The sequence below is a fragment of the Biomphalaria glabrata genome, chromosome 16, assembly GCF_947242115.1.
Source record: "Biomphalaria glabrata chromosome 16, xgBioGlab47.1, whole genome shotgun sequence".
Taxonomy (NCBI): domain Eukaryota; kingdom Metazoa; phylum Mollusca; class Gastropoda; family Planorbidae; genus Biomphalaria; species Biomphalaria glabrata.
Genome location: NC_074726.1, coordinates 7,463,674 through 7,524,621, shown reverse-complemented (window position 1 = coordinate 7,524,621; position 60,948 = coordinate 7,463,674). Strand labels below are relative to the sequence as shown.

The 60,948-nt window shown below is 36.5% G+C and overlaps 3 protein-coding genes across 3 annotated transcripts; 2 read left to right on the top strand and 1 right to left on the bottom strand.

Moving 5' to 3' along the window:
• Positions 1 to 223: 223 nt before the first annotated feature.
• Positions 224 to 5,818, top strand: LOC106059664 (uncharacterized). Its single transcript, XM_013217339.2, has 2 exons — positions 224 to 532; positions 4,961 to 5,818. The coding sequence occupies exons 1-2, from the start codon at positions 224 to 226 to the stop codon at positions 5,816 to 5,818; spliced, it is 1,167 nt and encodes a 388-aa protein (XP_013072793.2).
• Positions 5,819 to 12,558: 6,740 nt separating this feature from the next.
• On the bottom strand, positions 12,559 to 21,269 carry LOC106065363 (collagen alpha-1(XIV) chain-like). The gene is made up of 3 exons (XM_056014302.1): positions 21,130 to 21,269; positions 18,079 to 18,684; positions 12,559 to 13,787 (listed from the first exon to the last, which is right to left on the bottom strand). Exons 1-3 carry the CDS (start codon positions 21,163 to 21,165, stop codon positions 13,164 to 13,166), a joined length of 1,266 nt encoding a protein of 421 aa, XP_055870277.1. The 5' UTR covers positions 21,166 to 21,269; the 3' UTR covers positions 12,559 to 13,163.
• Positions 21,270 to 24,941: 3,672 nt separating this feature from the next.
• On the top strand, positions 24,942 to 40,479 carry LOC106072793 (MAGUK p55 subfamily member 2-like). The gene is made up of 15 exons (XM_013233235.2): positions 24,942 to 25,009; positions 27,348 to 27,410; positions 27,960 to 28,078; positions 28,805 to 28,957; positions 30,159 to 30,332; positions 31,454 to 31,532; positions 32,125 to 32,273; positions 33,207 to 33,338; positions 33,628 to 33,742; positions 34,132 to 34,191; positions 34,478 to 34,639; positions 35,634 to 35,836; positions 36,816 to 36,926; positions 37,144 to 37,170; positions 38,447 to 40,479. Exons 2-15 carry the CDS (start codon positions 27,374 to 27,376, stop codon positions 38,621 to 38,623), a joined length of 1,698 nt encoding a protein of 565 aa, XP_013088689.2. The 5' UTR covers positions 24,942 to 25,009; positions 27,348 to 27,373; the 3' UTR covers positions 38,624 to 40,479.
• The last annotated feature ends 20,469 nt before the right edge of the window (positions 40,480 to 60,948 follow it).

Below are 60,948 nucleotides of genomic sequence, written 5' to 3'. Positions count from 1 at the left end.
AAAAACAATCGGAAAAAATATTTCTAATCACACAGATTTATTGTTGTTGATCTAGAACTCTAGATCTATTACACATTTAATGACATGGCTGATCCAAACTGATCGATACAATTCAACTTCGTATAAGCTTTTTGTCTTTAAAAAAAAAGTATTTGTGTTTAGGTTTTTCTTGTTACGCTAATACCAGTAGTAACATTTTAAAGAGAAGAACTGTTTTCAAGAAATGAGTAACTCCACAAGAAACTCTGACAGTTTGAGCGTTAGGACAACGCAGATTCTGAGCGAGGAGGCCTACACCATCTTCACCATAGTGGACGTGGTCATCTTGTCCGAGATCGTCTCCCTCTTCGGCATGTTCACCAACAGCATCACCATCATAGTGCTCGTCCGCCAGGGATTTCGCAAGTCGATCAACGTCAGCTTGGCGGGACTTGCTGTCTCGGATTTTCTGTCCCTCGTCTCACTGGTGTGCCTCTGCGTGGGTAACAACCCATGGCTGATACAAGCAGACGTCTCTTTCGATCCTATTGGGGTGAGTAACAGATTTTTTTAAATTTTTGTTGAGCGTAATATGATCTTATCTTATAAAATACAGACGTTACTTCAAAATAGAAGATGGTTATGTCCTACGGGTCATGCATGTAGGCCTAGTCATGCATGTTAACCAGTGACTTAAATTCTGCTAAGTCGTTAGTTTTCCTGGCTGACTCAGGCAACCCACTGAATGCTCTAATAGCACAATTGAAGAAGGAGCATTTGTACAAATTTGTCCTAGCATATGGAACGAGGAATGTGCCTTTATCTTTGTGTCTTTCTGAGTATTTTATTAAATTTTGTTTTTGTATTTGAAGATTATGGTTCAGTGTTTTATGTATAATTACTACTTTAGTCTTCTATCCTGAAGGCTTTCTAAATTTAGTGTTGCTGGAGTTTTGTTGTCTCGTGTGGAGTTTTTGATCTCCCATCGAGCGCCTCCCCAGGTGGCGGATAGGGGAATGCCCTCCAGATATGGTGGGTACCGGGGAAATAAAATACCCGGGGTGGACCAAAATCAAACCTGCTGCCTTGCAGGAAGTGGAGGGATCCACAAAGGCTAGGGCACCTTACCCGAAAATAAAGGCAGCTATCCAGAGAGCTGAAAGGGGCAGCCCCCCAGATGGTTATGCACAGGGCTAACAACTCTGTCATATAAAAAATACTGTTACGAAAGCTAATACACACAAGAAAACCCGGACAGATCTCAACGGAAAACGACCTAGGCCTGGAAAAGGACATGATTTTTGTTTTGCGACATGGAACGTGCTAAGCCTTTATAGAGCAGGTGCGCTAGCCCAACTTACTGAAGTGTTAAAGAAATATAGGATACCCCTTGTAGCCCTACAGGAAATCAGGTGGAAAGACTCGGACATTCTCAGAACCAAGGAGTATACTATATTTTATAGTGGTGGAAGCACTAACAACTTAGGTACAGGTTTTGCTGTTAAAAAGGAAATGGTAGGTAATGTCATTGGATTTAAACCTGAAAGTGATAGACTCTGCTCACTACGTTTGAAAGGAAAATTCTTCAACATATCATTTATCAATGTTCATGCCCCTACTGAAGATGCAGATGATAACACAAAAGAAGCCTTCTATGATGGACTGGAAAGAATTTATGATGAAGCGCCAAAGCATGACATCAAAATAGTCCTAGGAGATTTCAATGCAAAAATTGGAAAGGAACCAGCATTCAGACCAATAATTGGCAAAGAAAGTTTACATGAAGAGACCAACAATAATGGCATAAGATTAGTGGATTTTGCATCAGGAAAAGGAATGTCTATCAGCAGCACAAAATTCCAACATAAGAATATTCACAAGGTAACCTGGATCTCACCTGATGGCAACACCCAGAATCAAATAGATCATATACTCATAGATAAGAGACATGGATCAGACATACTAGATGTAAGAAGTTTCAGAGGAGCTAATGCTGACTCAGACCACCTACTAGTAAAAGCTAAATTTAGACAAAGAATAAGTACCATACACAATTACCAAAGAAAGAGAGCACAGCAATATGATAGTCAAAAACTCACAAAGGATCCACTTGTTGCAGAAACTTATAGAATGGCACTCCAAACACAACTGACAACATTAGAAAAGGACTGCGAAAATAACATAAATGAGCATTGGGAAATAATAAAGCATGCTATCAAAAGAACAGCAGAAGAGGTAGTTGGATTTAAACAAAAGAACGAGAAAATAGGGTGGTATGATGATGAATGCAGACAAACTATAGAAGAGAAGAACAATGCCCGAATGATAATGCTACAGAGAGAAACCAGGAACACTAGACAGCAATACAATGAAGCAAGAAGAAGGGCCACAAAAGTTGTAAGAAAGAAAAAACGGGAATGGGAAAAGTCCAAGATTACTCAAATTGAGGAACTAGCAAAGGAGGGAGACATGAGAGGAATGTATATGAAAATTAAAGATGAAAAGAACGGATTTCAAGCTAGATCACACATGTGTGAGAACAAAGATGGTCAGCTTATTACAGAAAACAGCAGGGTCATTGAGAGATGGGCTGAATACTTTGAGGAGATCCTAAATACCACTGAAGATGGAGACAATGGAGAATATGAACTGCCGCATGGGGGACCAGATCCCTTAGTGAACCCTCCAACACTCATTGAAACATCAGAAATAATTAGGACCATGAAGAATCACAAAGCACCAGGAGAGGACCAAATCACAACAGAACTAATTAAATATGGAGGGAAAGACTTACATTCCCAAATACACAGACTAATATCAAGAATTTGGGAAGAAGAAGTAATACCAACAGAATGGGAAACGGCTCTTATAACCCCAATACACAAAAAAGGATCCAAGTTAAAGTGCTGTAATTACAGAGGAATCTCTCTACTAAATGTGACTTATAAGATACTGTCTAGGCTTATAACTAAGAGACTTGGAAAATATTCAGAAGAAATCTTAGGTGACTACCAATGTGGTTTCAGACCCAACAAATCCACAACCGACCACATCTTCACACTAAGATGTATACTAGAAAAATGCCATGAATACAATATACCAATCCACCAACTCTTTATAGACTATAAAATGGCTTATGACAGTATCAGAAGGAAATACCTATATGACACACTACAGGATTTTGGAATACCCAATAAGCTGACAAGACTTATACATATGACATTAAACAACTCAAAAAGCAAAGTCATAATACAAGGAGAACACTCACGGGAATTTAGGATTAAACGAGGATTAAGACAAGGAGACGCACTTTCCTGCATGCTTTTCAATTTAACACTGGAGAGAGTTATAAGAAATATACACATAAACACAAGGGGAACTATTACTAACTACTTCAGGAGAGAAAACATGGGTCCACAACCAACAGGGACGATATACAGCCAACCTCTACAATACCTTGCTTATGCCGATGACATTGCCTTATTGGGTAAAGAAACCTCTGACATCGCTAGAGCCTTCATACAACTAGAAGAAGCATCTCGACCAGCAGGACTTGAGGTCAATGACAGTAAAACCAAATACATCACAATGACAAGAGACAATCAAACAGAGGGACAAAATATCAAAATCAAAGACCACGAATTTGAAAACGTCCAAACTTTCAAATATCTAGGAAGTACTATTAATTTCAAAAATGACCTACTAACAGAAATAAAGGAAAGAATAGCAGCAGGCAACAGGGCATTTTATAGCACCCACCATCTACTTAAGAGCAAAATGATTTCAAGTAAAACCAAGAAAATAATATACAAAACTATAATAAGACCAGCAGCAATGTATGGAAGTGAGACCTGGACACTGACAAAGACATCTGAAAATTTACTTAACACTTGGGAAAGAAAAATTCTTAGGAAAATCTATGGTGCCATACAGGATGAAACAGGGTGGAGGACACGCACTAACCATGAGTTATATCAATTATATGAAGACCCACCAATAGTGAACGAAATAAAAAAGAACAGACTACGTTGGGCAGGTCACCTTGAAAGAATGTCAGACAACAGAGGGGCGAAAATCGTATACAGGCAAAAACCAAAAGGCAGGCGACCCAAAGGCAGACCCAGAATGCGATGGATAGATGACGTGGAAGCAGATCTGAAGCAGCTTGGGGTTAGGGCATGGAGACGAAAGGCCCAGGAGAGATCTGAATGGAAGGATGTGTTAAAGCAGGCCAGAGCCCTCCATGGGCTGTAGCGCCACTGGGATGGATGGGATGGAGTTTTGTTGTTAATACAAATCAATATTTATTTTTTTAAATTGCTTAAATATAGCGCATCTTTCTTGGTTATAGCATGCTCAGTGCACTATGGCCGACTCACTTCTGTGGACCATTGGGAGGGGAGGGAGTCGGAGGAGTATCTGGGAAAAGTTTCCATGCTGCCTTATTAAATGGCTATTTTAAAAGAAAGATTTCTGGAGTCTGAACTCGAACTAGAGGTCTCGATCCTCCAAAATGGAAGGTCGACGTGCTAACCGCTGAGCTATCCAATTATTTATAACATTAGAACTTTTTATTGTTCGTTTAAATTTTTTTAGCGAACGATCTAATTCTCTACACAAAACTTATCTCCTCTAAGCTTAGCTCATTTTCTAAATAAAAATTTCGATAAATTGATTAACTAATTAGTTGTTGTTTTTTTTTTAATTAATTCATCGACAATGAATAATTGTGCAAGATTTTAACTTGATGCTAGAATGGAAAGAGTGAGAAATAACGTGAACAATATTCCACCCAGGCAGATGGAGTTAAATATAGGCTTTGTAAAAATGTGGAATATTTCGCTACGGAACAGCAAAATCACTTCAAATGTGATGGATGTGTTCCCAGATTAGTTTATGTAACTTTAAAAAAAAATAATTGTATAGCCACAGCTTGCATATTGATTCGTTTTTTTAAACTAATTCTTATTTTTATTTTCAGGTTTTCTATTTAACCACCGGCTGGCCTAACACAATCTTCGCTCGAATCACTGGCTGGATAACCGCCTACATAACATTAGAAAGGTGTCTCTGTGTTGCCATGCCTCTGAAGATCAAACGCGTTCTCACACGCAACACCAGCTTACTAATCCTGGTGATCATCTACATTGGCGTCATTGCCGGAGTTTGTCCTATATACTTTACCACTGGGCTGCACTGGAGGTATGACGCCGCCAAGAACAGGTCCATAATAGGTCTTAACTTCATCGGTGCCAACAGGGAGGACATTAAGAGAGTCGCCCTGGCCATCACCAATGTATTCTCCCCCTTCACCAGTTTCGGGCTGGTCATTATTTGCACCGCCATTCTCGGCTTTAAACTGACGGAAAAGTCCAACTGGCGGAACAGCGTCACCAGAATAGCCAGAAAGGTCAAAGGCAGCCCAGAAAAAACTGTAAGCAAAGAAAAGATTATCAGCCAAAATGACGTGAATCCCAATAATGAGAGGGCAAACTCTTGCAACGAAAACGGCAATGCAGCGAAAGTAGTTTCCCCTGTTTCCAAGGACGCCAAAGTGATCAAACTGGTAGTAGTCCTGTCATCGATCTACATTATTAGCTCCATCCCAGCGGTTGTACATTTCGTATGGATGATCCTCGACCCTCAGTACACAGTGGTCGGCCTACAGAGCAACGTCCACATCTCCGTGGCGGGAATCACTTTCCTTTTTCAGGCTGCAAACTCCAGCGCCAATTTGTTTACGTATATCTACATGAGCTCGAGTTTTAGAATAGAGTTCTACAAGCTTAGGCCGTTCAAGAAGTGCTCGCCTCATAGTGCAGACGATAATATGAAATAAGCTTGTTATTTGTTTATGTATTTATTATTTTATTTTTTAAATGCTTTTGTCTTTGACATATTTATGCCATTTTTTCTAGTTTTTTTTGTTTTTATTTTAATTTATTTTTTTGTTTATTTTTTGTGTGGATTTGAAGATAATGTATTATTAAGATGATATTTCGGGTAAATAAGGTAAGACTTATTCTTTTTGTGGTGTTTGTCGTAATTAGCGTTTAAATAGTAGATTGTAGTGGTTCTATGTTTAGTTTAGACCCCTTCTATGTTTAGTTTAGACCCCTTCTATGTTTAGTTTAGACCCCTTCTATGTTTAGTTTAGACCCCTTCTATGTTTAGTTTAGACCCCTTCTATGTTTAGTTTAGACCCCTTCTATGTTTAGTTTAGACCCCTTCTATGTTTAGTTTAGACCCCTTCTATGTTTAGTTTAGACCCCTTCTATGTTTAGTTTAGACCCCTTCTATGTTTAGTTTAGACCCCTTCTATGTTTAGTTTAGACCCCTTCTATGTTTAGTTTAGACCCCTTCTATGTTTAGTTTAGACCCCTTCTATGTTTAGTTTAGACCCCTTCTATGTTTAGTTTAGACCCCTTATGATAATATTTGGATTTTTGGCCCAACGGCATAATTTAGGCCCTACACCAGACTATGTAAAGATTGTATGTCTATATTGCTGACGGTTAAAATGTGTGTCATGTGACCAGCTCAACAACCGGCTCTACTTCCCCATCATACGTCTGCTGCCTGTCAGATTTTGTCGAGTCATCGTCATGCCCACTCTTAAAATCATTCTTGACCGGGATGTGAACTGAGATCCCTAGGTTTGAAACTACCAGCTTTATCACTCGGCCATGATAAACCATTATGTCTATATTATATAGTTTACTTTGAGCTGGAAATGTTCATGTAAGGGAGGCGAATCCAAAAATAGAAAGCTTTTTGGTGTATCCGGTATACAGAACACGGAAACAGTCACAAGCTATTTTTAACCCATTCTCTCCGAATTGACGATGCCAACGTTGATTTGACCCCAAGAAATTAAATGGATTTTTTGGATTTATAAACTTTAATTTGTGCCTTGTAAAAAGAGCATGCATTCGCATGTAATTCGATACCAACTATAACATTTTCTGATAACAAACAAACACGTTATTGAAGATTAATCACAACAGGATAGTGAAATACAAATGAGCAAATAAATGATTGCATCGGATCTAGGAAAATAATTACGGGGAGAAAGAGTTAAAGCCATATAATAATTTTGAAGTACTTTTTTTTTGTTTGCACTTTATGATCAAGCAAACTATGGGTCTGTTACATTGAAAATAATAAAGTTTGAACACCCCCATTGTCGTGATAGTTAGAGTTGTGGTTGTAGGGTTAGGGTTGTATGATCATACAGAGTTTGCAGATTCGTTTGAGAGTTCGGGGTGTAAATATGAAGTCTATATGAGTAATTGCATACCTCTGGCCTCATATTACAAATATTAAATAGCGAAGAAGTTACATAGAAGAAAGACCTGTAATAATAATAGCCTAATAATAATGATGGGAGCGAGGTGGTTGAGTGGTTAAGCGCTTGGCTTCCGAACCTGAGGTTCTGGGTTCGAATCCCGGTGAAGACTGGGATTTTGAATTTCGGGATTTTTAGGGCGCCCCTGAGTCCACTTAACTCTAATGGGTACCTGACTTAAGTTGGGGAAAGTAAAGGCTGTTGGTCGTTGTGCTGGCCACATAACACCCTGCTCGTTAACTGTTGGCCAAAGAAACAGATGACCTTAACATCATCTGCCCTATAGATCGCAATGTCTGAAAAGGGAAACTTTGCTTTACTTTTTTAATAATAATAATAATAATAATAATGACTTAAAAATGATGTTCACCAGGATAGCCTATGCCAGTATACATGCCACATGTCAACCACTAGCGGATCCAGAACTTTGGAGTGGGGGGGCGATTTTTTTCCAAACCCTAACCCTAACGCCCAGTAAACCCTTACCCTACACATAAACGTGCACACACACACACACGCGCGCGCACACACACACACATATATATATATGAGAACATGGGCGTAGCCAGGGGGGGGGTTCTTGGGGTTCAAACCCCCCCCCCCCGAAATGAAATCCCCCCCCCCTGCGGGGGGGGGGGAACGGAAATAAGTGACTGATTTTTGCTTTCATTTTGTTTATTTTAGGTGAGATTTTAATACTAAATCATCACTTACCACAGCACAGCCGAGGCAGTTTTGAGTTAAAAACCCTCTACCAGGGGGTTTTGAGTTTAAATCCCCCTACCAGGGGGTTTTGAGATTTTAAAAAAAACCTTATCAGGGGGTTTTGAGATACAAATCCCTCTACCAGGGGGCTTTGAGTTTAAAAAACCCCTACAGAGGGTTTTGAATTTTAAAGCTAAATGGGGGTTTGAATTAAAAACAAAACAAAAAAACTCCAGAGATTTCTTAGTTTAAAACCCCTCAACAGATGATTTGACGAAAAAACTTTCCTTTTCGATGATATAAAATCTAAAGCGAAATACAGACATGTAATTCCAAGAGCGTAGACAAGAAAGGTTACAAATTTCTACCAGTGGCTTGGGCTCCATTAATAAAGTGTGAATAGTCTTCTGCCGAAATTGAAAATCATTAAATGTGTCTCAACAAAGATGGCTAAGACAGATTTTAGGAGTCAGTCATAGAGATCGGGTCTAAATCAAAGAAATCATATGCCGAACTGGGAGTCGAATCCTTAGTAAGGTTGTGACAGAGCGTCGCATGAGGTTTTGCGGGACATGTTCTCACACAAAATGAATTACGCAAAATAAGAGTTGCGGAAATAGCTTGCCGGAAAATGCGCCGAACGGCGCGAGAGGGTCTAAGTAAGTAAGAATAGCACATTAGGTTTTTGAAATAAAACTTTTTAATAGCAAGATAATGCACTGTAGATACCTCAGAATATGCATTTTGTTGGCTTTCAATACCAGAAATAGTGCTCGGTGGCGGGGCTTCGCCCCGCGCTGGGGGAGCGCTGCGAACTCCCCCAGACCCCCTTGCTAGCAAGGGCAGGGAGTCTACAATAAACAATAAACGTCTTCCGAAAGGGTCAGTATGTAATAAAGATTAATTATGTACACACACACACACACACACACACACACACACATATATATATATATATATATATATATAATTTTTTTCGAAAAAAAGTCCTGGCTACGCCCATGTATGAGAATAAAAAAAGCAGCATTTCTCAACCTTCGGCGAAAAACAAAACAACTGAGGCAGCGCTATAAGGTTCTCTGGTGAAGTTCGGGGCGAAGCCCCGACGCCATAAGCGTTTTCTTGCTTTTTTCACTGCAGATACGCATTCTCCTGACAAGTACAGCTCATTATTCATCAATGGAGTTCGGGGCGAAGCCCCGACGCCAAAAGCGTTTTCTTGCTTTTTTCACTGCAGAAACGCATTCTCCTGACAAGTACAGCTCATTATTCATCAATGGAGTTCGGGGCGAAGCCCCGACCCCATAAGCGTTTTCTTGCTTTTTTGACTGCAGATACGCATTCTCCTGACAAGTACAGCTCATTCTTCACAATGTAGTTCGGGGCGAAGCCCCGACGCCAAAAGCGTTTTCTTGCTTTTTTCACTGCAGAAACGCATTCTCCTGACAAGTACAGCTCATTATTCATCAGTGGAGTACGGGGCGAAGCCCCGACGCCAAAAGCGATTTCTTGCATTCTTCTCTGCAGAAACGCATTCTCCTGATATCTACAACTCATTACCCATAAATGAAGTTAGGGGCGAAGCCCCGACGCCAAAAGCGTTTTCTTGCATTCTTCTCTGCAGAAACGCATTCTCCTGACATCTACAACTCATTACCCATAAATGAAGTTAGGGGCGAAGCCCCGACGCCAAAAGCGTTTTCTTGCATTCTTCTCTGCAGAAACGCATTCTCCTGACATCTACAACTCATTACCCATAAATGAAGATCGACGCCAAAAGCGTTTTCTTACATTCTTCACTGCAGAAACGCATTCTCCTAACCTGAAGGTCATTATTCATACTATTAAAAAACGATAGGATACCCCACGTATTTAGATTTTAGCTTTGAGGATCGCCGCCGAAAAAAAACTTATTCGATAAATATTTTTCAAGAAAACTCTAGTATAAATTGTGAGTTATAGTCCCAAATTATTTAGCAAGAAAAATATCAGATTGAAAAGGTTGGGAAAAGGTGACTATAAAAACGTTATTTGAGTTTAGAACTCATCTCAATCATGACTCTTATACTGAAAAATTTCGTTTGAATCCTAACTTTTCCAATGCAAAGTCTTTCTTAAAATACTTATGATAACTTCATGTGAAATTACAAAAACTCTGTCTGGAAATGAGAATGGCGGTATAGTGAAAACGATTAATCCTCGCTCCTTTACTAATTTCTGCTAAAGATTGCATTTGGCATTAAAGAATAGGTATGGGGCGACTCGATATAAGAATTTGATTTATAGTATATATAAATTATATTAGTGACAGATTTTTTTAATTTTGTAATTTCTTAACTATAATACAAAAAGAAAAAGTATTGATTTGTCCGATGGGGGAAATGCGATTGCATGTATCGCCCCTCCCACCTGGTACAACCCTTTTTCATTTAAATTGACTAAAGAGACTATTTGAGATTAGAGTGTGGTACGACATATTTACAATGGGTCACATATCAATACGTAGTTTATATTATATAGATATTCAACTAATTTTGTTCACAAACTATGATTTCTCCATAAAAATAGGACCGCCCCCCCCAGCACTCAGAGGACTAGAGCGAGGAGGGCAGTACATGCAATCGCCCCCCCCCTCACCCCACCGAATCGGCCAAAATACCAGAAAGGGAGAAACATAATATAAAATTTATATATTGATTCAACTAATTTTGTTCACAAACTATGATTTCTCCATAAAAACAGACCGCCCCTCCCACTCAAAGGGTTTAGGTGGGAAGGGCAGAAGAGGTATTCGTCCCCCCCCCCCCACCAATCGGCAAACAGGGAACGACATAATATAAAGATCGGTTAAAATATCAATAACAAGTTACAAGAATATAGATATTTAATTGATTTGTTAGCAGGCTGTGATTTCTACCAATAAATTGGACCGCCCCCCCCCACTCGAAAGTGTAGGGGGGAGGGGGGCGGGATTGATACCATCGCCCCCTCCCGACCCCACCAAATCGGCCAACATACTAGAGGGGGGGGCGAAATAATCTAAAAATAGGTTGAAATATAAATAATTAGTATATATTTTTAACATAAGTAATAAATTCGTATACAAATTGTGTGAATCCTATACTAAAGTTCGTCCGCCCCCCCCCCCCTTTCGGGGGGGGGGGTCGGCCGAGTGGGGGGGGGGGGCGATCGCCCCTACCGCCCCCCCCTGGATCCGCCAGTGACAATGTCAACTTTGAATGACATGGTGTCATTCTGCTAGTAGCCCACGACTTTAAAGGACGTAAATTTTGACACCTTTTTTTTTTCCTTTCAGTGATCCACTTGTCCCCCTTGCTGAATCAATAATGCTGCTCAAGCTGAGAATAGAATGGGGTCAGGGGTCATAGATCACCAAGTACATTTGTTGACAAACCATTCAATGTTAAACAAATAAGTAGATTCGTTTGAGAGGTCGGGGTGTAAAGGTGGAGTCTAAAGGTGCGAGGTTCAACTTCAGGCCACATATTACAACCATAGGCTACTTCACTTTATGATTGAACAGTATTACTAAAATTATGCAAAAGATCTAGGACCAAATTAGATTTAGAACTGATAGCTATAAGAAAGTAACAGTGATGCTAAAGAAAAGAAAGTAGGGCGCTACATCAAATATGCTGAGGCTACATTTTTCATTGTGGGCAGGCTTCAATAGGCCAGATGTAACCCGAAGGCGGTAGCTTGTTGATCACTGATTAAGAATACTTAGTATATTAACTACAATACTGCTTAAAGGGAGGGTCTAGGGTGCTCCGGTTGATTGCATTCGCGTTTATCGTTTTTCCAATAAGCCTCAGATCATTCAGTTTTCTAACTAGCGCTACAATCAATGTTAAATGATCCAAGCTTATCGAATAGTTGGCACACGTTTTACATTGCAATATCCGTGGCAGAAATAAATAGTCAATGTGATGATTAACTTGGGCTAATGGATGGAACACTAGATCTAGTATTAACTTGAAATAACTAGATCTAGCATTTGTCAATCAGTTTGCTCGTGTTGATCTGTCAATACTCACTGAAAACAAGTTCTTTAAAACCAGCTGTCTGCGTATGGAGTAGCCTAATAGGTGTTTAGAGCTAGTTTGAAATGAGCAAGCTTCCAAATTGAAATATCGTACAAATATATATATTGTTTTATTTGAAGAATTACACACAGTTACAAACAATGTTTAGTGAATAGTCTGATTATTTATAGTAGTGGGTCTTTAACAAACACGAAAGACAAATTACATTTGAGGGATCTGTACTTTCTATATCAGTTCTCAATCATCAAATTTTGTTTCACCATTTTAAAATTTGTAGAAATCTGATATTAAAAACAAGTAACATAATGTTTTCTTTTAAAAAGATTTATTTTTGCTAGAACGATTATTATACTCTTAATAACTACTGAATGATTCTCGAAAACGGCTCTAACGATTTTCCTATAAATTGTGAAGTTCATTTTTTGAAGTCAAGATCATATGTGTGGTGTGGACCTACGGGCTTATCACCAAACTAGAATCTGACTTGTAATGTTGCCTTTAGTCGTAACGACTTTGGCTCATCTGGTAAAACACTTTTTCATGTGACTGTGGACAAGATCATTAGTTATAGAAGGCATGAATACTGACCTGAAACGTCATAACTTGTGTGTATAGAGACCAATAGCTTGTTGCCAAGTCGAACAGACCTGTAACGTGGCAACGAGCTATTGGTCTAAACTGACCACAGGTTGCGACGTGGCAGGTCAGTGTTCAGGCTTTCTAAGACGATTGGTCTCCCTTCCAGTCCTCTTTTGGAGAGACATTCCCTTCCACATATATAGCAGGCTAGTTTTCGCTTTGGTGGTAGAGGAGACAGCCTTTTTTTCTTCCAGAGTTGAGCCCCATGTTTTTTCGATAACAATAGCTTTCTTGGTCGCCATCTCTCTCCGCGTAGTGCGGTCTAGGGCTGTGTCTTCCCAATATTAGGAGCAGAGTAATCGCTCTTACAAAAAGTCATCAGGTTCGTAAAGGAGGAATTGTCTTTTAAAAATAACTTTTTTTTTATGTTACTTTTTTGTCTTATTTTAATAAGTCTACCCTTCAACTTAGATGAAAATCGTGTACTAACAGTTCGATAATTTGGATGATAATGTGGTCGAAATAGAGTTTAAGTCTCGGAAGTCATTCGCATAGAACAAGTGATCCTCTATTGGCTGACTCACTAGACAACTCAGTTCGTCTTGATCTGCCTCTCCCACACCAACAGCAAAGATTTCTATCCCACACTGTCGAGCCGCCTCTGCCTGACTCACTGTGGCCTGCCTGTTTTCAGACTTTCCGTCCGTCAATAGAACAATTACAGGTGTTGCTCCTCCACGAACGCCCTTGACGAGTCTCCCGAGCATCTGATCTTTGGCAAACGCCAAGGCGGTATTGATGTTGCTGTCTCCGCCGACGTATCGAATCTTGGAAATGGCTGAAACGAGTCTGCTTTTATCCGTGAAAGCATTCAGCCGAAAAAGCATCCTAGGAAAGGTGCCGAAAGCAAGGGCGCCGACGCGGATTTGCTGCTGGTATGGCCCAACATCTAAGTGGTGCACGACCTGCTGTAAGAAGGGTAGCATGACGCTGTTAAACGTGTCGCCGCCTATGGAGTACGATTCGTCAATGACGAAAACAATGTCGGCGGCACGCCCACTGCAAGGAAGGTCACATTGGAGGCTGTCCTTGTTTTCATCATTGTAAATCTGAAGAAAGCAAAAACAAAAGTGTGTCAGAGAAATACAGCAACTAAAAAGAAAACGAAACAGTAACATTAAATCATGATCAAGGCCTCAAGACCCCTCTATCCAATACACTAACCAGTTCGAAGTGCTTATGAAAATAGGTTTCATAGCTATCTATTGTTAGTTTCAAACTTTTAAGCAAAAAAAAAGTATAAAAGGGACTAATTCAGCCTATACCGCCACATCCGTCAAGTACAATTTCTTTCATTTGTTCAATACCACACAAAATAATTAATAACCAATAATTAATTTACTAATTGTTTTTTTTTAAATTGATTCTTGCTTTGTCAGGACAAGGAATAAGTGTGCAAAGTTTCAACTCGATCCGATAATGGCTGTTGTAGAAATAACGTGTTCAAACTTTTTTATACCAGATAGATAGACAGACAGACAGAGTGAGATGATATGCCTTGTAAAAATCGCTGTTGCCAACAGTAATAGTAATGTATAACGGCTAGGCGTATTAAAAAAAAATCAATATTATTAAATAGCCGATCTGTAATCAAGCCTAGATAGCTTTCATCTCCTAAGCTATAATGCCAATGTGTCGTCGACGAATGATGGAATAGATGAGGGCTGTGTAAAAAAAAAAGAATTCTACACTAGTCTAGGCGGCTGCCACCCTACCTACAGAGATAAATAGAGACGCTCTGCGAATGGCAGAGAAGTCAGTTGGTACGTTATGGGAGACAAACGGAGAACTCCCCCGAGCGTAATAAAACATATTTATAAAGGAATTACGTCCCTTTAAACGAGTCACAATAGTTTATAGTGTCTCCACTGTTTCCAGGTGTGTGCTGGGCACATATGCTTGTCAAATAGTTACATTGTGTGAGGGGGAGAGGGGTGCAGATCTGTTTTGTATTTTTACATGATTGGGGTCATAGTGACATTTTTCAAAGTTAACAAATACACGTAGAATTTTCAAACTCAATCGCTGAAGCCCCAAATCACCCGTTACAGATAGGGCCCTCATAGACTTAGGTATACAAATAGCCGAGCAAAAGACTTCAAATTTCCTCAAACCTGAAATAAATCTTATTCAAATTTCCTCAAACCTGAAACAAATCTTATTCAAATTTCCTCAAACCTGAAACAAATCTTATTCAAATTTCCTCAAACCTGTAATAAATCTTATTCAAATTTCCTCAAACCTGATATAAATCTTATTCAAATTTCCTCAAATCTGAAACAAATCTTATTCAAATTTCCTTAAACCTTAAATAAATCTTATTCAAATTTCCACAAACCCGAAACAAATCTTATTCAAATTTCCTCAAACCTGAAACAAATCTTATTCAAATTTCCCTAAACATGAAACAAATCTTATTCAAATTTCCTCAAACCTGAAACAAATCTTATTCAAATTTCCTCAAACCTGAAACAAATGTTATTCAAATTTCCACAAACCCGAAACAAATCTTATTCAAATTTCCTCAAACCTGAAACAAATCTTATTCAAATTTCCTCAAACCTGAAACAAATCTTATTCAAATTTCCACAAACCTGAAACAAATCTTATTCAAATTTCCTCAAACCTGAAACAAATCTTATTCAAATTTCCTCAAACCTTTGACAAATCTTAATCAAATTTCCTCAAACCTGAAACAAATCTTATTCAAATTTCCTCAAACCCGAAACAAATCTTATTCAAATTTCCTCAAACCTGAAACAAATCTTATTAAAATACTATGACGCAATGGAACACTATATAAAATGAAACCAGCCCCGTACCTCATCGTTGCTTCAAAAGAAAAGTTAATTATGTCCCACAGAATCCATATGTTAATTCTATTTCATATACTTGCATAGTCACAAAGAGCACTTTTATAAATTTGTCTAAGCACATGGAATAGTATCAATGTTGTTATTTGAGATTATCCTAGTGTCATTTTGAATATTTTTTTTTGTTTGGCATTTGCAAGTTATAGTACAGTGTTTTATGTATTATTGCTACTTTACTTTTTAGTTTTCTGTCCAGAAGTATCTCTATAAATGGACTTATTTTTACTAATTGAATTAATCTCAAGTCAAATGTGAATATTTGTCGCGAGATCCTCTGAACAGAACGTTGTTTCCTATTGAACCATTTCATTGAGGCCAATAATTAAGAACAATTAGCCTCTTCATAAAACTTCATTGCCCTCTTAGTGACAAAAGAGAACATATTATTTTTGTTGGCTTTATTCTTAAGTTGTAAAATGCCACATTGAAAAATATAATTCAAGAATAGACGTGGTCAGAAAAAAAAAAGTTTTAGACAGTGATTAGTAACACACTATGGTATGCAAATAAATGCAGAAAAAAAAACAACAAATTATGACTTATAGCCAACAGGGCTTTAAAAGGGGGCATCAGTATTGGAGGTGAAAGGCTGACTAGTGTTAGCAGCTTCAAATACCTCGGAGCTATTGTCTCAGATGAGGGAAAGAAACCCGAACTTTTGGCCCCAATAGCACAGTCCACAGCAGCCCTTTCAAAACTTAAAATAATATGGAAAGACAAAGGCTTAGCCATCGGGACCAAAATCAGACTGATGCGCTCACTGGTCATGGCCACATTTTTATATGCTTGTGAGTCTTGGACGCTGACTGCAGAGCTAGACAGGAGGATCCTAGCAATGGCATTGAGATGCTACAGGAGGATCCATCACGTTCAAAGACCGCATCACAAACCAATAGATTAGAGACTGTGTTACTGCAGCGATCGGACCCCATGATGACCTGTTAACTGTAGTAAAAAAACGCAAGCTTAAAATCTATGGCCATTTTACAATATCTTCGGTGCTCGCAAAGACCTTCCTTCAGGGAAAAGTACCAGGGAAAAGAAGAAGAGGCAAACAGAGAAAGCGATTGTAGGACAACATAAAAGAATCGACGTGCCTGCCATTGAAAGAGGTTCTAACTAAGGCAAAAGACAGGGAGGAATGGAGAAAGACGGTCGACGAGTCTTGCTTGGTGCCCCAACGGTCCAACAGAATAAGGAATATGTAAAAGTAAAATGTAACATACTTTTGCATCAAACAATATTTTTAACAACTTATCGATACCAACAGAAAACAACTGGGGAAAATAGATCTATCATCTTGACGTCGCGCTGCGATTGTTGGATCTGAAGACCTCGTAGCTAACAGAGTAGCTAATGGCATAATAGCAATATACCAACAAGAAAAATAATTACGCGAAGTTTAATAGTATCAATTAGTTTGATCAGTCATGTAATTAAATTTATAATAGATCTGTGCGAATAATAATATTTTTAACAATCGGCCTCATTAACCAAAAAAAAAGAACTGTCACGTGATTATATTGATAAAACAACAGGAAAAAAAACTGTCACGTGATAACCATTGTTGATTAGAATTAGATCGTAATTTGTTTAGAAGAGATAGAGAAGCACGTGACTCAATGTTGTTTGTTTACGAGGTCCATTGTTTTTGTTTAGCGCTATTTCATGCTTTTAGCTTTATCAATACGCTAGGATTCTCTCAGTTGTCTGGACCAGTTGGAAAAATTGGGGAGAGGGGGAATAAAGAAAGGAATATCTGGGTAGATTTTAATGTGATTACTATTACTTGGTATTTAAAAGCATTAGCAAAAAAAAAAAAGGATCGACATAAATTCGAACTCGTGAATGACGTGCTAACCACTCTGCTAGTAAGGTACTTACTACTAGAGATTATATATATTTTTTTTTTCGGCGACCTATAAAGGGGACTAATCAGCTTATAACATCACTTCAGTCAAGTACAAATTATTTCCTTTGTTAGACATACCAAAACAAAGTAATTAATTACCAAAAGTTAATTAACTAATTGTTTTTTTGTTTTTTTTTTAATGTCTTGTGTTGTCAGGTAAAAGAAATAAGTGTATACAATTCCAGCTTGGTCTGGGTGTGAGAGATATAAGGTGTACAAACTTGTACAGAGTAAGCTTTGCAAAAAAAAAAAAAAAAAAAAATATAAGACATAAGAACTAATCAGACCGAATCAGGCCCTACCCATTATTGCCCTGCTTTACACTCGTTTCCAGTTCTTAGACAATTAGATTGTGCTCATAATCATCATTTATATATGATTTAAAAGTGTACTCATCTTCGTATACATGAAAAAAAAGACATGGTGCTTATAGTCCTAGATATTAGAATAAATGATAGCAATTATCGTCTTCTTCAATAGGAGAATAGAGGTTTAACAAAAAGTATTGATTGATTTATTGATTTATTAAATGCTTTTAAACAAATTAGCTCTCACCTGTTTAGAGGTTCCACAAGTAGAATCAAGAAGCGTACTTTGAAGGCTTGCTAGAGCCTGGAAGCCATTAACGTAGTACATGTACTTCTCAGCAGGAAAGTTCGCCATAGCTTTTAGCTCTCCTTCGTCCGCGTTGCCAACTCCTATAGCGAACACCGCGATCCCTTGCTGCTTACAAAGACTGGCCTCTTGGACGGTGCTTGTAGTGTTGTAGGACCTGCCGTCCGTCAGAACAATCAGTACCCGTTCGGCGTCAGCTCTCCCGCCATGCTGCGGCCCAAACATGTTCTCTCTGGCGAACTTCAAGGCCTTAGACGTATACGTCTCCCCGCCTTGGTAGGGGATGTCCGCAATGGCGCGGAGGACTTCGGGTTTCCCCAAATGAGCGTCAAGGAGAAACGCCAGATGCGGTTCGTCGCTGAATGTCAAGGCGCCGACGCGGGCTTGAAGAAAATTTGGACCTACGTCATATCCGGAAACAAAGTTTTGTATGAAAGGCAGGAGATAGCCCTGAAAATTGGAATACTGGATGGAGTACGACACATCTATAGCGAAAACAATATCGACCGACTTGATGCAAGGCTGCGCTGTAGTCTTATCTAATACCTAAAAGGAGAAAAGATTAAAATACATCTTAAAATAATCATGTATTGTGCATTATGCATATGCATTATAATGTTTATGTGTAAGTTAATACTAATTAGCTATGACGGCTCATCAGTTCTACCATGAAGGCTCTATGGTTCTATTTAGAAAAAAAAATATTTTTTTTTGTTTGTTTTTGCTATTAAATATTATTATTTTGCTGCGTATAATAATTCGTTTTGAAGAAAATTAACCGCTGCCGTTTCGATCTTGAAAGGTGGTTAATTTTTCTAGGCACAAAGTAAGTAATAACAGGTCTTTTTTTTTTTTTTTTTTTCGTTCAGCTTACGTGGGAAACTGAGTGATGAATGAGTGAGTCAGTTTAGGCCTTTTGCTAATATATAATAGATATTTCATTACGCAATAAACGGTCACCCAACTGTCACAAGAAATTTAGTTTTAACAATCACAACAGAATACAACAGCGGTCAGTGGTACTCGGCCTTTTACGGTCAGAGGGCTTAATCATTTCTTGTACGCGGTCACACTCGTGGGGCAATACTCTTCCCCTCCCTCTCTTTTCTTATCTTTTTAAATTTATTATTTTACAAGGCGAATTTCTGCACAGAGATATGGAGAGAACAGATACTATCGAGTCAGGGAAAGAATGGGGGCTGTAGTTTGGACCTGACTAACTTTAGTATATCTTCATTTATCTTATATCTATTCTAACTTTCAATCAACCGAGCCACAAACGTACCAATGAATCAAACACATCTATCTATCTATCTATCTATCTATCTATCTATCTATCTATCTATCTATCTATCTATCTATCTATCTATCTATCTATCTATCTATCTATCTGTCTGTCTGTCTGTCTGTCTGTCTGTCTGTCTGTCTGTCTGTCTGTCTGTCTGTCTGTCTACCTACCTACCTACCTACCTACCTACCTACCTACCTACCTATCTATCTATCTATCTATCTATCTATCTATCTATCTATCTATCTATCTATCTATCTATCTATCTATCTATCTGTATAGGCCTACATGTATGTCTGTCTTTCTGTATTCTATGATTCTCTCTCTGTCTCTCTCTCTTTCTCTCTCTCTCTGTCTTTCTCTCCCTCTCTCTCTTATTTTCTGCTACAGAATTCTATTTTAAGGAGTAAAACATTGTCTAAAAAAGGTTTCGGTCATTTCTAGACTTTACATTTAAAACTAAATAGGGAAGGTGGGGGAGGGGAGAGAAGTTTTTTTGCATCGCCTAGCTTAGTGGTATTAGACTAGCATTGATATTTGTTAATGATGTATAATGCCATTAACCTAAAATATAGTCTATTATTTGTTACTAATAATGATCACATTTAAAATATATTATGCTTTTTTCTTTAAAGGAAACCTCAGAATTAGCGCTATTCAATTTTAGCTTTATCATCATAGGAATCCTTGGGCCTTAGGCCTCTTTTCTTTGCCTCTTTTTCGGGCTTTATGTGCCTCTTTTATGGGCCATCTTGCCTCTTTTGTGGGCTTTTTTTTTATATGTTTTTATTTGTAAGTTATCATAATTCACAAGTATTAAATCATAAACAATTGAAAAGTGATTAACCAAAAGATATAATAATAGTAATAGAAATATTATTTAATATCAAAGATTTTTTAGCCTTACGTCTCTAGGATCGTTTGAAAATAAAAAGATGACAAAATTAACCTAAATTATAAAAAAAAAAGTGTCCCAAATGGTTTATTTGTAGGTGCATATTATATTCCCACTGAAACGCTTTCAAGACCAGCTTAAGTGCCAACTAGCTTTAACTGACATAGAAGAGAGCACTTGGTTGCATGCGGAATAGACTTGTGCGTATTATTATTATTATTATGTTAGAAACGAACGAGTATTCATTCTCTGGCGCTGCCAGGGTCGAGTTTCGCTAAAGAGAAACAAAATTCATCGTAGTCCCTTTATCAGTTTCCACTGAGGAATTTTCTGGTGATGTGGCAGGTCTGCAGCAGTACCGCCCTCTGACAGGCAACGAGGATGTTCCTAGGAATGTCAAGGGCCTTGAAGGTGTCTGTGAGTTCCGTTGTTATTATCCCCTCGGTTGATATAACAATGGGGTATATTGTTATTTTGGATGATTTCCATACAGGCTTATTATTATTATTATTATTATTATTATGTTAGAAACGAACGAATATTATTATTACTATTATTATTATATTCATACTTAATTTTGAAAACAAAAGGATCCAATATAAAAAAAAACCACTAGCCTTTGATCGTATTTAGGTCACGACGAATTTAAAGGTGATATCGGTTATTCATCATCACTTTAAGTTTTTTAAGATTTCAACGTGGCAGACAGACAGGAAGCACAAATACAATCGCAGCTTTTTTTTTTGTTTTAAGAATACTTTTTAGAAAAAAATCAAAATACAGCAGATCATATTTTCCAGGCTCTTACCGTAAATAACAGCAGTAACAATGTTACAGTGTTCATGATTTCAACTGTAACGAGCAATGACTAGAGGTAATATTTATCTAGACACAGAAGCCGATCCTATTTTCCAGGGTAGACAGAATCTGTATTAGACTGTTCCGCGCGTGAACAAGGTTTGACAAGTGGCGCACTCAGACTTTTTAATGCCGCCAGGTCACATGGTTGTGTTGATTTAACGTGTGGAAGTCGGCCCAGGTCCTTTGTTTCCCATTGCTTCGTTCTCTGAAATAATTGATTCACTTTCACATTCACTTCCTACTTTTGTATCTACCCCATGTTAAAGTCTAGGACGCTGACCGTGTGTGAAGTACTATGATGAACCAAAGAAGAAATTCTAGCTGAGGTGTTTGATTAGTTTTCTGGAGGTGTAAATTATTCGAGGAGCAATTTAAACCGTTTCAGAGGCGGGTTAGTACTTACTGCCTTAGACCAAAAGCACACATGGTATTTAGTCGACAAGAATGTATTACTGAGATTAAGTCAAAGACACCTAAAAAAAGAAATACCACTACTGTGCTAAATTGAGTTTGTGACTGAGAATTGAGTTTAGAGATTTGAGTTTTGATCTTATCTTATAAATTACAGACGCTTCTACAAAATAAAAGAAATAATGTGTCACAAGAGTACCCATGAGTTAATCTAGTCGTGATGTTAATAAAAGACATAAGCTCTACTAAGTAAAATTCCCCTTTCAGACCTTGCGATCTATAGGGGAGTCCAGGGGAGATGCTGTAAAGGTAATCTGTTTCTGTGTCCCACAGTTAACAAGGGTGTCATGTGGTCAGCACAAAGACCAACTGCCTTTACTTTTCACCAACTAATGTCAGATACCCATTAGAGCTGGGTGGACTCAGAGACGCCCCGAAAATCCCGAAATTCAAAATCCAAGTCTTCACTGACATTCGAACCCAGGACTTCAGCTCGGAAGCCAAGTGCTTAACCACTCAGCCACCGCGCCTCCGAAGCGCTATTAAGTCATTGATTTTCTTGTCTGATTCTGGCAACCCTCTCCATGGTCTAATAGCATTAGGGATAATTGGATTATGTAACAAAAAAAAAAAAAGGATGTATCTTTAAATTTTCTTGAAACGTGTCGCCAAGAATTTTAAAAACTCATCATGGACGAGTGTAGCAAATTAATTTTTTTTAATAAAATATATTTGTTTTACTCATTTAGGCTTAAGTCTAAACAGAAAGGCTATGTTTTGGTAAAACATAATTACGAATGAGAAATAAGAACTTGAACTGAAGGCCACTGAAATCAATGGACGAGCATTTTGTTAAGAAGCAGCTTCTTTACTGTCAGACAGTGGCGTAGCTAGGGTGTGGGGAAGAGGGGGAGAATTTGAAATTATTTCCCCCGGGCCCCCACTTGAGCGCCCCTCCCCCCCAAATGGGAGTTTTTTTTACATTAAATATTATACAAAATGCAGGGGCCCAAAGAGGTAAAGACAATGATGAAAATTTGATGTCAGTTGAAAAAACTTCCATTAACATGATGATAATTTAATCACTTCCGTTTTTAGGGAGCCCGGCTCGTTGATCCCCTGTTTCCCTTTTCGTTGCGAAGCCGGAACTTTCTCGGAAGTGCGTCTCCTCTCTCCCTCCAAGATGTACGAAGAAGCGCTATAATATCAACCTATAAAACAATAACATTTCTACTATTTAAAAAAATGATCGATGTCTAACATTTAATAAAAAGACACATGGGCAGTTGTAAAAGATTAACATAAGAGTTATTTCTCATGTTCCAATAATTTAAAAGGGTCTATACTTAGCTACTAGACTTCTACATTCTTGCGCTAGTACTTTCCTGCGTGGGACTATTTTTATTCGCGCCCTCGTATCTAAAAAAAAAAAAGGCATCCGTCAATAAATAAACTGTACTAACTCATGTTGTTGCATGGCTTATCTGTTTAAAGAAACATCTCAAGCAAACAATGGAACGTGAAAGTTTTACTCTTCTGTCCCTAAAAATACTAAGAATGCGCATTTTTGGTTGTATCCACAAATCGACTTACAATTAACGCCAGGCCATGTTTGGGGTAGAGGAATCTATACCCGCGCACGAATAGCACGAGACTTTCTCGCGTAGGTGATTCATACAATGTGTATAATAGTAATCAGAAAATGTGATTCAAAGCATTGACAACTATGAGATGATAATGCACAATAAAAAAAAACCCACTTTATTATTTGAAACGCATTTCGTAAATGTCAGATAAAAAAGTAAATGATATAGAAAGACATTTGTAGGCATATATATATTTGGTCCAGAATTTGTTCATATGCTTCATAGTATGAGAGACAGACCATATGTAAAGAAAAAGAGAACCTACAATTAAGGGCGGATCATCCTTACTGTTTAAGTTGAAGGGGGGCTTTGTGTGTGTGTGTGTGTGTTGGGGGGCTATGCTAACATATATGCCTATCTTTGTTTCTCACCCACGGTAAATGCGCATCCAGTGTATGGATATGTTGTTTTTCTTCACTTTAGTTTCATTGTTTTCTTCCAACAGAAAAAAAAACATTGTAAATATTTCATTTCTTTTTGAAATATCTAAACTACTCTATTGATTTCAACCAATCATCAGTTATTTGCTTTTTCCTTTCCGAAGATAGTATTGGAGAGTCAGCAGATACCGCCCTCCATCCAGAAAGTTAGACGTCTTGTCAACATAACAATGTAGGCTTATATGAGTCGGAAGAATTTCGACACACTCTAACATAAGAAAAGAGAGAAGAATCACATTAGCGAAGTCATTTTCGAATGCCTTCTTCCAAACGTTTTGAGTCGATATTGTTGCAGACACCACTCGCTCTACATTTGGAAACGTTCTCGTTTGAAGACGCAACGACGTTTAAAATATTTTAATATGTTTAACATTGATAATAGTGTCATTTAATGGGTATATCATCAAATATGGATTGATAACTACTATGAAAATACTTTTTTTTTGTCCCCTGAAAAATATCGACAGGCCTGCCCCTCCCCCTTTTTTTTTGTCAGGAAAATAACTGACATTGACATGAAACAAAAAAGTCACCAAGATAAACAACAATAATGCAGGGCGAGACATCTTGCTGGTAGAGAGTCGAAGGTGACAGATCAATGGGACTCGCTCCCCATTGATCTCAGACAGACAACATGCTACACTTCATTCAAGAAGAACATTAAGACCTATCCTAACTTTTTTTTTAGATTAGTTTGTCACTTTAATTTAGCTCTCGTGTTTATGTTTGTAATGTTATCACAGTGCCTTGATCCTACATTTTGTATGTTCTATAAATTAAATTCTTATTATTATTATTAAGCCTAACTAAAGACGTGCTATTCGGCTATTTTCACCAAGACCACCAGAAATTAAAACATGCTCTGATAAGGGGAAGTGGCAGTAGGGGGGAAAGACAAAATAGAAAGATTGGGGCTGGAAGAGAAATAAAACGGAGAGGACGAACGTGATACATTTATATTGAACAATTTATCATTTTAAACATTGGAGTTTAACGCCGTAAGTGCATTAATATTATTTATTTTTTTTACATAAAAAAGTTTTTTTTTTTTTTATTATTAAAACTCCCACAGGGGCCGGCTTGAGGTAATTTGAAACACTAGGCCAAGTGAATTAGATGGCCACAAATGTGTTCCCGCAATTGGCCTTATTTTCTTCAAGCAAAAATGCAATAAGTTTAAAAAATTTACTTCATAAATTCATAGATAGATTGTTGCGTAGAATGAGATTCTAGCTCATGTTTTTACCATCCATCTGGACTTCTGTTTCCTGTCACGTGATTACAGGTAAAACTAGGAAGAAAAGAACGCGAAGGTAAACAACGAACACAGGTGAGTGTTGGTAACTGTTTGCCCTTAAGTATGTATGATAACTTAAAAATAACTGCACGTATAAACATTTGCATGCTTAGCGCATCGTTACTGCAGTCTGCACATGTTTCAAATATGTCTACGTGGTTCCAACCTTTTTCTTTTCTGGACGCACGTCTTTACTTTCACATCACTTCTATTGTTTTTTGGCTTGTCAACTTCCGCATCTATCTAGATCTATTAAATCTATAGATCAAGTGTGTGCTTTCGTAGATCTAGATATCTAAATCGAGAGCTAAATTAAAGTTGATGTTTCACAATTACTTCTTCATCACAAAATACCTAGACCTAGTCTAGATCCTATGATCTGCATTGAAATGATTGAATGGACTGCATCAATTATTCAATATCAATCTTATCTTATATAATTATAATAATACAGACGTTACTTCAAAAAAGATGATTAGGCCTACTCCTACGCGTCATGCAATGAATGAATTATCTCAGATATATATTATATATATATAAAATTCAAACAAGATTTTTAGATGTACAGAATGTAACACTAAACAGATAGAGATCTATATATAGATCTAGAAATAATAAAAACTTTTACTAATTTAGTCTCTACATTCTACATTTTAGTAATAGATCTAAATTTAAATATTAATAGAATATAGAATATTTAAAAATATTTGCATTAAAAATAAAATCATTTTGGAGTTTTTACTTGGTAGATCTACTTATAGATTTATATAGATCTAGATCTAGTCTTAAAGTGTTTGTAAAATGTTTTACATGTTTCGGATGTTCCTTCAGAGTTGAAGATAATTACTTCCTAGTCCAAACCTCCCGCAGGACGACAGGGGATGGTAGCGAGCAGGGTTTGAACCCAGGACCATCAATAAATCTTGATGACAGTCCAGCGCGCAAACCACACGACCAGGCAGCCATCCATATTATCCATATATATTATGTAGACTACTGTCAGTGCTGAGCACTCGTAACATTGACATAGTCATAGAATTATAAGAATATAAGATAATATATTATTGCATATATATACATGTGTGACTTCTAAAAAAAATTTTGTAAGGACTAGAAAGTTTTTTTTATTTTAGTTCAATTATGTTGTCAAATCCAGTTAATTCAGACAGACAGAATCATTTTGGTCCTATTAACCAGCTGTTTTTATTAACCAGATTCGAATGTATAATAGGATTTTGTTTCAGTTCTTTAGGACTGGGACTGAATAAGTGGCTAGTCTGATTAATTGGCTTTGACTTTATATGAAAAGAAACAGATCATTTGATCTTTAATTTTCATAGCAAATGTTGTAGGCAAAACCAAATGGTCCTACATACACAAAATAATAATTACTCTATCACAATTAAGTATTCAATTAGTGTGTTTATTTTTTGCATGTTTCAGAGACACACCAAATACATTCTAAAAAAAATAATGGAAGCATAGTTTTTACATTGAAAAGTGGGCTTGTCAGCAGAAGTTTTAACATCGCTATCCATTTCCTGATCTTTGTAGAAATTCCTCTTAATATGACAAATAGCACAGTGTTTGAGTTTGCAAAAACTTAAGATAAATGATAAAAAGGATTTGAAACTTATGATATTTTATTATAAACTAAATGGGTATCTAAAATAAAAATTAAGCATAGTTAACCATGTGCAAAGCATACCCCCTTCCAACTCTTCTCGTACCCCTGGGGGTACACATACCCCACTTTGAGAAACACTGATATATATAGGTACTGTTCTTTTTTGTTTGTAGCTCCAGACAGATAGTCCAACTATTTCTTGTAGGCAAGTTAATTAACCTGTTACAGGAAAAGTTGGATGAAGCTCATAGTAACTTCTTTTTTAAACAAAATAAACTTGACTTTATTGTACAGACACAACTTTCTATTACAACCTAGAAATTTATGAAAATACAAATGAAATAAAAAAGATGTCAAACAATTTATAACTACAATTCAATGCACTTCATGACTGCTGCTCTTTACTCAATAAACACACATGGTCATCTTCTATCTCATATTTCAACTGGCTTTCATCATTTGTTCACTTTCTTTTATCCCCTCGATCGTGATTGATTGTTTTATGCATGGCTAAATAAGATTATATTAATCAAATACACACACACCATGTCTTGTTTTTTGATTGGTCCAATTTTAGCATTTCATTTTTTTTTCTGCATGAGAATTTTACTTTTAGCATAGATATTCTAATCCCACCCCCTCCCCCATAAATGTGTGTGGTTTGGTTCTCTGCAGACAGTGTAAATGAAATATTTGATTAACTATTGCCAAGTGATTTACTTTTTTTCTTTTGGTTACTTTCAGAAAGAGAAGAAGACTGACCTGCAACCATGCCTACAGCCACATCTGAGGCATTAAGTGCCATTGGTACATTAATTTTTATTTCTTGCATGCTTAGGTTTTAATTATAATAAGTATCATGGTCTAAAGATTATATCTTAGAATTAACTCTTTCTCTCCTAATTGATGATACCATTGTTGGTTTGACCTCATTAAATTAAATTAATGTTTAATTTTATAAACTTTATTTTGTGAACTATAAAAAGAGCATGCATTCCCCTTTAATTCTATATCAAATAAAACATTCTCAAAGGATAACAAAGGACAAAGCTATTGAAGCTTGATCATAACAGGGTAGTGAAATAGTAATGAGTAAAAAGAAAAAAAAGAATTGCGACAAAACATGGAAAAATAATTATGGAGAGAAAGAGTTAATATAAATAACTAGAGATATAAAATTACACATGGAATAAAAAGTTTAGAAAGGTGTAAATTTAGTATAAAAAATGTTTGCTACTTACTTTATAACTATATATATTTCTGGCAGTAAATTAAAAAATACAGAATGCAAAATAAGTTAAATTTTTGTTGCATGGCTTATATTAATATGACATTGGAATCTTCAAACTATTTCAGAGGCCATTGAGTTTCTGGCAGATCAGCTTGATGAACTTTACGATGTGGGTGCTCAGCGAACAGAGATTGCATTTCTCAAAAATATTTTCACAGACCCATCATTTTTTAAAGTCATTAATGTAAGTTTTGGTTTTAGATTTGAATAATAAGTTTCATCTCTTGATTTTTTCAAAATATTGTGTTTCACCTTATATTGACAAGATGATTTACACATCTTTCAAAGCTAACAAGAATATTGCCCATTGTGAAACGCCTATATGTACAAACCCAAAAGACGACTTTGATAACACGCATTCTTATGACAGTACCAATAAATTGTGCTTTTAAGTCAAGTGGGCCATGCATTCCATGGCTAGTCATGGAATTTAGATCTAAGAGAAGGATTCTTAGTAACACATAAGAAGACCGCATTTCAAACCTGGAAACATTAACCCCACCTTGTCTTATGGATATTCCAGCCACAGATAGACCCAGATGGGGTTTTTTACAGCAGCATTGGAGCAACTTACAAGATTGAAAACTTCTTTATATTGAAAAAGCCAGAGGAGACCCTCAGCCTTCACTAAATGCCAGGAAAATAAGTACAAAATGATATAAGAAAAGATTATTCTATTGGCCCGAACAAATGGAAATTCCTTTTGACTACCATTGTACACCTCAACGTTACTACCATAAAAATATAAAACAAATTCCATTCGTATGCTTATTTGTTCAGTCTTGTCTGTCCATTATATTGTTTAGCAAGCTTTCTAGATGTAATAAAAATGTTTCTTTGTGTTAGAATGTTAGGGACTTAAAGGTTATATAAATGTTAAATTAAAAAAAGAAACAATTGTTTCCAACAGATTCATGAAGACCTGGAGGTCATGATGCCCCCATCCAAAGAAAAAGATTCAGTTTCATGTGCCAGGGATCTGCTGACTGATTTAGATGAGGCTGAAGATACCAACGAGGATGCAGCAGAGTTGAAGGAGATCTTAAGCAATCCTCATTTCAGGGTAACATTGCTTTTATTCATTACATTTCTCTCAACTTACTTTTTACTCAATAGTATGTGATAGTAAAAGTCACATTGTATTAAACTTTTTATTGGTAGAGACTTATATCAATAAGACAAGCCTTTTAAGATTGGGTTTAGGGTTAGGGAAGCTTGGATTAGTTTATCTCAATTTTCTTTTATCTTAGACTAGTAATTTATTATCATTTATATTTTTAATGTATTAACCATTTTTCCCTTTGTAATTATTTTTCATGTTCCGATGGAATTTATCCATTTTGTTCCTATGTATTTCACTACCATGGTACGATTAAACTTTTTTGTTTGTTGTCAGAAAATGTTATATTTGATATGGAATTAAGGAGAATGCACACAATTTTTAGATAAACGAATTCATGTTTATAAAACCAAAATGGAATTTTATTTAGGATGGGATCTAAAGATAAAAACTTACTGACTTTGTACAAGTTTCTTTAGAGCTAGATATATGCTAGATTTAGGCCATATTTTTTTTTATACAAACTGAACTAAAAGTTTTTTTGTGAAAATATTCATATTTTCAGAAAACTTAATTTATAACATACAAAACATGTACATTGACTCTTTCTTTGACTCTTAATACAATATAAATACAATACAAATACCCATAAAATTAAATTTATTTTTGGTTTTATAAACTATCATTTGTGTTATATAAAAAGAGCATGCATTCTCCTATAATTATATACCAAAAGTAATGTTTTGTGATTAGAAACAAAAATGTTATTGAAGTTTGATCATAACAGGGTAAAATGAAAAAATTTGAAAAAATGAACCATTCTATCAGAAGCTAAAGTGTTAATTGTCTTGAGCTTACTATCTTGTGCTACTACCATATGGTCAATATGGCTTTTTATAGCCCTCACTATTTAAAAACACATTGACAATTTATTTAATTTTTGAATTCTAAATTTTTTACATTGGAGAAATTATTCAAGATTAAATTATAAACAATGAAAAACATTTTGGGAGGAAAGAAATCAAAACAACAGTCTTTTAAGCATTGATGATAATATCCTCTATTTGGCTGAAAGAATGGAGTCAAATAAATGATTGTATTGTCAATTAGGAGAGAAAGAGCTAAATAAATCTATGTATTTATTGTAGTAAATTATCTGGATTGATATATTATGGTATTATTTTTTTTTTCCTTGTACATGTAGGCACTTTTAGTTGTTCATGATGATATAGTGAACAAAAACTTTGAAGGAGACATTGACAAGACCCAGGAGATCACAAAGGGGCCACAGCTACTGTCACCTTTACCCCCAGTGTTCAACTCAACTCCAGAACAAGTTCGTTTTGTAAACATTAGGAAATCTCAAACAGAACCTTTGGTGGGTTTCACTTTAATTGTATCATCATGTATAATTTGATTGTGAATTACATCAAGTTTGTGGTTTAAAAAACTAAAAAAGTTAAGTTCCCCTTTCAGACCTTGCAATCTATAGGGCAGATGATATGAAGGTCATCTGTTTCAGTGACCCACAGTTAACAAGGGTGTCATGTAACCAGCACAATGACAACCCACCTTTACTTTTCCCTAACTAATGTCAGGTACCCAGTAGAGTTGGGTGAATTCAGGGGCATCCTGAAAATCCTGAAATTCAAATTCCCAGTCTTCACTGAGACCCCTAGGTTCAAAGCCAATGGCTTTACCATGGTTTAGTTAATCACTTAGTTACAGCAGAAAATGTCCAGAATTTAACTTCTTTTAAGTAATGTAACTATATTTTCTCATGTTTTTTTTTTGTTCTTATAAAAAGAAGCTTATGAAATGAAAAAGTCTTGACTAAAAGTATTTTATACATTTATTTGCTGGTATATAATTAAGATTTAGCTACAGCTAGCTGTCAAATTAGTATGTTAGTAACATATCAAGAAATCTATCAATTGCTGCAACCATTTGTAACTTATCTGTAATTTGTGTTACTAAACTTTGATGACTTAGCATTTATACACTTGACTGTTGTCTTTACTTCTGAGAAATGTAAAGCTTATTGCTTTTAAGTAATTCTGAGCACTATGCTTGTAAAATGTTTTACTTGTTTCGGATGTTCCTTCAGAGTTGAAGATAATTTACTTCCTAGTCCAAACTTCCCGCAGGACGACTGGGGATGGCAGCTGGCAGGGTGGAAACCCAGTACCATCGACAAATCTGAATGACAGACCAGTTCTACCGCATGACCAGACAGCCACCATTTGCTTTTAGATTCCTGATTCTCTTTCCTTCGCTTACTACATGTACATGTTTCTTTTGAGAAGTATTTTCATCATTATGCATGTGAAGAAATTATATACCTAGAGCTGCTATAAAATTAGAATGTATGAAATTTTAAGGTTGCCTGTTTTAGATAACTGAAAAATGGTTTTTAGAGAGCAGGCCTTGTCCAAAGCATCACATGATTATTGACTTAAACAGGAAATTATTTATTTCTTTGTCTTTTTCTTTTTTTAGGGCATTACGGTTAAATTAGATGAAATGAACGAACTTCAGGTTGCTAGGATTTTACAAGGCAGCATTGTGGATAGACAGGGTAAGAAGTTAGTTGCTCTTGCTTTGACACTTGAAAGCCAGGGTTTGATTGTTGAAATGAATTGTGATAGTAAATCATTAATGTTATAGGTCTTTGTCAGTCTTTGCTTGATTCAGGTTTACTATGTTAGTCATTCATTCTTTATTGTAAAATATTCTATTTATCATATAAATTGTAAAATTAGGTGAAAGATTATTTGCTCAAAGAAATAGTCCAGGCTTTTTTTTTTATTTTGAATTCATTTTAAAGAGTCATACTCATAGAAGAGTTTAATCAGGACCCATTCTATAGCACACAGTGTAGTTTCAAACTATTTTCTAGCTCTTGAATTTATAACCCAAATTTGTTCCCAGTCTTTCAAGAGTTAAACAAAATGTAATATGCATGACTGAATGCATGACGCGTAGGACGTAGTCATCTTCTTTTTTGAAGTAATGTCTGTATTATATAAGATAAGATAAGACTTTGATTTTTCCAAATCAGTATTAGAAAGCCTTGTAATCATTAAATGTATATAATATCACACTTTGTTTGCATTTGAGGCTTCAATCTCTTCAAAGCTTCCTTCGCTTCTGTTTATTGTGATGTCCAGGTATGTTACATGTTGGAGATATCATTCGAGAAGTCAATGGTGTTCCAGTAGCCACACCAGAAATGATGATGGATCTGATCATAGACTCTGACCCTGACATCACCTTAAAAATTACTCCATCTTTTGTCCACATCAACAAGGCTGAACCAGTAAGTTGTATTTTACATGTTTTGTATCATCTGATTTTAATAACAATGGATAAAAACTTTTTTCTTTTCATAACTGTCCAAGACAAGGTAAAAGCCCATTTCTAGTTATATATAAAATCATTCATACAAAGAAAAAAAACACATCATTATTATTATTATTTTTTTTTATAGGTTTATAATTTAGAATATCTTTCCTAACATTAGAATATCTTTCCTAACATCTATTAATTTTTTAATTAAATGTGTACCAGAGATGAGATTAAAATTTGTTTGTTTGCAGAAAATAATGTAATAAGTAAACATATCCATATTTTTTTTAAAATTCTAGCTCAGTCTTAACCTTACCTTTTGTTATTAAAAACTTTGACCTCAGTTTATAAAAATCTTTATAGCTTCCAAAAAAAAAATTAATTGGTCATCATTCCAAAAAAACAACAAAAAAACTATTTCTGAAGATTTCTTTTGTTTTGTTGTAGTGATTTCTAATAGAACAAATTTGTTTTGTTGGATAAAGAGATCTTATTCAAACGTATTTATTACAGATTTAAATAGAACTCTTATTATAATTATTAATCATGAATATGATCAATAAAAATAAAGAACTTATACACCTGTTTTCTATTCAACAACTTTACAGAAATGATACAATCAGATAATATTCATAGTTGCTTATAATTTTCCTTAATTTCCTTCACCAGCCCCCCATCTTGACCATTTATTGTTACTGAGACAATATCTCAAATACAGCAATTTTTAGCTGACCTAGATTATGAGAGAGTTCTGACACCATAATCATTTTTCTTGCATTGTCCACTTGTTCATGACACCTACTACAAATATTTACAGAAATCTTTGAATTTTTATCTAGTCATGCATTTGTATACTTTTACTTTACTGTGTTCCAATAAACTCTATTTTGTGTGTGCATGCTAGGTGTACATGAAGGCACATTTCAATTGGGACCCTATGAAAGACCGTTTGTTGCCTTGCAAAGAGGCAGGGCTTCCATTTAATGATGGTGACATTTTGGAGATTGTGTTCACAGATGATACAAATTGGTGGCAGGTATGTGGAGGTTTGATTTCTTGAACAAATTACTGAAAGTAGAAGTTAGCAAGATGTTACTAGACAAGAAATCTTTTTATAAAAAAACTTAAACAAACAATGGCTGGGTCTTTTTTTTTTACTCCATATTAAATGAAATAGTTCTACCTCATAAGAAAATAATTAGGCTTGTCTTCAAGTTTGCAGTTAAGGTTAAGAGTGATGTAATACGTTAACTGTATTACTTCAATAGCAATGTCTTTTTTTTTGTATGCCAGGTATTTGTATAATTTCCAATGGCACTCCCCAGGCACGTCTGGCTGAATTACCTGATGGCCCAGTTGGTCTCATTCCATCTCAGGCTTTGGAAGAAAAAAGAAAATCTTTTGTTAACCCTGACCTAGATCATTCCAAGAGCAGTTTGTGTAAGATTACTTTACATCACTTTGACAACAATATTAAGATTTCATTACATCTCATAGACAATTATGCAAACCACTATATAACAACCCAAAGTAATAATTTAATAATCTTCATTTCTGAAGGAACCTCCAAAACTTTCAAATTTTTAAAAATTTTGAATTGAAAAGAAAAAAAAAATAACATTTAAAGTTTAAAAAAAAAAAAAAAAAGGGATCTCTAGCTGTACAAAACAAAGTTAATGCAATTTGATGAGTTCCAGTGTGTTGGCTATTTTTGTTTTCAATGGCTTAAACTGTTTTAGTTTTGTTTTTAATAATTTTCACTTGTAGTCTTTATGTACGTTTAGAGAAAGTATTTTTAATGCTAGATTTGTTGTTTTTTTTTCCTCTAGTTTGTGGTTTGACCAAGAAAAAGAAGAAAACAATTAAATATAGTTCTAGAGATAACAAAGGTAACTATGTAGTATTCTGTAACATTAAATCTTTTTGTTTTGGTCCAAGTTTGCTGAATTGATTCACACCCTACCAATGAATCATTGGATAATAAAGAGTTAAGCACTCATTAATATTTCAACTTTAGGAAGTCATACACTTTGTCAAATAAATTTTAGTTGTTAATTTTTTTTTTGTTTTTCTGTTTGTTCTAATGCATTGTCTAAAACCTTTCTAAACTATTTTTTTAAAAATTTTGTTATAACAAATCACATATTTGTTCCCTGTATGTTTCTTACAATGTAGAATTTGACAAAGCTGACGTGATGGTCTATGAAGAAGTTCGACGCATGGCACCTTTTGAACGTCCATTTTTGGTCTTGGTAGGAGCCAAAGGTGTTGGCCGCCGTTCTCTGAAAGAGCGACTGATCAAAGATGACCCAAGAAGATTTGGCACACCTATAGCACGTAAGTAGCGTTGAAAACAAAAATTCTTTTAGTTTATGTACCTTTAGATGAACATACCAAAATTTTTTTTTTATAAATTAAAATTTTGTGTGGGGCAAACTTTTATTAGTGTTATTGTTCAACTGTAATGGTTCTTATAGTTCTGAATGAAACAATTGTACACTTTATAGCAGAATGTCCTTGGAACAGAAGTACGTAGGTCTAGTTGGCATTTTGTTTAGCCCACTGACATACATAGCTCAGAGATAAAGTTGAATAAAGCAGAGGGATCTAAACACCATGCTATAACACAGTCTAGTTCAAAGTTGAATGCAATCTCATTTCCTATAAATTTGAAGATGGCTATGCAGTCAAATCTTCGCCTTGAAAAGCCAGCTGTGACCATGATTCAAAGAATCTGATTAGTACTTTAGGATTAGCTTAAATGTTTCCCCACAATATACTCAGAAAAAAACCTCAGCTATGCCATCTTTTAATGTAGTCATTTCATTTAATTAGTCTCAAATGTGTATCTTGTGGCCTTTGTAAATGATCTCCAGCTGTCTTGTTTTAAAGATGCCTACAGCCAGGTGCTCTTGTCTATGTCAGTTAAAGCAAGCTGGTGCCTAAGATGGTATTTAAAGTGTTTCTATGGGGCACCTCTTTAAGCTCACCAATAAGGACTGCTTGTGGCATACGCTCTTTCCCCATACGGGATACGTGCCCTGCCCAGTGTAACTTTCAGACCATAATAAGTCCCTTTATACTGTCTATACCTGCATTTGCAAGGACATGGCTGTTTGTAGTATGGTTTTGCCCATGAATGGCATGATGGAGCACAAGCATCCTAGGTGAAAGCATTAAAAAAAGTCTTAGTTGCTTTCTGTATAGTACCCATGTCTCAGATCCTTATAGAAGGGTTATAATTAAACTCTTTCAAGTCTTAAAATGAGTCTTCAATCTTGATTTGCTTTATTTTTTTCATTAATTTTTTTTCATTTTTCCCTGGTTTCAGACACTTCCAGAGCTCCTAGAGATAAAGAGGTAGATGGCCAGGGCTACTACTTCACTGACCGGGAGTCCATGGAGCGGGACATCCTGGAAAACAAATATATAGAGTATGGTGAATTCAACTTTAATTTGTATGGCACTAGAATTGATTCATGTTGGGATGTGGTCAAGTCTGGCAAGATGTGTGTTCTTGATGTCAGCCCTTCAGTAAGTCTAGAAAATGTTAAGACTCTAAAATTAACATATCCACTATTGAGGCCACTAAAAAAATGTGTAATTTTGTAATACTGATTTAAGTATTCCCACATGTATTCCATAATGAGTTAAATAAATAAATATTTCAGAAACATTTTGCCCAATGTAAGTAAGTAAGTCTAGATCCATAGGCCTAAAATTCATTAGAAGTGTATATACTCTGTATATTTATATGCTTCCTTAATCAGGAATTTTTTTGGGGGAAGGGGAAGAATCTTGGCGGGGTAAAAAAATGTTACATTTTTACAAAGTTCATATCAACTGTCTTCTGGTAAAAAGTTTGAAATTTGTTTGTATCCCACTTCCCCTTATCGAATCAAGTTGAAACATTGCACGATTATTCATTGTACCAGACAAAACATGAGTCAATAAACAAAAATTAACCAATTATTCAATTTATTATTGGTAATTAATTATTGCATTTGCTATTGAAATAAGGGGAATAAATGCTAGTTAATGAGAGATGTAGATGTATACATGGATTCATTTCCCTTTTTACCTTTTGTCACGTTTTTTTTCTCCCACTACCCATTCTTGGATCAAGTTGAAATTTTGCATAATCATTCATAGTCGATGACAACACATGAATCAATAATATAAGAAAAATCAATAATTAGTCAATCAATTGGTAGTAATTGATTAATTAATTGTGTATTTTATAGCAGAAATGGAGTTAAAACCTGCCTTCTTGAGCTAGATGACAATAATAAGCAGTTCTTCCCCTTAGATAATCTTTGCTTTTTAAAAAGTATTTTTTTTTCTCTTGCTTGTTTTAAATTTATCATTCATAAGTTATTTAGATCAAAGTAATCTTTCTTACTAGAAATAATCAGCTTCACAAACAAGTAACTGACTTTAAAAAAAAATCTTTTTCTTACTTGTATTGTTTTTTATTTATTTATTTTGCTATTTACATCCCTTTACTTTACAGGCTCTGAAGATCTTAAAAAATCAGGAGTTTATGCCTTACATAGTATTCATAGCCGCGCCTAGTGTAGAGGCTCTCAAGGTTATGTACGAGGAAGGGCGCAGAGGTGGCAGAGTAAGTTGAAATACTTGCGTTAATTTGTGCATATTGATTATAATGCAGCTGGGAATTTCTAATTAAGATATTGTTGTGATTATTACTATAGCTTAATGACACTGTTACTGCTAATTACATGATATATATAAATATATATATATATATATATATATATATATATAATATTGATAGATTCAGTAAGCTGTAGACTAAGATAATACTTTTTATTTTTCAGATGAAAGGTGCTGTAGAGCTGAAGAGTGTAAGTAACATTTGTCTATTCCAACATTTTATGTGACAATAGAAACAATTTGGAGGTTTTCATACACTGAGTAGTTTTTAAAAAAATGTAAAGTTCAGACCTTGCAATCTATAGTTCAGATGACGTAAAGATCATCTGTTTCTGTGACCCATGGTTAACAAGGGTGTCATGTAGCCAGCACAACGACCCAACCACCTTGACCTGTCCCCAACAGACATGAAGGCTAATCCATAAATAGCAAGCTTTTTGGTGTGTCTGGCCTAGAGAATATGAAAGTATTGATAAGCAAAATATTTTAATTAACCGTGTAATAATTTTTATGCACTTTTCAGCTACCAACACAAAGTTCTTAGCTCTTTTCTTTATAGTGAAATAAGTTTTTTTTTTTTTTTTTTTTTGTTGTACAAACCAAAGCTATGACATCTCAAGATGGTGTATTTGCCCCTTTTTGTAAAGCCAATATCAAGTCACTCTGTCTGTCACACACATTCTCTGATCAAGTTGAAACTTTGCACAATTAGTTCATTGGCATTTATCAGACATGAATTGATTTTAAAAAGTAACCAATTAGTCAATTAAGGGGACATGAAAATTTGATCACAACTATTTGTTCACGACCATTCGTTCACATGACTATTTATTCACCAACAACTGGCTCACAGACAACTTGTTCACCAACAGTCGGTTCACAATAATTTGTTCACACGACAAATCGTTCCCTGACAATTCATTCACAGATAAATTGTTCACTAGATAGTAACATATTGTTAATATTTCTGTTGTCATCTGTGTTAATTCTGTTTACATTTAAATTACATACAGGGGATTGATACATTATAACTTTTGTTGCTATTACAAAATAACATATACTTCCATGAAACACACACCTTTATTTTTTAATTAATCATTGTCAGAAGTAAAGTAAATACTAACAGCTTCTGTTCAACAAAGGTATCAGTAAACTGGTAGAATGGCACAAAACTCCATCAAAAAAAAAAAAAAAGTCTCCATCAGTAGCTTAGAATCAAAATTACTGGGGGAAAAAAAAGAGTTCTTTCTGTATGATGTTAATGTGATATGACATTGTCAATCCCTTAGGTGTTAACTATTGTGGTTGCTTTCTTTTCACAATTAAGTGTGTCAAAATACTTCAGTGCTTAGATTTTTTAAGATAACCTGATATCCTAAACTTTAAATAGCCTGGATCATATAACACTGTAGTGTTCAGCTGGTTTTTATTGTTAATTAATTTTTTTTTCTTCATAATGATTTTTAGGAAGATGACTTTATTGCTACTGTCAAAGAAAGCGCTGAGATTGAGCGCAAATTTAACGGCTACTTTGATGAGATCATTGTCAATGATAACTTTGAAGAAACCTACCGTCTGCTCAGGAAATCTTTGGCAGAGATGACATCAAAACAACAGTGGGTGCCAGTGAACTGGATACATTAGATGCCACCTGTCATCTCTTACATGACCGTTACAGTTTCCTTAAGAGGAAATGTGTCTCCCTGTTGAAAAGTTTGCAAGCTAACCTGACATGATATTGTTTTAGTGATGGTGTTGTGATTTACAAACGTAATATACACATGATTTTGTTTAAGGTTTGTAGTAGATCTTAGCTGGTTAAGGAGCCTTCACTGAAATCTCATGTCATTATGTCATTTGACTTATAATTTTTTTATTTTTTTGTTTGTTATTGAAGCTCATATTTTTTACACATATAAAAAAAGAATTGATTTTGATTTTGTTTGTTGACTGTGTTGTGGTTTTAAGTATAAAAATATGCAAGACTGAATGATGGTTGATGTGAAAGATGATTAAGAAATGGAATGTTTACAAACCGCTATATTTAATGTTTCAACCAGTTCTCTATTTAAGTTTTTGTTACTTGTAATCATGAGATAAAAAAAAAACAAGCAACTATATGTTTGATGAAGCAATAATCAACATTAGCCATATACATGTTATGTTTTTTATATTTATTTTTTTTCATAAGCTACAAAATCTCACATTTCATTTGTCTCAGATAAACAGTGCTTCCGTGCTGACACTCCTTGTATTTTAATTTGATAATAACTATATGCCCCCCCTTTCACATATTAGGTCGCACAATAGCAGAAAAGTGTTAAATGTGGTTTGGTTGGGTGTAATTCTACTCTGCAACAATAGAATTTGTTCATTTTTTAAAATAATGTTACCATTTTAAGTGTAGATTTAGTACCTTGTTCTGAGGGTACCGTTTACTGTAAACCAGTGAATAGTTTGATATTCATTTGAATTGAGCACCATTATTTCCTAGCATGTAGAAATTATGAGAATAAAAAGAGGTGTTTTAAAAATGCATTAACATGTACCATGAAACATCTTATAAAATGTTGTAGAGTTATCTAACTCATGTTACTGATCTTATGATTTACCATTACATGTCAGATTATGTATGTCTGTTTGTTATTTAATGCAGCAAGAAAGCCTAGCATGTAGATCCTTTCTATCCTCCCTGAATACTAGGGCTTAGTTTCATGTTTTTGTGCATTGAAAACTCAATAAATGGTGACAATGTATTGGCACTGTTATTGAATTGAATCAAAGTATATGATAATAGAGAGTTTTTGTTTTAATTGATAGATTGTCAGAAGTAAAGGTTGATGTGAAGGTAATTTGATCTTTGTCTAAATAAGGAACAACTGTGGAGTTACCTCATATAGTCTTCAGTTCTGTTTTAAATCAGGAACGCAATTACCATTAATGTATATAAATGATTTGTTTTATATATATAAATACATATCTTACATTTTTATTGAGATTTTTTACTATTTTTGTATATGTCTTGGAGGCATTTTGACTTGAAGATGTTTTCATAGAAATATTTAATATAATAGCTTGATGCACTTGGCTTTATGGTCATGTGGTGGTCACTCTGGTTCAAAACAAGTGGTCTTCAGCTCAAATCCTGGTCTGATGTTTTATTCAGAATTTTATCAGGTCCTTCAGTCTAATTGGCTGTAATTGGTGCCTGATCTTTTGAGGGAAAGTAAAGGCCATTGGTTGCTCTGTGTTAATTGTGTTACTCACTGGAGATGACCGTTGGCTACTTAAGCAGAAAAGCTAATCATCATCTACCCTACTGACTTTTGGGGTACCCTACTGACCATTAGGTCTGGAAGGGAAACTTTTCCTATATTTATGTATATGAAGCAAAAGCCTTATCCCCCACCCTCCCTACATTCCATAGCCTGCCTTTGTTTATATTCCATGTAACATTATTCTCTATGTTAAATAAAATTTAACCTTTTCTTTTTCTAAAACCACATTTGTCCTTTTGCTCTATGTATGTTGTCTCTAATGTATGTTTTTAGACCTACTGTTGTTGAAAAACAAATTAAGGTTAGAGTGGTGAAATAGTTAAAAGATATGCTGCCCATTTAAAGATGATGGGTTCAAATCCAGGTGGAGGCACTTGAATTTTATAAATGATTAGTCATAAACTGAAGTTCTTGAGTCTTGCTCTGTCATGGAACTTGGCCTTATGTAAATTTTTGTATTTGTTTTTTTATATTTTTTTCCCTATATATAATGCATCTTTAAAACTTTCTTTGGCTGCCTCTTTGAGTCGCATGCATTTTGGACTATTATTGATGTTCCAGAGTTTGAGCCCTGCCTGCTGCCGTCACCTGGGCTTAGAACTAATAATCATTTCTGAAGGAACATCTGAAAAACATTGTACACACACTATCAACACAATATAAGTCAATTTCAATTATACATTCACAAAAGGATTTACCATGAAGCTTGAAACTTATTGAATGATCTCTTCTTATTTTCTTTAGTCCTCTCCAAAATACAAAAGAACTAGAACTCCCTAAGCTACTATTTTTAGTACATTTGGAAATTTACTGTTCTTTCTCAAAATGTAAACATTGTGTTTATGGTTTACACCAGTGATCTCCAAAGTGATCTACAACGACTTCTAAGGGGTCTTTTTTTTTGCAAACCACTGGTTTATACAATTAAAACAAAATTAACTATGACGATCATTATTTCATGCCAGTGGTTTGGCTAAATTCAATAGCATGGCATTACGCCGCATTAGAGTACATGCATTAAAGAAGGAAAAACAATAATTCAATAAAGTGAACAAACTTCAAGGCACATTTTGGCAATTTGAAGAAATTTAAAGATAGTGGTTCTTCACCTTTCTTTGATTATTTCATCATATTGTCTGAACGAAATGGGCATCAAGTATCACTGAAAGATTTGATGTAATGAATTCTAGAAGAGTTGAGTCATCATTGTACAGCCTTACCTCAGTGGGACTATCTCATAATGATTGAGTGGGGGAGGGCGGGGATGGTATTCAACATTCATATGTAAAGTTCGCCTATCTAGTTCCATGACCCATCACTTTGTTACATCGCGACATATCGGAACAAACCTCAGCACAGGCCTCTACATTTTTACGTATCCTCTATACTGGCTATTTCTATTGACGGTCCTCTTCTATTTTAAAAATTTAGCATGGAGGATTAGCAATAAGCCAAGCACCGTTACCAGAAAGCGTTATTTCTTGCTAGCCAAGGTAGGTAACCGCTCAAATAAAAGCCTGACCTTTGATTTGGTTGAGTTCCCTACCTTGGCATGTATTACAGCCCGTATTCTACAACTTGGATATAAAATTTAAAAAAAAAAATATTATAAAATAATTATAAGAAGAATAAAACAAGGAGAGTTATCTGCCCAGGCTATTGCAATATATAATACAAATTTTTATAGTTTTCTTTCTGTTTCTACTACACTTTTTTATAAGTTGAGACAGCGTTTCTCAAACTAAGTGGCTCATAGGAGACACAACATACTGACCAAGATAGCGCGACGGCCTGACTGGAGAAAGATGGGGAAGTCGGTCAATTAAATTTTCAAGGAACTAACAAAAATTTTCTTTATGTTTGAGTATTAACCAAGTACAAGTTGTAAGGAATATGGCACTAGAGAAAAAGAAGCCCTTGTAAGAATTTGTCCTAGCATATGAAATAAGAACTATGTCTTTATCTTTGTGTCGTTCTGAATATTTGATTACTTAGATCAAGACGTAGATCTAGGTCATTCTACGTCTACTTAATTAATCTCAAATTTCACACGGATTGGATGTGACATGGAATGATGGATGCATCGTCATCACACTGGAGTTCAGAATCCCAGTAGGCCTACTTTATTGGCTAAACTCTTTCTCTAGCATCCACACATCTTTAGTCACTAGCTGTAGGCCTATTCTTTTGTTCACTTTGTTGATTAACATGAACGAATAATAACAAAACTCTAGGTATAAGCTATTGACACCAAATCAGCTGTTTAATTTTACGCCATCTTGGTTGACAACAACAGTTACAAGGGATGCTACTCCCAAACACAGAGTGGTGCAGCCTATATAAAACACACATCAACACACGTTTCTACCAAGGAGGTGTCGCGGAAGGTTGCAAGATGTGATGACTCATTACGCTTCATTGCTCTCACTTACTCCATTAATTATTAATAAATATATATATATATATATATATATATATATATATATATATATATATATATATTGTTTTAAAGTAGGTGCCGCTACTCAGTGATGGATTGCCTAACTTTGAACTAAATTAATAGTAAACGTAGATAAGAAAAGTAACAAAATATTCCCCACATTGAAATAGGTGCCGGTACGCCATACAGGTGCGTACCGTCACAAAAAAAGAAATATATATATATAGCGGTAATAGCGCTCATATATATATATATATATATATATATATATATATATATATATATATATATATATATATATATATATATATATATATATATATATATATATATATATATATGCACATATGTAAGGTACCCAAAATACGTAAAAATAAATGAGACAGGTTTGGAGTGCGCTGGCTGAGTGGTTCAGCGCTTGGCTTCCGAACCTGAAGTCCTGAGTTCTAATCTCGGTGAAGACTGGGGTTATTTAGTATTGGGATTTTTAGGGCGCTCCTGAGTCCACCCAACTCCAATGGGTGCCTGACTTTAGTTGGGGAAAGTAAAGGTGGTTTGTCGTTGTGCTGGACACATGACACCCTGCTTGCTCGTTAACCGTTGGCCAAAAGAAGCAGATGACCATCATCTGCCCTATAGATCGCAATGTTTGAAAGGGTAGGGCCTACTATACTCTATTTTTTTTTTTACTAAGAAGGTTTGACCCTTCTGATTATGATGTAGGCCTACATCTTGCAACAGTCTTTCCGTTGACTGTCTCATATTTCGTTGTTTTTTTCTACGGCGGAAGGAATGGTTAGTGTAAAGTGGGTGAAGGGACAATCTCTCTTTGATAACTTCTCTTACCCGCCTCCAGCTTCCCGCCCATAAACCACTACAGGCTATTGTGTTTCGTTCCACTGGGGGGTACACCATTCCACGCTCACGCCCTTGAGGGGTGCTCAAGTTAATTTTTTTTGGGAGTGGAGTGAGTGGCGTATGGTCAATCACAAATATGTGCCTTTGGTAATGTAATGCATTTTGGCGACCAAGGGTGCTAAAGGACCTTCAAGTTTAACTTTGAGATCGTTGTAACTAGCTTTCAAATCCATTGCTGTGTAATCCATTTTATCTGGCTTTCGATGTCATTTTATCTAGAGTTTGAGTTCATTTTCTGGTTAATTATAAGCTCTCGAGATAAACAAATCTACATATTTATCGTTATATTCGGGTTTTGAAGTCCTTTTTATCTGGCTTTTAAAGTCATTACTATTGACCTTTCCGGTATTTTTAAAAGGGATTATCTTAGCAATATTGAATTATATTAGGTATTGGCTAGAGACTGCAATGTTGTTGTTTTTTCATTATGTCTTTTTTTTTCAAATTATTTTTAAGTCGCTTCCACCAAATTAACAAGGGCCGTAAGTCTATTTTAAGAATGGTCCATTATTTAGTTGGACTTTACCTAGAGTTCTGTACCTTTGAAAAGAGGTTTTTTAAAAAAATATAGCAGTATAAAACAGGACAGATGCTTACTTTGGGTAGTCTAACTAAGCAGTGACAGGGGCGTAGCTAGGATTTTTTCATTTTTTGGCGGCCCCGGGGGGGGGGGGGACTTGACCTCATTGAGGACCCCTTCATTTTGCGAGATATTTAATTTATAATGTAAAAAACACTCATTTGCTCCCCCCCCCCCCTTTAAGTGGGGACGCGGGGGGATTTTCAGATTCTCCCCCCTCCCCCCCCACCCTAGCTACGCCACTGAGCAGTGACGGTATATGAAGTTGCCCAGGCTTCGTGAGCTGAGTTGGAGTGGAATCTTCTTATCTTATTATATTATTATAGCTTTTATATAGCGCTACTTTCATGCTTATAGCATGCTCAGAGCGCTTTTGGTCCAATCTCATTTGTGGACCGGTGGGGGGGGGGGGAGGGGGTATCTAGGAGTGTGTTTTCCGTGCTGCCTTTAGGCACAACACAACTCTGCCCGAGTCGGGTGTCGAACCTCGAGCCCCGTCTAGGGGGCCAAGCCAAGCCAAGTTCAAGCGCACTTGGTCTCTCGACCACCAGTGTCAGTCGAACTTGATAGTTGAGTCACCACATCGCGTTTGCCAGAGCACTCTGGAAGGAGTAGACATTCGTACCCTCAAGCCAATCGGAGTTTACCTCAAGTGTGTAAGTCCTTGTGAAAAAAAGTTTTTGGTCCCACTAAATGGGGACAGGCAATTACCTGAGAACTCTTTTATTGCAGTTTTTGAATTGTCGAGCTATCTACGTTCAATTATACTGTCTTCACCGCCATTATATTGTCGCAAACTTTTAGTGCGTTCCATGAAGTCCACCCTTTCAGCAGTAGCGTAATAGCTAAAATAATTGAATAGAAAATATAACAGAAAGACGTGCCCATATCCGGTTAGTAACTCTGACAAAAAAGTAATGTCTTATGCCAAAATGACAAATCGTGACATGTCAAATTATATCCTCTGTCATTGCGGCCACAGGTGACATTTCGCATTGACAAGAAAAAGAGTCCTTGTACAAGTTGGCTCTGACATGAAGCTGACAAAACAAATTAGTCCCAGCGACGTCAAGACACGTCATTTCAGCGGGCAGACAACTGGCGAGAACAAAGAGAAATGGCGGGTGTTGTGTCCCTTGACAGAAACTGAAAGTCTAGTGAGTTCCTTTCATTTTTTTTTCCCACCGTAAATGTCCTCACAATGTCTTGGTGTGTTCGGTGTCCTGTTAAGTCTGACTAATGAGGCGGGAAATCGGGACGCAATGTCGGAGAGTTTTTTTTTAAAATGAAAACGAAGAAAAAAAAACCCAAAAAAACCTTGGGGTGTATATACTTCCGGTTGTATAAAACGAGAAATATTTACGACTTAAAAGTCGTTGATATTTGACAGACGCTAACAACTAAATAGCTGATTAATGTCAACTTTGGCGCCTTTTTGTGTCAAAAACTGACTTATGTTGACATTTGTAAAGTGAAATACTCCTTTCAGACCTTGCCATCTATAGGGCAGATGTGATGTTAAGTTCAGCAGTTTATACGGCCGACGGTTAAAGAGGGTAGCCAGCACGGCGACCGACCTCCTTTTCTTTTTCCTCAACAATATGTCACGTGTCCATCAGATTTTTGGTTCAGGGGTGCCCCCCCCTCCAAAAAAAAAAAAAAAGCCAAATTCATATCCCCAGTCTTCAAAGAGCTTCGAATCCGAGACCTTTCAGTTTCAGAAGCCGAGTGGTTTACAACTTAACCACCACGCCCCCTAATTCAAGGACACCACAATTCAAGGACACCACAATTCAAGGACAATACAATTCAAGGACACCATAATGCAAGGACATACAATTCAAGGACACCACAATTCAAGGACAATACAATTCAAGGACAATGCAATTCAAGAAAAACACAATTCAAGGACAACACACATTCAAGGACAAAACAATTTAAGGACAACACAATTCAAGGACAACACAATTCAAGGACAACACAAATTCAAGGACAACACAATTCAAGGACAACACAATTCAAGGACAACACAATTTTTTTGCTTATTTGACTCCACAGTTAGCAAACTTAAGCTTCGAGTACTAATTGATTTAAGCGTACATCTTATATCTCTCTACTTTCTCTCTCTCTCTCTCTCTCTCTCTCTCTTTAAGATCTTGGTACAAAACGTTGAATGAAAACTTTCAATATGTAATAAAAACTGCATTCGCAATAGTAAAGTATGGCATCGGCTTGCGTCTGTGGCAGTGATATCCAAACTACGATCTGCGGACCATATTCTTGTCCCCTGGAAACTTATGGGCATAGTTCATCAGTAAAGGCGTAAAAATTGTTTTGAAGTGATGCGGCGCCTGATGCCGAAACGGTTGGTATCACTGGTAAGTGTGATACATTTTATGATATTTAATTCGCGCGATATTGTTATTACTTATTAGTTGTGGTTTTGTTCATTTGTTCACAGGTTAAGGTTGTGTCTCCAGCCTCAATCATCATCATCATCGTTCCTTTGAGTTCCTCATGGAACATAGGGCCTCAGTAAAAACAAAAACACGCCACTCTCAACGGTCTCCTGCTAATTTTTTTTGATGGCTTCGCAGATCTTCCCGGTCCTCTCGACTTCATCTAATATACTGCGTCCAGCCTCCACCAGAATATGTTTATTTGTAAGCTGGTCTTGCCTATTATGGACAGTATAAAAGCAATACTTACCATTGGACAGCTGCGATTTGTCAAACAATTATCCCGCATGGGGACGATTGCATGCAAAAGGCGATATTTTTTTAGTGAGCTTGGGTTCCGAACTGGGTTCTGGGGTTCGAATCCTGGTGAAGACTGGAATTTTAAATTTCGGTATCCTCGGGCGCCTCTGAGTCTAGGCAGCTCTAATGGGTACCTGACATTAGTTGGGGAAAGTAAAGGCGGTTGGTCGTTGTGCTGGCCACATGACACCCTCGTTAACCGTAGACCACAGATACAGATGACCTTTACATCATATGCCCTATAGATCACATGGTCTGAAAGGGGGAACGTGATTTTACTTTACTTACACATGTTCCCTCTCGGAAGAGCTATAATGATAAACTCAGGCGTCATTTCGCCATCCCTGAGATAGAAATACCTGCCAGCAGATGGCTGCCTGGTCACGCGGTATTCTCGCCGGACTGTTGTTCGGTCGTCTCGATGGCCCTGAGTTCACGCCCTGCCTGCTGCCATCCCCGTCGTCCTGCGGGAGTATTGGGCTAGGACGTAGATTATCTTCGACTCTGAAGGAACATCCGAAACATGTCAAACATTGTACAAACATTTTGCAAGAGACACAGATCTCTCTCGAAGACCAAGGGACACGCATTTGAGACCCAAAGAGATCCCCTTGCCGAAGACAGGCGCAGAAGAAGAAAAAAAAATAGACCACCGGCGTACACCGGTTTAGTCTACATTAGACTTTACAAAACATGCAGATCGCCATTGGGTTTGCGTAGTCATGTGAAACACTGCACCCATTGCTAATTTTCGGAATCAGAGACATTGCAATTATTACTATGTCTCAGCGACAAAATCCATTATATGCTAAACAAAGTATTTGGCGGATTCTATATTCTATATTGATGGCGATCACGTGGACGTAAAGGTAGGCCTACAATCTTTAGGAAAGTGGTCCGACTAACTAACTTTTCCACGCCAGCTACATCACTGTTGCTACCTCCACATGCCTCCTACGTATTAGTTCTTCCTGCCATGGTTGATGCTCTCTTATGACCTCGATTATTTCAATGTCTACAGTTTCTTCTCATTTGCTTTTCTATTTTACGGTTATTTCTAATTCTCTAGCTATCTCTATTTCTACGGTTAGGCCTGTTTCTAATTCTCTAGCTATCTCTATTTCTACGTTTAGGCCTGTTTCTAATTCTCTAGCTATCTCTATTTCTACGTGTAGGCCTTCTTTTAATTCTCTAGCTATCTCTATGACTATATTTGCAGTGATCTCTATGACTATATTTGCAGTGATCTCTATGACTCCAGTTATGTAATGGTTTGAACACTTTTTTATATTTAACTCTTCGCAGTATTTATCAGAGTTTAAGTCATTCATTAACATGCATGACTAGATTGACAGATGAAATGCGTAGGACGTAATTATCTTCTCTTTTTTTTTGTTTGTTTGAAGTAACGTCTCTAAGATCAGATTTCTATCAACAAGACCATTTTCCTTGCTAAGGCTTTTCCCATTCTACTTCTATTACTTTTACTTAGACTCTTTCTAATATTTTTACATTTTCATTTATTTCCAAGATTATTTCTATATGTATTTCTACGTCCAGGGGAGGGGGGGGGCAGCTATATGGGCATTGGTCGGTAGGGAACACCTAAATGGTCTCCTGAATGTCATTATGACACGTATGAAATTAAGGTTTTATAATTTTCTCTTATAAAAGTGACTTATGAACGCCGTGTTAAAAAAATCGTTTACAGTGTAATACTAATTTAATCAAACACATTTTTCCGAACAAATGTACTACACTACACCCGTAGACAAGAGGCGCCGTGGCTGAGTGGTAAAGCGCCTGGCTTCCGAATCCTGGAGAAGACTGTGGTTTTTAATTTCGGGATCTACTCCGCTGTAATGGGTACCTGACATCGTTGCTGGTCAAATGACACACCCCAGAACCCATAGATCGAATTTTACTTACATACATACTTGTGGGTTTCATTCTTTTAAAAGTTAAAAAGCAACATGAGGTCTATATTCATGTATATTATCTTATCTTTTATCATTTTGATGTACAATTTATGGGCCGGATGGTAAAGAAATGACCGGGCCTGACTTTGACACCCATTCTGTCCTTGTCTACGTCTAGAGTCCATGTCTTTGATTATTTCTGTTTACACAACTATTTTCTGTTTCTACAATTACTCTCATTACTATGAGTAATTCTACGTAAATTTTAATTTCTTCAGTTATTTTTATTACTATGACTATTTCTAATGCTATTTTCATTCCGACGCTATTTTCTATTTCTACAATACGCTATTTCTATTTCCACGAATATTGCTGTGTCTATTTATACAACTACGACAATACATAGTTCTATTTTTTTTTCACGTTTAAAGGCTTGAAGGTTAGGAGTCTGCTTGTCTAATCAATTGGCATACATACAACATAATTGTCACTGTTTCACCGCCCCCCCCCCCCGCTTTTTGCTGATAAGTGAACCAAGGTTGTTAGCAGTGAGTGAGTCCTCTGAACTTAGCGCATCGGTTTTGATCATCAGTGTATGTGTGTGTGTGTGAGATAGAGAGGGGGGATGAGAGAGCGTATGTGTGAGAGAGAGATAGAGGGGGAGAGAGTGTGTGTTTGTGTGTGTGAGAGAGTGAGAGGGAGAGTGTGTGTGTGAGAGAGTGTGTGTGTTTACAATTTTGTGTACATCGGTGAATTAAGAGTGCCAATGTGTGTGTGTGTGTGTTTATGAGTGTTTGAGTTTTGCATGTATCTGTATTTAGTTACCTCCAACTATCTACTCTATACTGGCTTGTCATAGTGTCTTCATAAATGCGTGGATAGCTGACATTAACCGCTTAATTAACTAGGGAGCTCGAGTTCAACTCGTACTGCAGACAGGAAGTTGAATTCAAGATTTGATTCTAAGTTTGTGTCTGCAGAGAACGTAAAGGAATCACGGCCACCATTCACCCCTTCCCCAAACTTGTCAAGAAATGAGAATCTCTCCAGGCAATCTAATCAGAGTATGCAAACCAGAGCGTGCAATTCAGAGAACACAAAACCAGAGTATGCAATCCAGAGCGTGCAAACCAGAGAATACAAAACCAGAGTATGCAAACCAGAGCGTGCAAACCAGAGAATACAAAACCAGAGTATGCAAACCAGAGCGTGCAAACCAGAGAATACAAAACCAGAGTATGCAAACCAGAGCGTGCAAACCAGAGAATACAAAACCAGAGTATGCAAACCAGAGCGTGCAAACCAGAGAATGGAAACCAGAGAAAGAAATCAGGAAAATGCAAACCAGAGAATGAAAACCAGAGAATGGAAACCAGAGAATGCACACCCGAGAATGTAAACTAGAGTATGCAAACCAGAGAAAGGAAACCAGAGAAGGAAAACAGGAGAATGCAAACCAGCGGATGGAAATCAGAAAATGGAAATCATAATATACAAGCGAGAGCACTGAAACCATAACAATGCAAACCTAAGTATGAATACAAGATTTTGAAGACCAGAGACCAGAGAGTGTCATTTGTACTTATTTCTGTTACAACACAATGCTGAGAATCCAATTAATGCTAACAAGAGGAAGGCTTGTAAATGATCAGGGAAAGAGAATGAAAGAAAGAGATTAAGAGAAATAAAGAGACATTCAAAGAGAAGAAGAGAAAAGAAGTCTGCCTGGTTATGTCGCTTGTGCTTCAAATTCATCTTAAGAGGTTTAGGCGAAAGAAAATGTCGAGGAAAAAAAAGAAAGAAAGAGCGATCGAGAGAAAGAGATAGGCAGAGAGAAAGAAAGGGAAAGAGAGAGGGAGAGAGAAAGAAAGAGAGCGAGGATGGGAAGAGAGAGGCAACATTAGAGGTAATTCTGCGGTGGGGTAAACAATGGGAGGACCTAACACCATGTTTTAAAATAATTCTTATAATGATCGCTTTACTTAACCTGCGTTTCCGTTTTGGTGACCCCTTTTCTATAAGTCTCCACTCGCCGCCTCTGTCAGCGGACTGCAAATTGTATGAAACGTTGCCAGCGCACTAATAGACACCCACCCGCGTCCTGACTAAAGTGAGTCGCAGTTGTCACACCTCTCTAGCCACTGTGACACTCGGACTCGATTGGGGACTACGGAACAAAACAGTGGCCTGGAAAACCTGCCGTAATTGAATGTCATCCGCGGAGCAGACGTAGTGTCAAAACTGACATTTTGCGGCGTACGTAGCCCCAGGGTCGACACTGCGCACTCACTCGCTAGGCAGTTGACCTCCGGCCTCTGCGCTGTAGTGCCAATTATGCAGCAATCACGATATATTATGTCACAAAGTGTGAGGCTGTCGAAGAGGGTGAGAGAGGACAGAGAGAGAAAGAGAGAGAGAGAGAGAGAAAGAGAAAATTACATTGAGTTAAGGAAAAAAAAAAGAGCAGAAAAATGCAAACAATACACCTGCTGCCAACTTCAAATTACGAAAACCACCAACACTGCAGTGCAACATACGATCATTTTACAGGCATTTTGTTAATGAAAAAAATATCTTAATTATTATTATCATTAATAACAGCATTAATATATTGCTGTTTGCTTTGATATAAGGTATTTATAAGCGTGATTAATTTAAAGTCTACATAAAGAAAGAAGCTTCGATGAACTAACATAAGTATTTTTTAAAAATCTAAATGTTGTACTGCTTTTCCATATAGTCAGAGATAGCAGTAAATATACTTTAGTTTAGATAGATAGATATATAGATAGATAGATGAATGAATGGATGGATGGATGGATGGATGGATGGATGGATGGATGGATGGATGGATGGATAGATAGATAGATAGATAGATAGATAGATAGATAGATAGATAGATAGATAGATAGATAGATAGATAGATAGATAGATAGATAGATAGATAGATGAATGGATGGATGGATGGATGGATGGATGGATGGATGGATGGATAGATAGATAGATAGATAGATAGATAGATAGATAGATAGATAGATAGATAGATAGATAGATAAGATAGATAGATAGATAGATAGATAGATAGATAGATAGATAGATAGATAGATAGATAGATAGATAGATAGATAGATAGATAGATAGATAGAATGAGTGATTATGAAAGTTAACTGAAAAACAATATACACCTGATTATTATATCAGCCCTGCGGGTTGAGGAAAAAAAAGGTGTGTGTTGGGGTGGTGGTATTGTATTACAATGAATATGTTTTCGAACCCTAAACATATCCAGGTGATTTCTCTGTTACTTGTCAGAGGATGGTACTGTTACAGACTTGCCACACCATCACCAAATTTATCAGTAGACATTTTTAAGGGGTCTATAGTAATTTTTTTTTCTATCTTATAATCTTGATGCTGTCCGTGCCAGAGAATAAACATTAGTTCATTTCTATTATAATAATAATAAATAACAGTAATTATTTGGCTCGCTCTGTTCTCAATGCAGCTCGCTGGAAGAACTTCTGTATTTAACTCCTCTCCTCTTGGCGTTTACTTGATGAGCTTAGTTCGCCTAGTCACGTGACTGTTGCTATGACACCCAATCCCGTTCTTCACAACTGAAGTTGTTTTTTTTTTCTTTTGCTTGTACATTAAGAGTTGTCTTTTTTTCTCTACTTTAAATCATCCCAGGGAATGAACTTTCGGCTATTTGAGAACCGAACCAACATTTCGTCTCGCATGTCCACTTTCCGGTGATTGTTGTTTTTAAGAGAGCTCCGGTTCCCAAGAGAGTTAAAGTGAGCGAAGCAGAGAGAGAGAGAGAGAGGCAGAGAGAGAGGAGTCTCTATCCTCATGCCCATTGTTACCCTTGGATCGTCTCTGATCCGTGACGGAGTTGAGGACACTAACAAGGGGCCTGGTTAGGATGGGTCTCTGTCTGGTCCTCATAAACACAGCAGTTCCTAAAGTGCCCCCCACCACACACACACCAACTCACCCCAACTCTTTATTTAGACCCCCTTCCTTTCCCATTAACCGCCCCCCTCGCGAAACATGTAGCGTTATTTGAGTCTTAAATTCATTAAAATAATTGGCCCTTCGCCAGAACACAACCGATCCAACGCGTACTAAAGGTTCAACTCGAAGATCGATCAGTTGTGTTTTGTTCTATCTAATTATAGTGAAAGCCAATTAAGGTCAAATTCGCAGTGAGGTTTTTTTTCCCCTTTTCTTTCTGTCCTTTAGCCTCGGGGGCTCGTCTCTTGAAACGGTTGTTTTTGTGTTGTTGTTAGTTTCTTCTTTTTCAGCACATCTGCTGCCCTGGTAGTAAAGTGTCTTTTTTTTGTCGGTCATCCTCTGTTTTAAATAACTGTTTTATGTTTAGCATTGCTACAGGAGAAATTACGTAGACCGCAGAGCACCACTTGTCCAGACACCTGAAATACTTCACTTCTAATTAATCTTAGGAAACATATAACAAGCCTTATATGTTAACAAGCAAAATACACAAAAAAAACAACAATAACTTTAAAAAATAAACAAAGCTTATATTAAGTGTATTAATTAGTTTGGATTAGTCATGCAATTAAATTTGTAATAAGCCTGAAACGACAATTTATAAAGGGGACTAATTCAGCTTATACCGCCACTTCAGTTAAGTACTATTTCTTTCCCTCGGAAAGGGAACTGATTCAGCTAATACCACGACTTCAGTCAAGTGTTATTTCTTTCCCTTGTTTTAGATACCAAACCAAGTAATTTATTACCAATATTCAATTAATTGTTTAATTTTTTTTATTCTTGTTTTGTCAGGTAAAAGAAATAATTGTGCAAAATTTCAGCATGATCCGAGATTGGGTGTTAGAGAAATAACGTGTACAAACTTTGGACAGACATACAGACAGACAGAGAGAGTGAGTTGATATAAACTTTGTAAAATATGTTTTTTAAAATGTCCCCTTTGAAAATCTAATGCAACAATGTAAAGGGAGCAATTAAACTGTAGACAGTAGCAAGACATACATAGTTCTACGATACCTCTATTCAAGCCAGACCATTCGTTATATAATATATGGCCTTAAATCTTAACTCTTTCTCTCCTAACCGACGATACAAACGTTGATTCCATCAGAACGTGGTAAATAATTACGGAGAGAAAGAGTTAATACTGAGGAGGCATTATCTTTTTTTTTTTACAACGTATTTTTTTGTCTTGTTTTAAAATAAATTTCTACTTTATGTTCAAACTAGCCTGACATTACCCGCGGCCTGCGGTTCTAAGTTTGTGTTTACTAATCTAGTGGATTATATTTAGATGTATGTTAAACTTAGCTAATGATCCTTTCAAGTTTTTTCTCTTTCGCTACGAAAATAAAATTAGTTTTGCGAAAATGGGTTTACCCGAAGCCGATACATTTTATCTATTAAAAACGAAAAGAGCGATAGCTTTGTTAAATGAATGGGATTATAAAGTGAATAATTAAACGAAATAATTTTTAGTACGCGATTCATGAATGAATATAGATCTAGGCCTATCTCAACTCGGCTTCGCAGATTTCGTAAACGAATGTAGCTTTAGAAAACCAAATTTGAATGTTTATTTGATCAAAATATGAAATGAATAGACTTTAATTAATATGTTTATGTGTTAAAGTATAAAACTATCTGTGCGAAGAGAAGTTTTATCATCTTAGTGTTGAATTAGAGTTTAAGATCTAGGGATTATAAAGTAAACAATTAAACGAATTAATATTTAGTATGCGATTCATTACGGTATTGTCTAATGAAAGAATGTTCGTCAGGAAATCTGTAGTCACAGTTATAAGGAACTAATTTATGTAAAAAATGCTTTTGAAACACAAAATTGAAGGTTAATTTTATTATATAATGAAATTAATGGATCTTCTTTTGTATTTTCATGTGTCAAAGTAAAAAACTATCTGCGCAAAGTGTATTTCTTAAAATTAAATCTAGGTCTAAATCCTTTCTATCTTTTCTCATGTCAACATTGTAGACATGGCCTAGATTCATAAAATACTATAGCTGTAATAGAGTCGGACAACTTAATTTTTTTTGAGGGTCTTAAGTTTGTCTTAGGGCTACAATACATACACTACGGTCTAAGTTAGTACCCAAAGAACATTCCTGCCTAGTTTTATCAAGATTTGTCAAGCGGTTTTGATGTCTATAAGTAACATACATCCATACACCTCACATTCTACTTTATAATATAGATAATGCAATGAATTGAATTCATATCTTTTTTTAAAAAACAATTTATAACAACGATCTGAAAATAATGATTTTTTGTCTTTGCATTTTCAATTTTCCTTTTTGTATGATTGATTAAATACAAATCCGTCTCCAAAATATGATGAGGTCCTCTCCTGTTGTTTTTGTATCCAACACGCGTTCACACCCTACCATATTCACACCCTTGTGCTTCCGATCAACTTCCAGCTTGTTTTGTTATACAAAGTTGATATCACATCAGTCTGTCTGTCTGGTACACATTTTTGTACACGTTATTTCTCTCACTTCCCATTCTTGGATCAAGTTGAAACTATGAACAATTATTCATTGTTCCTAACAAAACACAAATGAATTAAAAAAAAAAAATTAACCATTTAGTTAATTAAATAGTGGTAATTAATTAATTTTGTTTTATATCTAAAAAGAAATAAATCTTACAGTATTGAGAAATAATACTGTAACTGTGGAGTTCTTCCCCTTAGATAAACCTCCTCTTTTTTTAGGCATTTTTAAAATATTTTGCTTGTTTTCTTGATGAAAGTGTTAGCAAATTGTGGAAGCAATTTTTTTTTTTAAATTATCAATTCCTACTTTATGAACCTGAGTGTCGCCTATACTTTCTTATGCTTTTTATTTCTTGTAAGGGTTTAAAATATCAAGGAATCTTCCCGGTAAAACCTTGCACAGTTGAGTTCTTCCATTAAAATGAAGCTGATTTCTAAATACGTCGGTGCGTAAAATGTTCATATACGTCTGTTTATGTACTCCACTCTTTACTGAATACAAAGAAACATTTGAATCCAGTGCGGGTATACCCGTTCAAAATACCCCCCTTATTTAATTTTTAAGATGATCATATTTTGAAACATTATAACGATCAAACCAGAGTTTTCACAGTGTGGCCACCAAAGATATACATAAACGTTTAATTTTCTAGGAAAATCGTTAGAGCCGTTTTCGAAAACAGTGTCCACCAATTAAGAGTTAGAGAGCTAATAATAGAAATTGTAGAAAATACGTGTCCAAACAACTGAGACACTTAAGAAAAACAATAAATAGGGAAATTACTGTCGCCTCCTTCCTTAGGTCAGTAATCTTTTGTTATTGATATAAGTTATACACATATTTTTATATATTAGGCTCATCTCATATAATTGCTTATCTGACCGGGGTAATACGGTTTCACGAGTGATCGCCCTCCACCTAACCGCCTGCTAATATCGTGTGTTATGAGCTTATAAATTTTACAAACCACGTTCTATATTTTTGGGGGGGGGGTATGGAGGGTTTTGGATATGTTTAATTCCCCCCCCCCTCCCCTCCTCTCTTGTTGGGAATGTGTCCGGACTGCGTATTTTTATTTTTGTTTAAATTATAAATACAGTTTCGTAGTACTTATTTCAATTGAAAACCTGCTGCATATTATTTCGTTCATCTTTTACTATTGTTGGGTTCTGGGAACCTACGTTCCAAGCGTACCATACACTGAATGCAGATAAAAGCAATTCTGTAGAACAAAAGGGGAAATAATAAAGGGAAATCACTTGGATGATATTGATTGACATCTCAATGTTTACATAAACACTGAGTGATCTCCTCCTGCCAATAACCCTAGAGCGACCATATAGAATAGTTTCTTGTTGTTCATAGTCCATTGCGTCTTGATTATTACTTGCTCTGCACTGCATGAAAGTATAAAAAAAAAACAATACATGGACATGAAAATAAAACATTATTCTAGAAATTATCAAGCAAGTATGTGTTTTAATTCAATTCGTATTACTTTAACTGTGACGCGAAATCTACTATATTGTTTAAAAAAGTATTTATTGTTTCGTAGAAAGAATTACATGCAGGTAAGATGTGCAAACTTCCGGTTCGTTTGGAGTGGTCTTCTCCTGGGTGGCACGTGACGCTGGCATTAACAATGGCGACGCTTCATGAAAGATAAATGAACTCAAGTCTGACTAGGTGCTGGTCTACAATAGCCAGCGGTGATGCCTGAAGAGGCCAAAAGGAAACTGTCACTTGCCATCTGAATATGTCATTGTTTTCCAACTGTAAAATAAAATCATCCCGATTACATTAAACTTTTACTGATGAGAAATTTTTAGTAGATTTGGAGTAGACTCATTATTGGCATTCCTACAACATTTATACCAAACGTGACTCTAGGACTTTAAGACTGAAGAAAAACTTTGTAATAATTTTTTTTTATATATTTGAAACAAGTAACAAACAGGATAGGTGCGCCACACAGCGTAGCTGTTAAACTACGAGCTTTCCCTCTATAGGACTATATTCTGTCAATGGGATTCAGGGGCGTAGCTAGGAATTTTCTATCGTTTGGGGGCCCAGGGGGGGTCTCGACTTCTTTGGCGGGCCCCTTCATTTTGCGTAATATTTACTTTTTAATGTAAAAACCACTCTTTTCAAATTCTCCCCCCCCTCCTCCCCCCACCATAGCTACGCCACTGCTGGGATTAGTAGTGCGGTCTTGCCAGCATATGTTCATGATGAAACGCAAAAATCTGGTGAAAGCGTTCTAGAAGTTTTAGTAACTTTCTGTGTAGTACCAATGTCTTGGATCCATATAGTAAAGTTGAGAGAACCACTGCTTGGTAGACGCAGATTTTTATAGGCAGGCGGAGCGATTTGTTCTGCCACCACTCTCTCTTGGAGGCGTCCAAGAGCACTACTGGCCCAAGCCAGACGGTTATCAACTTCCTTTAAAAGTGATGCGTCATTTGGATACTGTGCATTCCAGATATGTAAAGAGACCCATTTACGTTGATCTTTGGGGCTAAGTAGATTTTGTTGGGTGATCTGAAACATGCCTTCTATTTTTGTTTGTTCCGAGGTTTATTACTAAACCGAAAGAAGCGGAAGCGTGCGCGAATTAGTTGACCGCGAGGTGGAGCGCATGTGAGCAAGTAGGATGCAATCATCGGCCTAGAGACGTTCCGTTACGACCATTTTCTTTGTTTTGGTTTTTATTTATGAATGTATTTATTTTCTAATAGCGTAGCTAGGGATAGAGGGGCTCCTGCATTTCGACATCCGACATCATGACATGAGATAATGGGGATAATTAATGTAAAAACACATTTTAGACACTCATTTGGGTTACCCCTCAAGTGGGGGTCCGGGGGATTTTCAAATCTGGACCTCCCTTTTTCCACTCTAGCTACGCCACTGAGTTTTAAGTAAGTTTTTTATTTACAATTACTCTATTCGGCAAAATTCTTCTAGTCAAAAACAAACGTAGGCGGACACGGTTCTTGAAAACGTCTCCAATGATTATATACATTTTAAAGTCTTACTAGATAATTGACCACACATGGAAACTCTGCTTTGACCGTTATTATTTAAAAAAAAAAGATAATCTAATAGTTAAATTTGTTCTGAAGTTCAAAACATCATATCCACACATAGCCACATCATGGTCACACATAGCCACATCATAGCCACACATAGCCACATTATGGCCACACATAGCCACAATATGGCCACACATAGCCACATCATGGCCACACATAGCCACATAGCCACATCATGGCCACACATAGCCACATCATGGCCACACATGGCCACACATAGCCATATCATAGCCACACATAGCCACATCATGGCCACACATAGCCACGTCATGGCCACACATAGCCACATCATGGCCACACATAGCCACATCATAGCCACACATAGCCACATCATTGCCACACATAGCCACATCATTGCCACACATAGCCATATATTTATGATTGAAGAAATCAATAAATAAATATATGTTCATTTTAAGCAGCTTCCTCTAAGTTTTCTTCAGTCGTAAAGTCCTAGGATCACGTTTGGTATAAATGTTGTAGCAATGGTTGCCAATGGTAATCTTTTTTGATGAGATGAATAGTGGTCAGTCGGTGCCCCCAGGAAACGCCTTAAAGAACAAATCAGAAACCCCATTGGTAACGAACTATGCTGAGAACTACTCCCTTAGAGCACGTGAAAGAAAGCGAGCAGTGAGTTTTAAAGTCGCCTTGTCCCCGTACAAGGACAGCCCTAAAGTCGGACACGAACCAGTTCTCTCTTTATCAAATCCTTGTCCCGATCGTCTTTCATGCAGTGGCGGCACCGTGTGTCGTAGTTTTCTCAAACCGTCCGAAGTAAGCACCAATTGGACAGTACCGACTCGGAACTTGTCTAGGACGGCTTGTTCCGCACGATGAAGTTGACACCACGCATCTTTTTTGTCAAGTCTACTCAGCTGCCTGTGGATCTCACAGCCTTTGTAGAGCATCCCAGCCATTGTACGAAAGTGTCAACAATCTTTTGTCAGCCAGGGATCATACACTTAGGTGCACGGATTATCATACACTTAGGTGCACGGATTATCATACACTTAGGTGCACGGATTATCATACACTTAGGTGCACGGATTATCATACACTTAGGTGCACGGATTATCATACACTTAGGTGCACGGATTATCATACACTTAGGTGCACGGATTATCATACACTTAGGTGCACGGATTATCATACATTTAGGTGCACGGATTATCATACACTTAGGTGCACGGATTATCATACGCTTGGGTGCACGGATTATCATACACTTGGGTGCACGGATTATCATACACTTAGGTGCACGGATTATCATACACTTAGGTGCACGGATTATCATACACTACCGCGGTTTTTGCGAGGTGATCATGCCTGTCGTGGCCAACCACAACAGGTGGACACCCATTGCATGGAACAGTTAACACCGAGTTGTGGAAGACGCTCCACGATCATGAGGATTGCCTCTACCCTTCTGACACCTGCGCACTGCCCTTCGAGGGCCTCTAGAGCGGAGATCGGGTCGGTGAATAAGACTACGTCGTTGGCTGGCGCAGCCCCGTTTCAGCTTTGGCGTCAATTTTCTTTAACTGACATCGAAGAGAGCACCTGGCAGTAGGCAGCTTCCGAAAGAGAGAGAGAGTGCAGTGGAGTTCTTTTAAAGGGCGGGGAAACACATTTGAAACAGACTTAGTCTGCGAAGGGAGAACACAAATAAACTAGACAACAGTATGTCGCGCTGGTGTGGCGAAATATTTAGGTCGCAGCTGGGACTGCGTATCCACGCGATATACTGTACTCCTTATTATATTCCTATAAGGGAAAAACTGAAAAACTGCGCTGAGTGCTGAGTACATATAAATGATCCAGTGTTTATTATTTGTATCATTGCACATTTATTGTTCTTTACTGTCTTTAGTTATATTTATTCCGGTGTACGAGCAAATTAATAAATCGATGTTTTATTTACTGTAGTAGGAAATCTATTAGAGGACGTAACTCTTAAACTGTCAGTACGGTGATGGTGTATCTTCTAACGAGCTTAATTTTGTATTAATAATAATAATTATTTGTAAGCAATATAAAGTTTTGTATAACATAAAATCATGCGAGTGTTTGTTCTTGTTTAATTTTTTAATATTTTTTTTAATATAACGGTGTGTATACACTTGTTAAGATACATGAATTATAATTATGAGTAGACAGAAAATTTCGCATTTTAATTTCGAAATAACGCAGAGTATCTTCCAATGGTGCTTATCAAATTAACATAATATCGAAATATCAAAATTAGTATTAGATCACGGCATGAGGAGCCCCGCTTCCTCACTCTATAAAAATAAAATCATACTTCGTATTATCAATAGAAGTCAACGGCAGTCCAAAAGAATAGGTTAGTACCGTTAGTTGGATTGAACGAGAGAAACACCGTAAGTTTTTATTATTTTTTTTTTATCTAGAGCAGTCGACAGTGTGAATAGAGAAGTTT

What these genes read in the sequence shown, in the direction of transcription:
- LOC106059664 (XM_013217339.2), top strand. Translation starts at nt 224, where the DNA reads ATGAGTAACTCCACAAGAAACTCTGACAGTTTGAGCGTTAGGACAACG. An exon ending in TCTCTTTCGATCCTATTGGG is followed by an intron (nt 533 to 4,960) that starts GTGAGTAACAGA and finishes TTTTATTTTCAG; the next exon opens with GTTTTCTATTTAACCACCGG.
- LOC106065363 (XM_056014302.1), bottom strand. Translation starts at nt 21,165, where the DNA reads ATGAACACTGTAACATTGTTACTGCTGTTATTTACG. An exon ending in TGTTACTGCTGTTATTTACG is followed by an intron (nt 18,685 to 21,129) that starts GTAAGAGCCTGG and finishes TTCTCCTTTTAG; the next exon opens with GTATTAGATAAGACTACAGC. An exon ending in CTTGTGGAACCTCTAAACAG is followed by an intron (nt 13,788 to 18,078) that starts GTGAGAGCTAAT and finishes TGCTTTCTTCAG; the next exon opens with ATTTACAATGATGAAAACAA.
- LOC106072793 (XM_013233235.2), top strand. Translation starts at nt 27,374, where the DNA reads ATGCCTACAGCCACATCTGAGGCATTAAGTGCCATTG. An exon ending in ATGATACAAATTGGTGGCAG is followed by an intron (nt 33,339 to 33,627) that starts GTATGTGGAGGT and finishes GGCACTCCCCAG; the next exon opens with GCACGTCTGGCTGAATTACC. An exon ending in TAGTTCTAGAGATAACAAAG is followed by an intron (nt 34,192 to 34,477) that starts GTAACTATGTAG and finishes CTTACAATGTAG; the next exon opens with AATTTGACAAAGCTGACGTG.